The following is a 69987-nucleotide window of genomic DNA, read 5'->3' as shown; positions in this document are numbered from 1 at the left end:
GTTCGCCATCTATTTTTCTAGCTTCCTCCAGTTGCAGCCACCATCCATTTGTCACAGTTTGTTTTCTCTGTCAGAGAAAGATCAAGAATAGTTCTTGATATAAGTCTTTGTTGAAAGACTGATTCGGTTGGGTGCTCATTGTCATCCAAAGGATTCTTGTGAAGGATTCATTGTGTAGGACACACCCTGCTGGTTCTGTTCTATAGTTGTTGTGTCATCTTCAACAGGAGTAGATCTTGGTTCCTTCTTTGGGCGTGAACACCAACTTTTGGAGAAATTTTTTCTCTGGATCAGGTATAATTACTTCCTTCACTTTTGGTTCAGATCTGATTCGATTCTGGTTCAAGTAGGATCCTTGAATCTTGATTCTAAAATTAGGGAATGCAATTCCCAGTTGAAAGGTAGGTAGAAAATTTTTGAAATTAGCCCACCCATTCTGCAACTGTTTTGGCGTCCATACGATGGATTCTACCATCCCTTTCATTAAGTCTGTCAGATAAAACATAAAAGACAAAAATATCATTAAGTATTCATTAACTTTTCAAAATGTATCATTTTCTTTTTTTTTTCTTCTCTCTCCTTTTATTCTTTCTCCTTTCTTTTATTTGATGCTTCAAACACTACTACTAGTATACTATATACAAGTTTTGGCTACTGGTGAGAGTGACTTGCTGGTAAAAGTGAGTTGGCGAAGAGATCCTTTGTCTCTGTGTTTTCACTGCCGCAAGAATTGGCTTTTTTACCAGAGCATTAACAATTAGGGCTAGGGGTTTAGATAATTATAGTTATATATGGATGAGCTTGGAAGATAGAACTCTTCCTATGATCATGATTGATGGACCAATTAAAAGTATAAAATTGATTGGTGGACAAGTAGTAACAAAAACCTTTTATGTACACCTCCTTCCTAGAGATTTTTCCCTAAAAAAAACATTTCATAACTCAGTACCCCCAAATTAATGGATCCTCCAAAACCCTAAAATTTCAAAACAATCATGATATTTTTGGTGTGTTCACTGAGATAAGGATTTTGACATGTATTTTATTGCTATTATTAGTAAAAATAATTATTCTTTGTGACACTTATTTTTGGATAGTATTGTTAATTAATACAAAATATTAGAGATATGTACAAATGTTTTTTACATAACTTGTATATTTTGTGTTTTTATCTTTTTTAATTTTTATTTATTTAATTATGACTTCATGGGTTGACACATTTGACCTAAAAGGTAGCATTTTTCTTTTATTTCCATCACCAATAGAAAAAGATAAAAACAGTTATTGTTTATCATTTTTATTTTTTCATATGAATAATATAAAATATTAAAGATGTGTCCAAAAGTTATCTATAGAGTTTCTATATTCTTTTATCTTTATGTTTTCTAATTTTTAATATTAATTATGAGATTAAGAGTCGAAACATATGACCCAAAAAGGTTGAACTATTGGTCACCAAGAAATTTTTCATTATTGTGTTGGTTTTAAAATTTATATTTCATTTTCAACATCAATAAGAACAATGATTATTCATCACACTTATTTTTCTTTAATATAAATACTGTAATATATTATATAAGTGTCTAAATACTTTTACAAATTTTTTTATCAATAAATGTTTTTACAAAGTTTCTATAATTTTACATAATGTTATTGTGTTTTTTATCTTTTTTTTTCATTTTTTCTATTTAATTATGATATCAAGGGTTGACACATTTAACTCAAAAGGTTGAATTGTTGACCTACCATCACAAAAATAATCTTTACGTTTGGATTGATTTTAAATTTATATTTCATTCCAACATCAATAAGAATATTTTTTATTCATCACAGTTATTTTTCTTTAAAATGATTGATATAAAACATTGGAAAATATGTCCATTTTTTATATTTTTCATTTATTTATGTTTAAAAACGTTTTTATTTAATTATGAAATCATGGAATATCCATTTGACTTGGATGTTTGAATTGCTTACTCGCCAGTCACCACCAGGATAGAAGAACTAGAGAATGTTATCGTTTTTGGGTCAATTTTAAAAAGTATGCATTTTATATCATTAAGAGTTAATATCCTAAATATAAGATTTAATGAGAAGAAATTAAATGAGGAAAAACGTGGTAGTTCAAATTTCATTTCTACATTCACAATTAGATGACCAAATTCAAAAATAGGGCAATTATAGTCAAGAAAATGATTCAATAAATGTTAGTGAGGATTTAATACCATAAATATAAGACTTAATGAGAAGGATTTGAACATGAGCAAAATCATTGCTCAAATTACATTTTTGTCTAGGGATCAAGTTCAAAGAAACAAAATTTCTACACTCTCATTCACATTTTTAACTAGGGGTGAGCAAATGGGTAGGTTCCTAACCGGAATCGAATGGAACCGACCTTGAACCAGCCCTACCCAATTTGTTACAGGGTACGGTCTAGTTCCAAATTCTTGGAACCGACCCCACACAAGCCGGTCCTAGGGTCTAAGAGTTTACCCTACCCGAACCGACCCGATAAGCCAACCTTAGTTGGTCTTGGTGGAACCTACCTTGGAACCGAACTTGCCTTGAAATAAACCACAAAATACTTTTAGGGATGTGAAGATTTGAACCCAAGCACTCTTGGTTACAAAGGCCATTGTCTCACTTGATCATTGAGTTATTTAAGTTATTTGATCATTTGTTTTTGTTTTAATATTTGAATGTATACAATAAGTGATGTAAAAGGTAATACTTACAAAATTTAAATTTAAATTATAAGCCATGAACCATATAATGGACCTACATATTAAGTTACTCAATTTAATATAAATTTTAAACTATATATTATATTTATTGAAAATCAAGTTTTTATAGAACATGCTTCTTTTTTATTTTTGAAGGGGGAATAAAAAAAAGAGGTTCTATGAATAGACCTTGGTACTGACCTTCGAACCACCAATGCCAAAACTGAACTTCATAGAGTAGATTCAAATTCTGAAAACCTAAGACCGCCCCTTACTTGGGCAGTGCCATAAAACTGAACTGAACCGACCCATACTCACCCCTAGTTTTAACATGTTTCATTTCATCTCCACGAACATTTGATAAGTGAGGCAATGCCATAAAACTCTGCAAATACTCAAAATTTCTTCCACCGGACTTATACAAATTATTTGGCATTGAAAATGTCTTTCGACTTCTGAGTAGAATGTGAAGGGAGAAACAAAGAACTATTAATGAAATCATTTAACTGGTTATTATTACTAACTATCGATTGGATTCTCGCCATCGACGTTAGAAATTAATCCAACGCCTAATCAATATCAATTATCCTACAGGGATGCCGGAATCCACGTCCTCGTTGAACGGCCGGGGCATTTGGAAAATAAATTCCCAGCATTACCAAAATAAATGACTACGTCTCTTTCCCTCCCTTTCAGTGCCTATATGATGGCCTGGCCTATCAGAAGCCCATATCTGATTTCGTTCTCTCTGGTTTGATTTACTAGTAGAATCCAGCTGCCATGGCTCTCAACAAGTTGGTAGTCTTTTTAGTGGCTCCATGGCTCATGGTCATCAGAATTTCTACAGGGGAGCGAGACAACTACCTCTTCAGCCTAGGTACAACCTCACTACAAGACTCAAGGGTGGAGAAGTCGGCATGGCAGATTGTTGGACTGTTGGAAAATGGGATTATTGAAACTTTGGAGGAGAAGTTCTGAGTCGCGTCTAAAAACATTGTCTTTAGAACGTTATTTGCCCCCACTCAGTTTTACTGAGTTTGCTGTTGGGTTATAGGCAAATCCATTCCCAAGATATAATAGAGCCTTGGGTGAAAATCTGCAACCAGCAAAGTTGAAAAGTTTCCGAAGAAACCTTCTATGAGGCTGTAGCAGACCGGACTGAGAGAGAGAGAGAGTGAATTTTGAAAATATGTGTTTTAGAAGTCTGATTCATGCTCTTTAAATAGTTTATAAAGAATTATGAAGAAAAGGTAGGTGTTGATTCAGAGAAGGCACCTTAAACAGACACAATTTCAAACATTGTGATTGTTTAAAAGGTAGTTAACAATTAATGACTGTTAATTTTGAATTGTGCCTCTTAATCACACCCGATCGAATTGTGATCGTTGATCTCATCAACGGTGATCAACGGTCAGCATCGCACCAAAATCAAAGCCGCATGTGAGCAAAGTGCACCTCATTGCGCCGTGCACATGCATGCGCATGCGTTGCACGGTATCAAACCTCCACACTCTCCTCTACTATTTCTAAGGAGTGTAAATCAGTTCCTATTAAAATATTGAAAACAAAGCTTATAATTTTCCAATGTGGGATAAGTTCAAAATTGGGTTTTGTAAGAGAAAAGCTAATTTTTCCAAACAAGTGTGTAGGTGCAATTTCTCATGTAATTGACCAATCAAACCCATTGGATTTAATCTCTTATGAGATTAAAATCCAACAATCCCTCACATTGATTGATCAATTACATAGTTCTCTCCCAATCCAAACTACTATGACACAGTTATGCATACAAAAGGTGTTTATCAACTTAAACCTTTTGTCAGTATAGATATCTCAGAGTCTTGTCAAAGTTATTGGTGGTAAGACTTTAAACCAATTACTCTCAAAACAGACCGGAGATACCTATATACACAAAATATCCAGTCTCTGCAAGGGTTTCAAGTTTTGCTTAGCATTGTTATGGCCATGTGCTTCTTTCCTAATTTCATGAACAATCCCGAGAGCAAATCCAAACTCTCATGAGAAGCGGCACCACTTCTATGTTCACATAGGTGAAGTTCCACTATGTGCTCCATTATTTGACACATTCCAGAACTTCATTAAGAGTTTAACTTAACCACTTATCATAACGGTTAGCACTGTTTATGTTGTGATGGGAAATTTCTCAATATCAGTGCTAACAGTCACATTGTTGTAACTTGTTATTACCCATTAAACACAATACTAATGGTTTTGTAGTTCAGGTCAGGTTACCATTATAGGTGACTATGTAAAGGGTTTTAATCCCAACTCTTTCGTTGTCATTCTAACCAATTCTCTGGCCAAGCCCTTGGTAAGAGGATCAACCAAATTTTTACTTGACCTCACATAGGTTACATACTTGACTATGTAAAGGGTTTTTACCACTGTAGGCTCTTGATACAGTTGCCTCACTATCATAGTAAATGGAAATTTGAGGCATAAGAGTAGGCCAAAGTTTTATATCCAATAATAAATTCCTAATCCATTCAGCATTTTTTCCAACAGCTGCAAAGGCTATGAATTCAGATTCTATGGTTGAGTGAGATATACAAGTTTGTCTCTTGAATGCCTAAGAGAACGCACCCCTACCAAGGACGAAAATCCATCCAGAGGTGGACTTGTTATCTCCATTACAGGTAATCCAACTTGCATCAATGTACCCTTTTATTACAGCTGGATAATCACAATAAAACAAGTCAAGTTCCAAGGTTCTCTTGAGATACCCAAGAATTCTCCCAATTTCCTTCCAATGCTTTACACTGGGATTACTTGTAAACCGATTGAGTTTACTTACTGCAAATGCAATATCAGGTCTAGTACAAAGCATAGCATATATCAAACTTCCTACTACACTAGCATACTCAAGTTGTGCAATTGCTCTACCAGTATTTTCTACTAATTTTATACTAGAATCATATTGCATGCTATATTCTTTAAATCCTAAATGCTTAAATTTCTTAAGTACTTTCTCAATATAATGTGATTGGCTTAATGCATAAAACCTACTATGCTTTTTAACTTTTATTCCTAATATGGTATCTATTTCTCCTAAATCTTTCATCTTGAAATCAGAGGATAAATAGTTTTTAGTTTCATTTATGCCAATCATATTTGTACCCACAATAAGCATATCATCAAGATAAAGACATACAATTACCCCATAATTTTCAGTGAATTTTGAGTAAATGCATCTATCAGCACTATTATGTTTAAAACCAAAAGCTAGAATGCAAAAATCAAATTTCTCATGCCACTATTTAGGTGCTTGTTTTAAATGCAAGAATTTTGAGTAAATGCATCTATCACCCACATGCAAGAATCAAATTTCTCAAATTTCTCCTTATCAGATTAGGAGGGCTGATCTTTATCTGCAAATAAGATAAGGGATTATCCTTATCTCCTAAAGAGAGTCCAAATCTAAATACAAGATTTGGATTAGGAAACTCCTAATGGGATTAGGAGAACCTCTCTTTAAGGCTATAAATAGAGGAGGAGGGCGAACCCCAATTCACCCAATCAGATTACTGATACAAGAGAGAAGACAACTACAGTTGGACTGACGCCATCTTCTGCTCTTGTCGTCTCCTGTTGCTGTCGCCATTGCCAGTTCGATCTCCACCTGTAGGAGTGATCAAGAAAGGTTCTTGATATCAGTTTTTGGAGAAAAACTGATCTGAAGTCGTGCTCACTCGCCCTCCGTCGGATTCTTGGTGAAGAATCAGGTTCTTGCTGAAGAACCTATGCTGTGTCATCTTCAATGGGAGCAGTCTTTAGTGATCTCCTTGGGCGTGAACACCTTCATTGGGAGTTACTACTACTCTGTATCAAGTATTTCCCTCTCCTACCTTTTGGTTTCAGATCTGGTCTGGTTTAGGGTTTAAGATTGATCCTTGAAAATGTAGCTTTCTAAAATAAGGAATGTGATTCCAACATGGGAGAGAGAGAAATTTTTGAAATTTCGCCCAACCTACCTGTAGGGTTTGGCTATCCATATGATGGATCTCTCATCCCTTCAGTGGTATCAGAGCCAGGTTCAAATCTTGAACAAAAAATTGATCAGATCTGAAATTGCGCAAATGGGCAGAAGGCGTTCTACCCGATTTGCGTAGATAAGAGTTTTTCTGGGAAATCGGTTCCCAAATTAAGGGCTATTGATCTGAAATTAAATTTTATAAATCTGAATTATATTTAGAATAGTTCTTTATATTTTTCTTGATTTATGGGTTGTTCGTACGGTTGAGATCGCAATCTTGATTAGCACAAGAAATCTGTGCTTTGGAATTCTTTTACATTCTGGTTTGTAATTAATTTTTTTTTATTTTCTAGGCTGAATGTATAGGAATTCGATTTGATGTAATATTAATAGAAAATTAGGGTTTTTCTATTTTATTTCAATCAAGATCGAAGTTGATAGCACAGGAGAAACGATTTTCGTAGATTAGGGTTCGCCCATCTGCGATTTGTAGTTTGAGAAACTGCAAGCTGCGAATTAACCTCTGTTTTGCAGGGTATCAAGTCTGCGAACAGCCCTAGTACTGATTCTTGAATGTCTTTTATCAGTAATTTAAATTCAGATCAATTCTTGAATTAATAATCAAACCCTACACCCATTCGAACCAGATTGGACCAAACTGGTTGGACCGAATCTGTGGTTCGATGGGGGCTGTTCTCAGCCCTAATTTTTCACTCTTGGATCAAGGGATTGATAGTTAATTGCAAGATCTAATTCGGCCCACACCTGTAAAGCCCAGTTTTAATGTGTTAAAACTGCTTAAGCCCATTAACTGCATAAAAGCTATATGGGCCGAACTGCTCTTTGCCATTCAGCCCATATACCTAGATAATATTAATTAGTAATAATATGAATTATCATGGGCTTTAATAATGGGTTTTACAGATATTAATTGATTGGATCAATTTTATCCCTACATGTGATGTATGGATGTGTGATGTGCAACGTTCATGGGCCATAAGTGCTTGGCCCAAGCTTATACGATAGTGGCTCTTGCGCACACCATGGCTGAATGCACATCATTGCCATGGTGTCCTTAAGATCATTGGATGATCTCCCTTCATGGTGGCCCTCACACCTCCCCAAGAGGAATCGTGCGAAATCCTAGCCGTTTAGAGCCCACCAAATCTGGCTTTATGAAAGTTAGTGGGAGCCACTTTGGTTTGACCTAAATTAAACTAGGGCATAACTTTTGTTCCCTCCTGAAATATGAGTGCATGTCATAGGGAGATTCATATGATGAACTCTCTAAAGGCCTTCCATCATTAGCATGAAGATGGGTCCTTCAGTAATGAGGAAACTTACCATAAAATTGGGCTATCCATTTGCTATTGGATCTGTTGGAATGTTTCATAAGATGATAGGGGTGTCATAGACCGATGTGGGAGGGGCCTATCCTAAAATGGAAGACTCTCTCACGGTACCTTGGCGTTCACGAATATGATGGGTGAGCACTCACTGAACAGAAAGGTTTAACCTAAAATGGCAATGAACCTTGTCTGATAGAGGCCAAAGGGAAAGCTCATACAATGAGTGGATATGATCTTTCACAGAAAGGTGGTGGGGTTATACAACTGAAACAGTTGGCTCCATTCACCCTATGTGATTTCCCACATTTCCAGAGACATGAATCATAGTCTCCATCACTGAGATAGGAGGAAAATCTCGGAGATGAATAAATGGAAATAGAACATAGATTAAAAGGCATATCTATGTAGATAACATGAATCAAATTAGGTTGTCGACTAATGTTTGCTTTTTATCAGAAATGACAAATGGACAATTCGCTAAACTGTTGGACGACAACAAACTAAAGGGCCCAAACTATGTTGACTGGTACCGTAACCATATGCTGGTCCTCACTTCAGAGAAGTTGGACAAAGTAGCTAAGAATCCTACCCCGGAACGTCCGGGTGATAGGGCTTCTCAGGCCCGTAGGAGGGACTACCAGGAATGGGAAGAGAAAAATTCCCTAGCCCGCTGCTACATCATAGCCTCCTTCGATAATCCGATACAACGACAGTTCGATCAGATCAAATTGTCCAAGGATATCTTGGATAGTCTGAGGACGATGTATGAAGAGCATAATCGTTCTACTCGACAGAAGGTCTTGAAGCAATTCATGACCGCACAGATGTCCAAGAACCAACAGGTTCATGACCATTGTCTTTGGATGATGGGTTATATTAATGAACTTGAGGCTCTTGGATCTGGGTTTGACCATGTCACGAAGGTGGACGCCATCCTAAACTCTTTGCCTCCTTCCTTTAATCAATTCATCATGAACTACAACATGAATAAGCTAAATGTTAGCATTCAGGAACTCAGCAATATGTTGCAGAGGGCCGCGAAACTAATAAAGAAAGATGAGCCCATTGCTATGCTTGTTGAAGCCGGCAAATCGGGCAAGAAGAAGAGGAAAAGAGAAAGCCTCAAAAGAAAACTACTAAGTCTAAGAAGCAGAAGAAAGACAGAGCATCAAATGCTTGTCACTTCTACAAACAGGTCGACCACTGGAAGGGGAACTGTCCTCAGTACCTAGAATCCAAGAAACAAGGTAATTTCAAATCCTATGTCATAGAAACCAATTTGTTGGTAACTTCTGCTTCCTGGTGTATTGACTCTGGGGCTTCGACTCATGCGTGTAACTCACTGCAGGGGTTCAGGATAAGTAGAAGACTGAGTGAGGGAGAAGTAACTCTTTACTTGGGGACTTCTGCAAGTGTAGCAGCTACAACTATAGGAACAGTAGAGTTAATTTTCAAAGAAGAAACTATTGTACTGAAAGATTGTCTTTATGTACAAAATTTGAGAAGAAATTTGATTTCTGTTTCAAATCTGTATGCGGATGGATATTCTGTTCTTTTTAGTAAAATGATTACTAACAAAAGAAATAATAAATTCCTCGCATACGGAGAACTTGAGAGTGGTCTCTATGTTCTCCATCCTTCTCTAGAAACTAACATAGCCGAAACTACGTCGGATGACATCCCCAAGAAAATAACCTGTGATACAGTTAATCTCATGTGTCTGTGGCATTACCGACTTGGCCATATTAACATAGATCGTATCACAAGGTTGGTAAAGGATGGCTCTTTGGATTTTCTGATTATAGAAGATCTTCCAACCTGTGAACCTTGCATTTAGGGTAAGATGACAAAACGACCATTTAACGGTAAGCCTGAAAGATGTACAAGCACGCTTGACCTTATACATACTGATGTATGTAGTCCCATGAGTGTTAGAATACGTAACCAGCATGTTTATTTTATAACATTCACAGATGATTACTCTCGGTATGGTTACGTGTACCTAATGAGACACAAGTCTGAATCATTTGAAAAGTTCAAAGAGTTCAGACAAGAAGTCGAGAAACAGTTAGGGAGAGAAATTAAGACCCTTCGATCGGATCGAGGTGGCGAGTATCTCTCTAACAAATTCAGGGACTACTTAAAGGTCAATGGGATAGTATCACAGCTAGCTCCTCCTACTACACCACAACTAAACGATGTGTCAGAGAGGAGGAACCGGACTTTATTGGATATGGTCCGATCACTTCTCATCCACTCAGAGTTGCCCACATCCTTTTGGGGTTACACATCGAAGACTGCAATATACGTGCTGAACTGGGTTCCAACCAAATCAGTTCCGAAGACTCCTTATGAGCTTTGGACCAGAAAGAAACCAAGTGTGAGACACTTAAAAATTTGGAGTTGTCCAGCACATGTTAAATGAACAAGTGCGAACAAATTGTAATCCAAGACCAATCGTTGCCTATTCGTAGGCTACCCCAAAGGCTCCGTGGGTTACCTATTCTATGACCCAGGAGAACAGAAGGTGTTCTGTAGTCGAAATGCCCATTTCTTGGAGGATGATTACATCCTGAACAACCATCGTCAAGAAGTTGTTCTTGATGAGGAGAGCTCAAGGGTAGTGGGAGGTGTCCCACAAGTTCCAGGTAATGACCAACCTAGAAGATCTACCCAGTTTTCTAGGCCTCCAATTCGTTTCAGCTATGACCAGGATAGTTACCTGGTGGAAGCTACGACCAGTGAGGAGGATCCCGTGACTTATACGGAAGCTATGTTGGACATAGATTCCTTAAAGTGGGTGGATGCCATGAGAGCTGAGATGGACTCAATGGAGACCAATGGAGTTTGGACTCTAGTAGATCCGCCCCCTAGGGTTAAAGCAATTGGTTGCAAATGGATCTATAAGAGAAAGAAGGGGCCCGATGGTAAGGTTGAAACCTACAAGGCTCATCTTGTGACGAAAGGGTACACTCAGAAGAGCGAATCGATTATGAGGAAACCTTTTCGCCGGTGGCCATGCTTAAATCCATTAGGATCCTGCTAGCTGTAGCAGCATACCATGATTATGAGATTTGGAAAATGGATGTCAAAACTACATTCTTGGATGGAGATCTTAGTGAAGATATCTACATGCAGCAACCACAAGGTTTCATAGCTGCAGGTCAGGAACACATGATATGTAAATTAAATAGATCCATATATGGACTTAAGAAAGCTTCTAGGAGTTGAAACATCCAATTTGATTCTACCGTCAAAAGGTTTGAATTTGAGCAAAATCCGGATGAACCTTGTGTTTATAGGAAATCCAATGGGGATAAGGTTACGTTCTTGGTTCTGTATGTAGATGACATTCTACTCAATGGGAATGATGTAGGAATGTTGACTACGGTGAAAGTATGGCTTTCACAGTAATTCTCCATGAAAGATCTTGGAGAAGCCTCCTATATATTGGGTCTTCGACTCTATAGAGATAGATCGAAGAGGATAATATGATTATCCCAATCTACTTATATTGACAAGATAGTCAAAAGATACAGCATGGAGAACTCCAAGAAAGGAAATGTTCCTTTCAGGCATGGAGTCACTCTCTCCAAGGGGATGTCTTCCAAGACTCCCGAGGAGATTGAGGGCATGAAGAACGTTTCCTATGCCTCAGCCATATGGAACATCATGTAAGTCATGTTGTGCACTCGTCCTAACATCGCTCAGGCAATGAGTGTGGTAAGAAGATTCCAGGCCAACCCAGGGCAGGAGCATTGGACTGCTGTGAAAAACATACTTAAGTACCTTCAAAGGACAAAAAAGTTTTGTCTGGTATATGATGGTATCTCACTACAGATCCAAGGGTATACTGATGCCAACTTTCAGTCAAATCCAGATGATAGAAAGTCTACATCTGGGTATGTTTTCACGATAGGATCATGTGTTGTGTGCCAGAAAAGCAGCAAACAGGGGTCCACGACGGATTCCACAACCGAAGCCGAATACATTGCCACAAGTGAAACTGCCAAAGAAGCCGTATGGATGAAGAAGTTCATTCATGAATTGGGAGTAGTTCCATCTAGCACATCACCCATTCCACTGTTGTGTGACAACACCGGAGCTATCGCTCAGGCTAAGGAGCCACGAGCCCACTCGAAGTCCAAGCACATCGAGAGGAAGTACCATGTACTACGGGAGATAGTTGGAAGAGGGGACGTCCTAATTCAGAAAGTAGCATTAGTGGAGAATGTAGTAGACCCATTTACTAAACCACTGACACAGAAAGTGTTTAAAAAACACGTCGAAAGTATGGGACTCCAGTTTATACCAGGTTGGACCTAAGTGAAAATGGGAGCTGTTAGACAGTGTATGCCCTTAGCTCCAATCAGAATGATGTACATTATGACATTTATTGTAAATGAATAAAGTATATATTTGATTCATGTTATTATGGTGTGTTTCTGTGTAATACCATTAAACTGGACACATATGAGACTCGTGGTAGTTTAGAATCTTCACAGCCGTTGCATAGATTTAGGAAGATTTATCCTGCCAAGGCTGATACTGATGTGCCGCCAAGTTGGTTGGAGTGGCTTGTCTTAGCTACCAGTGAGACCTGAGGTACATGCAATGTGGGTTTTCTTGAAACCCTGAACCAGACCAGAATTCCAGTATTGCCCTAGACCTTGGAGATTGATGGGTAAAACTGGAATGTTACACCTGACCCCTAGACTCGATTATGATACTGCACTAGGTGTCGGATTGGGCTGTCTTTGTTATGCCAATCAGTGAGATCCTTAGAGGGGGTCAAAACCTGGGTATGTTGGGACAGTTTGAGAATTGATCTGAGTGGGTGATCATAGTGACAGGATCAACCCTTTTGTCGGACAAAGTGAATGATTGGGGATGCATTCTCTCTAATGGAAACCAAAATTGCCGGCAATTGATTTCAACTGTTGAAATTTGTTTTGCAAAATATATTTATACAGAGATATACATATATATTATGGTTTCAAAATGTTTGCAAAAGGTTTTAATTCCCAGGATCCATGTGAGTAGAGAGTGCAACAATGTAACTTGTAGTCGAGGGAGAGGTCCTCTCTTGTCGGGCAGTGTTTGATCATTATGGGCTGAGAGGTTAAGTGTAAGACCATTGAGGGTAATACCTGATGGGATAATCTTGCATCTGCCCACAGTCCTTGGGTTTTTATAAGGTGGCTTGACCCAAGGACCATTTAGTGTAAATGTTGGGCCCATTAAGAGCCCATGGTGATGGGCTCAGGGGTTCACTATCTCTTACAGTGAATTCGGCCAGGCCTTGTAATAGAGGCTGGGCTGAACCCATGTGGCTGATGTGTAGATCAATGTTTGGGTCCCATGCCATACAAGGATACCCAACTAGGCAACAGTTTGGAGGATAAGTGAGCACATGGACTTAATGGGCCTAAAGCCCAATTCGAACTGGTTTAATATGATTAATTAAAGAGGGGTGGTTCTGGGATTTAGATCAATAGATAGGATAGGGAGTTATTCTTATCTACTTAGAGAGTACAAATCCAAGTAAAGATTTGGATTAGGAAACTCCTAATCAGATTAGGAGGGCTGATCTTTATATGCAGAAAAGATAAGGGATAATCCTTATCTCTTAAAGAGAGTCCGGATCCAAATACAAGATTTGGATTAGGAAACTCCTAATAGGATTAGGAGAATCTCTCTTTAAGGCTAAAAATAGAGGAGAATGGTGAACCCCAGTTCACTCAATCATATTACTGATACAAGAGAGAAGACAACTGCAGTTGGACTGACTCCATCTTCTGATCTTGCCTTCTCCTATTGCTGCTGCCATTGCCAGTTCAATCGCCACCTGTAAGAGTGATCAAGAAAGGTTCTTGATATCAGTTTTTTGAGAAAAACTGATCTAAAGTCATGCTCACTCGCCCTCCATCGGATTCTTGGTGAAGAATTAGGTTCTTGCTGAATAACCACCCTCCTGATTCTACTCCACCCTATGATGTGTCATCTTCAGTGGGAGCAATCTTTGGTGATCTCCTTGGGCGTGAACACCTTCATTGGGAGTTACTACTACTCTATATCAGGTATTTCCCTCTCCTACTTTTTGATTTCAGATCTAGTCTGGTTTAGGGTTCAAGATTGATCCTTGAAAATGCAGTTTTCTAAAATAAAAATGTGATTCCCACATGAGAGAGAGAGAAATTTTTGAAATTTCACCCAACCAACCTACAGGGTTCGGCTATCCATATGATGGATCTCTCATCCCTTCACTATTGTATGTGTTACAGTTGTGTCATTTTTTCTTTCAGTCTCATTATTATCAATAGGTATTGAGATCTGAGTTTCTCTTTCAGGTTCTCTGTCATTTTCTATAGATTCAAAAACACAGTTTATTATCAAAGAATTCAACATCTCTAGTTTCAATTATTATGTTGTGCTCTAAGTCTAAAAGCCTATAGGCCTTGCTATGTTCTGCATATTCAATAAACATACTTCTTATCTTCTGAATCAAACAAGGACATGTCCTTTCAGCGGAGGGAACGAAATAATACGCCCTAGTTTAATTTAGGTCAAACCAAAGTGGCTCCCACTGGCTTTCATAAAGCCAGATTTAGATGGGCCCTAAACGGCTAGGGATCTGCACGGTTCCTCTTGAGGAGAAAGCTGGTGTGGGGCCCACCACAAAGGGAGATCATCCAATGATCTTAAGGACACCATGGCAATGATGTGCATTCAGCCATGGTGTGCAGGAGAGACACTTCTCTCTCTCCCATGTGGGAATCGCATTCCCTATTTTAGAAAACTGCATTTTCAATGATCAATCTTGAACTCAAGCTGAACCAGATCTGAAACCAAAAGGTAGGAGAGGGATATACCTGATACGGAGTAGTAACCCCCAACGAAGGTGTTCACACCCAAGGAGAATACCAAAGACTGCTCCCACTGAAGATGACACATCGTAGGGTGGAGCAGAATCAGCAGGGTGGTTCTTTAGAAACAACCAAATTCTTCAGCAAGAATTCGATGGAGGGCAGGTGAGCACGACTTCTAATTATCTTTTCTCCAAAAGATAATATCAAGAACTCTTCTTGATCGCTCCTACATGTGAAGATCGAACTAGCATAGGCGGCAATAGCAGGAAAGTTTGGAAATCTGAAGTAGTCGAACTCCGAGATTTCTTTCTTATGATCTACAAACCAGAAGATCTCCCTTATTTTTTGTTTGCCCCTTGCTACTCTATCTATAGCCTTTAAAGAGAGGTTTTCCTAATCCAATTAGGAGTTTCCTAATCCAAATCTTGTATTTGGATCTAGACTCTCTTTAAGAGATAAGGATAAACCCTTATCTTATTTGCAGATAAATATCAACCCTCCTAATCTAATTAGGAGTTTCCTGATCCAAATCTTTATTTGGATCTGGATTCTCTGAGTGGATAGGGATAATCCCCTATCCTATCTACTTATTTGAATCCCAAAATCGCCCTCTTTTAATTAATCACATTAAGCTAGCTCGATTTGGGCTTTAGGCCCATTAAGTCCATATGCTCACTCATCCTCCTATCTGCTGCCTAGTTGGATATCCTTGTATGGCGTAGGACCCAAACATTGATCTACAAATCAGCCACATGGGTTCAGCCTAGCCTCTGTTACAAGGCCTGGCCGAATTCACTATAGGAAGCAGTGAACCTCTGAGTCCATCGCCATGGGCTCTTAATGGGCCCAACATTTACACTAAAATGGTCCCTGGGTCAAACCACCTTATAAAAACCCAAGGACTGTGGGTAGATGCAAGATTAGCCCCTTAGGTATTACCCTCAATGGTCTTACACTTAACCTCTCAGCCCATAATGATCAAACCCTACCCGACAAGAGAGGACCTCTCCCTCAGCTGCAAGGTACAATGCTGCACTCTCTACTTACACGGATCTTGGGAATTAAAACCTTTTGCAAACATTTTGAAACCTTAATATATATATATATATATATATGTGTGTGTGTGTGTGTGTGTGTGTGTGTGTGTGTGTATCTCTATATAAATATATTTTGCAAAACAAATTTCAACGGTTGAAATCGACTGCCGGCAGTTTTGGTTTCCATCAGAGAGAGTGCATCCCCGATCATTCACTTTGTCCAACAAAGGGGCTGATCCTGTCACTATGATCACCTAATCAGATGAATTATCGGACTGTCCCAACATACCCAGGTTTTGACCCCCTCTAAGGATCTCACTGATTGGCATATCAAAGATAGCCCAATCCAACACCTAGTGAAGTATCATAATCGAGTCTAAGGGTTAGGTGTAACATTCCAGTTTTGACCATCTATCTCCAAGGTCCAAGGCAATACTGGAATTCTGGTCTGGTTCAGGGTTTCAAGAAAACCCACGCTGCATGTAACTCAGGTCTCACCCTGGCATTTGAGACAAGCCACCCCAACAAACTTGGCAGTACATCAGTGTCAGCCTTGGTAGGATAAATCTCCCTAGATCTATCCAATGACTGTGAAGATTTTAAACTAACACGAGTCTCATATGTGTCCAGTTTAAGGGTATTATACAAAAATACACCATAATAACATGAATCAAATATGAACTTTATCCATTTACATTAAATGCCATAATGTACATCATTTTAATTGGATCTAAGGGCATACACCGTCTAACAACTTCTTATTCAACCCATGCTAGATCTCGCATCCTGCAACTCAGGAAGCAATTGCACAGTTTAAAGAAAGGGTCTCTATCTATTTCTTCTTACATTCAAAAAGCAAAATCTATAGATGACAGATTGTCTATTGTTGTTGAACCTGTTCGTAAATCTGATTTGGTTCTTTATATTCTAGTTGGGTTAGGGAATGAATGTGAGTCTGTTGTGACTGTTATGACCAATAGACTAGATGTGCATATCCTTGGTGTGCATGATATTATTGGCTCTCTTCTATACCATGAGAGTTGACTCGAAGAGCAAGGACACATCTCGTCTGGTTCGGGTATTTCATCGGCTACTAATGTAGTTGGAGTGAAACCGAAAAACAATTCAGGTTTCCAAAATCAACAAAAACAATCTTAGAATACCTACGGCCGCGGTAAAGGTCGAGGGAGAGGTCAACAACAAAATTTTCAGAATTTTAATCCACAACAAAATTACAATCCGCACCAATTCTCCAATGGTGGACTTGGTAAGGCACCTCTGATTATTTGTCAGATCTGCAACAAACCAGGACATGGTGCACTTACCTGCAGGAAGACGAAATATACTTTTGCAAATAATAATGGCCAAAATTACGAACCCACCACCTACAACAGCCTTATTGCGCCTTCATACAACAGAGGTAATTCGTCGTTTGATCCAACATGGTATTCGGATTCAGGCTTAACACATTACATGACATTCAAAGCCGATAACATCCAAAATCGGTCAAAGTATCTGAGTTTAGATCAGGTCAGAGTGGGTAGTAGCCAAGGTTTGCAAATAAAACATACTGACATCTGTCATGTTCCTACACAATCTGCAATAATTTATTATTTGTTAGTAAGTTTACAAAGAACAACGATATATTCTTTGAGTTTCACTGTGACTGTTGCTTTGTGAAGGATTATATGGGGAAAATCCTGCTTTGAGGAGTCAGTAGAGGAGGATTGTACTGCTTCCCATCAATAACAGCCATTTCACATAACTTGACAAGCAAACCCTCTGCTCTTGTTGGTAAACAGATAAACCTTCAGGGTTGGCATCAGCGTCTTGGTCATGCAACACTTCATACCATCCAACAAGTCATCCCTCAGTATGGTTTACCGTATTCTAGTCAAAATTCTAGTTTATTTGTTTGTGAATCTTGTCAAATGGGTAAGAGTCGTCATTTGTCTTTGCCTTCGTCTTTGTCTAGGTCTTAGAATCTATTGGAACTAATTTTTTCTTATGTGTGGGGTCCTTCCCCTGTTAAGTCTAATAAAGATTATTCTTATTATGTGTTATTTGTTGATGACTATTCCAAATTTTCTTAGATATATCCCTTAGCACGAAAATCTGATGTTTTTGAGGTATTTTTAAAATTTAAGCGACATGTTAAACTATTTTTCAACTCCAAAATTCGTGCTTTTCAATCTAATTGGGGAGGGGAGTATCACAAGCTCTCTTCCTATCGTGATTCACAGGGTATCTCCCATTGGTTGTCCTGCCCGCACACACATGGTTGTCCTTTCAAGGAAAAAAACCCTACGAGATGTTATTTGACAAACCTCCTAGTCATGAGCATTTCCACACATTTGGGTGTTTATGTTATGCCCAAGAATGACCTCCCAACAAAGATAAATTTCCCCACGAGCTTCTTGTTGCATATTCGTGGGTTACCCTTATGGTAAAAAAGGGTACAAGGTGTATAACCTTGAAACTGGTTGGTTCTTTACATGTAATGTTTCATTCTATGAGGATACTTTCCCTTTTGAACAGCAACACACAACACCATTGGACAACAATCCAGACATTGTCATTCCTTTACCACAAAATGATGATCCATTTATTGACCCAGTAACCTACCATCATATTGCTAATGTTGGCCGCATCATAGATCCTGTTAGGGTTTCCCTCACCAACATCAATGATCCAATTGGACATTCATGGGAACAATCCACAGAACCATTAATCGAAAGTTCAGAATACATATCTACCATAAATCCACTTGAAACTAGTCCTATCCATAACACCCGTGTTGAGTCTTCACGACCACAACATGATAGATGGAAACTCGTACACCTAAAGGATTATATTTGCAACATTCCCACTTCCTTGACTACTCTGAATGACACATCTTCTTTGCCCCCGGAACCAACTTATTCCCAAGCTATCAAGGATTCCAATTGGTGTAAAGCAACGGATGATGAAATTGCTACTATAGAATATAACCATACATGGACAATTGTTGATCTACCACCTGGCAAGAGGCCCATTAGGTCCAAATGGGTTTAAAAATTAAAACTTCAGGCAGATGGCACAATTGAGCAATATAAAGCTCATCTCATAGCCAAGGGCTATTTCAAAATTGAAGGTCAAGACTATTATGATACATACGCACCTCTTTTAAATTTGATAACACTTTGTTGTTTGTTGGTTCTTGCTGCTATTAAAGGATGGGCATTGCATCAACTAGATGTCAATAATGCCCTCTCACATGGTGACTTGACAGAAGAAATATATATGTCCATTCCCTTGGGGTTTCATAAACAAGCAAAGAATAAAGTATGCAAACTTCAAAAATCTTTTTATGGCCTTAAATAAGCATTCCGATGCTGGTTTGAGAAGTTTTTTTATGCTCTTCATAAATTTAGATTCACTCAGTCCGTGGCAGATTATTCTCTTTTCACATCTACACAATCTAGTTCCTTCGTGGTTGTTCTTGTCTATGTTGATGACTTGGTCGGAGACGACCCAATTCGAATTGCTGCCCTCAAGGCCCACCTCAATGAATGCTTCCATCTTAAGGATTTAGGCCCACTTCGATATTTTTTGGGCTTGAAATCACTAGGACAGACTTAGGCATATCTATTTGCTAACATAAATATGCCTTAGACATCATTACTAAGACTGGAATGCTTGAGGCTAATACAGTATCTCATCCCATGGAATTGTAAGTGAGGTGGTGAGGCTACGTATGAGGGTCTCCTTGAAAGACAAAGGAAGAACGGATGCAGGAGGTCATCTAGAGGCTAGGGTAAATGTGAATGATAAGATGATTCCCTCATTACGAGATGGACTCATATTTATAGGGAGAGATACCGAGGTCCCAGAAGGAAGAAACCAAAAGCATTGATTCCCACTAGGAAAGAGAATATTGGATCTGCTATCAGTTGTCAGGGAACACTGCTAGGGTCTTGCCACGTGTCTTATGAGATATCTCCGGGATGAACTTTCTTTTCGTTCGAGGATTCTCATAATCTACATGTGCATACTTCCTTTCGTAACCCATTTAATCGACGTGGCACGAGTGACGTCATTATTTCTGGGTGCACCTTTACTAGGCTTATAGAGTGTCTTGTCACGCACATAAATAAAAGACGTACGTGTTTCTAACATTCATTCCTAGTCCACAGTAGCTCTGCATTCGTCGTGGATCTGCAATAGGTTTGAAGTCTATCGCGGATCCGCTTGTGTACAAAGCTCATCGCGAGTCCGCGCGTGTCTAAAATTCATTGCAAATTTGTATGTGTCTAAAGCTCATCACAGGTCTATGTGTGTGTGTCTAAAGCATATTGCAGGATTGCGCATGTCTAAAGCTTATTGCAGGTTTACTCTGACCAAAATTCATCGCAACTTATTTCAGGTATGAGTTTATCGCTATCTTGCGGTGAGTTATGAAATCATCACCAACATCTGATGAGTTATGAACTCATCGCAATCATCTGTGTGGTATTAATTCGATGCCTTCTGTACTCTGATGGTCTGAGCGACCACTATGTACCTATAGGAACAACAACGATAGTTTGTGGATATGGATAGCCCATTACTAGAAGATCATTCATAATATAGAAGATTGGTGGGCCGCCTCGTGTACTTGACCATTACACAGCCTAAACTCAGCTTTCCAGATCATATGCTTTCACAATTCCTACATGCCCCACGAGATGAACACATGTAGGCTGCCAAAATGATAGTTATCAAAGCTGATCCAACACAAGGCATCTTCTTTTCTTCCTCCTCAGTCTTGTCTCTTCATTCTTATTGTGATTCAGATTGGGCCACGTGTCCTTTAATGTGTCGCTTAACAACTGAATATGTTATTATGTTGGGAACATTTGTCCTCTCATGGAAGATCAAGAAACAAGCAACAGTCTCTCGTTCGTCTACTGAAGCCGAATATCGGGCTATGGCAATGGCTACAACCAAGTTGATTTGGCTACTACATGTTCTTTATGACCTTACACTCCCATTGGAACAACTTATCCAACTCTTTTGTGACAGTAAAGAGGCTATACACATAGCCACCAATCCTATGTTTCATGAAAGAATGAAACACATTGACATAGACTGTCATTTTGTCCGGGGACATGTATAGAAGAAGACCATTCAACTATGACATCTATCTACTAAATCATAGCCTGCTGACTTGTTCTCTAGGGGCAGACCAATTCCATTTTCTCCTATCCAAGTTAGGCATATCATATGCTCCAACTTGAGGGGGGTATTAGTATGGACACACGGCAGTTAGGTGGTTAGAACCAAACCTGCTGACTTGGCAAGACAGCTGTACAAGATTCAAGATCGACTTCAAGATCCCAACCAAACAACCTCCCAATCATCTATAAATATGTAAACCTCCATCATATTTAATATAGAAATAAAAGGAGTTTCTGGATACTCTGTTTTCATCCAGACCTAATCTCATCGCATTTTGTATTGACTCATCGCACACCTGTGCTGAGTTTTCTCTTTCGTCATCACATTCATGGCATATAGATGATACCCAATCAATGGCACTAGTGTCAGTAGACAACACCCGATCAATATTAGATTTGTTAACTCATTTCTCTCTCTCTCTCTCTCTCTCTCTCTGTTTGATTCACCCTAACTGATTTAGTTTTCTCTATGCTATCCACCGGACAACACCAACTAGCAACTACAATGTCAACAACGTGGATTCTGTCTACCCCATTCACCTCTCACTCGTACAGATTAAGGAATCTAATATCTCCCTCTCTTTATTTTGTGACACACACAACTAGGATTGTTTTTTGATAGATAATGTGATTTCTAGTGTTGGGTTTTTTCTCTTCTAAACCTGACCTGCAAGTATTTTCCCCTCCTAATGTGAATTTTTCTTTCTAATTCCTAGAGAAAAACCTAGTTGTTTGTTATGTACTTAATTCCGCTCATCTTCCCACCTTTTCTTCTCTTTCAAGAGACATTCAAATTACTACAGAATGACCTTTCTCTTCTTTGTCTTCTTTTGTTTCTCAGTGTCTACAGAAAAGATGAAATGCATTGCTATTCCAGTTGCTGCGAATTATGTCCAATAGGAAGCTCTACTAGTTTTAAAGAAGTTGAAGGTTTGTTTTTGGAAATATATAAGCCTTTTCTTTTTTTTCCCTATGTAGAAGCTTTAGTTTTCTACAAACATTCTTTCAATTCTTTCTTGTGTTATAAGTTGTTTGTAAGACTTAACATCCTTTTCTCCTTTGTTGTTACATTTAACTACCATGCTTACAAAATATCTTGTTTCTGAAGTTTAGATTTGTGAAAAAGTCTTACCGTCACCTTTTACATTGAATGTAAGTGTGTATAAACATGAAATAGTCTGTGATAGTGGCAAATACATGTCTAGGCAAGTATAGACACTCTCACCCCCTGTGGGGGATTGGATTTTTAGGAACATTATAATTTGATTGCTAATTGGTGTATGGTGATGCTAGCAACACCCATTTCAGTATTTATGATTTGAATGTATGCTATAATATAGACATTTAAATAACTCTTAATAGTGTAGTGTAAGAATAATGAACTGAAAGTGGAGAAAGGCAAACAACAACCATAAGATGTGGAAAGAAAGATAATTATAGAGATTCAATGAAAGCCAAAAAGGGGATAGAGAAAAATATAAGCCAAAGTAGGATTTTGGCTTTCTAGGTTTTTTATTCTTGGTAGCATTGTAACCTCCTTTGAATACACATCTGTTTAGGAAGAATATGTTCTTGGTAGCATTGAGCTTTTGGGTAGATAAAACAAAGGTAGGGAAGAGGGGATAGGATGGGGCTAATGTATTATGTATTTTTTTATAGTTTTCCTTCATTTCTCTTTGTAAATTCTATTCGTTATATGAATAAAACTACTTTTTGCTGATTTTTTTGACAGAATTCATCAAGGTTTTAAAAACCGACCCAGAAACGGAACCATTCTAGCTACCGGTTTCTGGGTCAACGGTTCAACCGTCTGGATCAAACGGTTCGGATGGTTTGCATATTAGGGCAAATATTTTATATGAGATTTGAGAAAGGAGAACTGGAGAAGAGATGTGGGCTGAGAAAGAAAAAAAAGAAAGAAGAAAAGAAAGAAAGAAAGAAAGAAAGGAGAAAGGAAAAAAAGAAAAGAAGAGAAAGGAAAGGAAGGAGGAAAGAAGAAGGAAGAGGAGGAGGATGGTTTGATGCTCACTGGCGACGATAATGGCCACGGTGACGGCAAGGCAGCAGCAACAGACACAGATCTGAGTTCTTGGATCTCAGATATGAGATTCTCTACAACATATGTGATCTTCTTCTTCTCTTCTTCTTCTTCTTCTTCTTCTTCAGATCTGAGACACGAAATTTCTCTCCTGCAACTTTATACTGCGAACCGCAGTCTGGATCAAACGAGTCAATGGTTCGACCACCCAGGTCAGCATTTTTCTGACAAAGTCAACGGTTTTTTACCTAAGAATGGGTTAGGGGTGAAACGGAACCAATTGCTTGGATGGTTTTTAGGTCAAACGGTCTGACCGTCTGGGTCAACGACAGTTCAAAAACATTGGCATTCATTATGTTTAGAAGTATTTAATTAATGACTAATGAAGTAAAAGAACTTAGAATAGTCTACACCTTGATTCCCAAAACCTTAAAATGGAGGTCCTATTCCATTATCTAAAACTTTTGACCTAGAATGCCTCAAAATAGTACCTCTCTGTACTTTTGATTTCCACGTGTGTTGTATCCTCTTTTCTTACATCTTGCATTGTTTATCATTCTTTCTCCTTTAATTTGATTTACACAATCTTGGGGTCACCTTTGATCCCAACAAATGTTCATTTGGATAGAAATGTTTAGCATGTAGAGATTGATGTTAGCAGTTGCTTATTGCATTAAAACCTAAGTTTGGGAGAAGCTGCCCCACGGGGTCTTTTAATTAAATGTTGATAGAGCCACGAGTTCTACCTCATGTTGATTGGGACCGGTACTTTGTGGTTGTGATGGCTACTTATTTTATTCTCAAGCAATTGTAACAACTCCTATTGATCCACTATTTATTGAAGTCATAGCATTTTATGACAAATGGGATTTCTGCTCACTTTTCCTATCCACTTTATACCCGCCGTGAATTGCAGCCACACATCTCTATTATGAATTGAGAGATGTGTGGCTGCAATTCAGCCTTCACGGCGGGTAGAGAGTGGGTAGGAAAAGTGAGTAGGAAATCTGGGTTCATTTTATGAAGGAGCCCAATTTTCTACAGAGGGAATCAAGGTTTTTAAAACCAATCCGGAGAATGAACCGGTCAGAGGACCAGTTCCCGGGTCAAACAGTCCGACCATTCAAACCAAATCGGCCCACTTTGACAAAAAAATAACAAAATTAAAAACAGTCAAAACCGTTCGAACGGTTAACTGCCCGGGTCAGAAGTTTGCTGACCAAAATCAATGGTTTTTGGCAAAAATCTGGTTTTGGGGAAAAATGAAACCGGTCACCGATGACATAGAAATGACTACCAAGCTGTTTGAGGAATCAGAACCTCCATGGAGTATCAAAACTCTCATTGCTAATTATAGAATCATTCTACGTCATTTTACTTCTTACTCAGTTCTTTATGTTCCTAGGCAACCAAATACTATTACATATTGTATTTATATGTATGTATGTATGATGTATATCCAAACATTAGTATACTATAAATATTATATATAATGCATATTAAGGGGCATTCAACAACATGAATTGTTTTTCTTGTTTCTAGTTCAAAAAACAAATCAAAACTGATGAAGGTGCTTATGGCTCGGGCCAATGGCATGCATGTGCGTGGAGGAAGGCAACGCGCAGAGTGGATTCAATGAGAGCATCGTGCAAAATAGAGGTTGGCACACAACCGCACGCGGCGACCTCGGATGGCTGCGCCCTCAAGGCCGAACCACATCCTGGCCATCTGTGTCCACCTACCTCCTTGCAGTCTCAAGTATAAATAGGGGGTGACCCCCCTAGGGTGAGTACCTAGACTCTTTATTATGAAAAGCTTCCTTGTCCCCCTGGTGGCTTCGTCTGAGGATCCCAACCTCAAGCCTCGTCCACCCCTCATTACACTCGTACTAACTTGATCGTCAGAGTCTCTGCCTCGGGTTAGCGCCCGAGGCCTCTAACGTCTTCTCTCTCTCTTCATAGGTCTGACATACCGGCCCTTGGCTATAGCAGACCTCAGACTCATCAGTTATTCCTTGTCTCAGAAGTGAATTTACCTTGTTGCCTTTAGCCCATTCCAGGCAGCAACAATTGGCGCCATCTGTGGGAAACGTTGCTAAGACTTCCTTCAATTGAACTTACACTCTAAAACAAGTCTTAAAAGTTAACACCTAAGCTTCAGTCGAGATGGCAAGAAACACAAAGAATGCTCAAAACCTGGTTACGATGGACCAATTCCAAACGGTCCTCGACCAGCTCGACAACCTCGCATAGAGGCTGGCCGAGGTGGGTCGCCCAGTAGGAGGCCTCCCTTAGGGTAGCCGCCCCACTGGAAGCCTAGGGCGTCAAGGCGAATGAGTATCTCTAGGCCCACTAGACGTAGGCCCAGTCGGACCCGACAGGGCCAACCCCTCAGAGTCCAATAGTAGCTGACACGCTAGTCAGCCAACGAAGGGACGAATCAACATAGTCTCGCGATCATAGCCACAACCAAGGTAGGCGATCAGGTCACCACAACCCCCCTTCGAGGGTCGAGGGCCAATGTTGTGCCTCTCCCTCTTGTGTCTTAGACCTCTGAGACCTCCTAAACAATCGACGGGCCAGAAGGAATAGAAATGTACCTGCATCAGAATACTCCGAGAATAGGGCCAAACCATTTTGCGTCCGAGAGGACCAGGACAAGGCCCAGGCCCCCATCGACCAAAAGATTGTCGACTTGTAGGTGCAGCTCGGCGCCGTCAAAGATGAACTTCCCCAGGTTAAAGAGAGTTGAGCCGACGCCTCAGCAAGCTAGAACTCTTCGTTCAGGAAAATGGATGCCTTCACCCCCGACATCACCTCGGAATCCCTCCCCCCGCACTTCAAAGCATCGATGCTCAATATGTATGATGGAACATCCGACCCGGATGACCACCTAGAAAGCTTCAAGGCACTCATTCTCCTCTATGGGTACTTCGGTGCCTTGATGTGTCGGGCCTTCCAGGCAACCTTCAAAGGGGCAGCCTACCGATGGTTCTCTAGGCTCCCCCCCCCCCTAGTCCATAAACTCGTGGGAGCAGTTCGCCAATCTCTTCCTTGCCCACTTCATTAGTAGCCGATGATGCCAAATGAGTGTTGTCTCACTCATGACAGTCCTACATCAACCACTTCAAGAAGGAGGAGCTCAGGGTCTGGGACCTCGACCCCATGGTCTCCATGCATGCGGCCATCAACAACCTCCTGTCAGGCTCGGCCCTCAACTACTTAGTTTCCAAGACTCCACCCAAGTCCAAGGTGGAGTTCTTGAAGAAAGCCTAGAAGTATATTGCCGCTGAGGAGGCCTCGGTTGGTGACCGCCAAGTGGGAGAGGCTGATCACCACCATGGAGGCCTACAGAAGAAGAGGAGAAATGGAGACAGCCGCAATGGCAACAACAACAACAAGGACAACAAGAAGCCACTGGCCTCAACCCTACCTTATAATAAATATACACCACTCAACTCCACCTGGACACAAATCCAAATGCAGATAGGGAAGGAGGACTATGTGAAGTGACCTGAGAAGATAAAGAGGAACCCCAAGAGGGGTAACCTAAAGAAGTACTACAAGTACCACCACGGCACTGGCCACGACACTGAGGACTGTTATGACTTGAAGAATGAGATCAAGTCCCTCATCTGTCGTGGCCACTTGAAGCAGTACGTGGGTGGCAAGGCTAGCACCTCATCCTCGCAACAACAGTAGCAGTAGTAGTTAGCAGGCATCATCAACATCATCATCGGGGGCACGACCTCGGGTGGCGCCTCAGCCTCGGCCCAAAAGGCCTACGCCAGGCAGTTGAACATCCAGGGGCTGGCTTCCAAAAAGCCGAAGCAAAGCGAAGCCTTCACCTTTATGGACGAGGACTTGAAGGGGATCTCAGTCCCCCATGATGATGCACTGGTGATGTCGGCTATCGTCACAAATTTCATGGTGAGGAGGATATTGGTCGACATCGGCTTCTCAGCAACAATCCTCTTCTACAACGCCTTTGAGAGAATGAAGCTGGCACCCGAGCACCTTCATCCTGCCGATGTGCCACTCGTTGGCTTCTCCGGGAATGTCATCAAATCGGAGGGAAGAATCACCCTACCAGTCACAGTAGGGACAGAACCCCAGTAGGTGACAAGGATGAATGAGTTCCTGGTCATGAAGATCGGCTCCGCTTACAATGCCATCATCGGGTGGCCGACCCTCCACGCACTCAAGGCAGCCATCTCCTCTTACCACCTTGCTCTCAAGTTCCCCACCAAACACGGCATCAGAGCCATACGGGGGGATTAGCAAACCGCCCGCCAGTGCGTCGGAGTTGCCTGGCGCTCGTCTCGCAAACGGATATGGCACGGTGACCCATCTCAGGCACGGTCCTGGCCCATCAGTATGGAGACCAGTAGCGCAAATGGCCTGCACCCAATGCTGGAACCCATCCTCCATATGGCTTCGTAGCTTGTTAGCAGCAAGACCACTTGCCACCAAGTGTTACCTTTGGCGACCACCAACTGAGGTTGACGCCTTGTACAAATTCACCATGACATAAGCAAAGTGCAGGACCCAGGGGCAAGTATGCCTCGTATCCATATCCAACACGGGCCCGAACTTGCAGAAGTCGAGGCCAAGGCCTCCACATGGCAGAACCTTTACAACACTCCTTGGAGGGGGAATTAAAGCTCTAGTCGATGCCACCACGATCAAGGACTAAGTGCCTCCTCAACAAGCCGAAGCCGAGGTCGACGTCCTCATCAAGAAAGGCCACTCAGTGCCTCCCAGTGAAGATAACACACTATCTTCAGCCAAAGCCAAGGTCCTCAGCTAAGACCTCCACCACGGCCTCGAGAGTGGGGAGCAAATGATGTAGGCATTTAAGGCTTGGGCCAATGGCACGCATGTGCGTGGCGGAAGGCGGCCTATAGAGCAGATCCAATGAGAGCATCGTGTAGAGCAGAGGTTGGAACGCAATGCGGGGCCAATAGCATGACCACACACGGTGACCTTGAATGGTCGCGCCCTCAAGGCCGGACCACATCCTGGTCATCTGCGTCCACCTACCTCCAAGTGATCTCAAGTATAAATAGGTCACCCGTGTCCACCTACCTCGGATGGTCACGCCCTCGGGCCTAGGGTGAGTACCTAGACTCTTTATTACGAAGATCTTCCATGTCTCTCGATGCCGCTGACGTCTTCTCTCTCTCTTCACAGGTCTGACCTACCAGCCCTCGACCATAGCGGACCTTAGACTCATCAGTCAGCCCTTAACTCAAAAGTGAATTTACCTTGTTGCCCTCAGCCCATTCTAGGCAGCAACAAAAACCATCTTGTTGGAAAACAGATTGTTTCTCAAAATAAAAATACAAAAAACCATGTTATTGAATTTTTGGTTTCAAAAGCATGTTTTGGTCCAGATTTTTTTTGTAAGAAACAAATTCATTCAATATCAAAGCCAACAGAATTCTAGATATAGATAGAGGAGAAAAAGCATCAACCCAAGACTTTAGGCAATCTAAGATTACATCAAGCTATTCACCCTTAGATCTAGATGGGCTGGCTAGGAGATAGGCTACATAGTTGGTTGAATGATCTACAAATTTCCAACGAATAGAATTAAAAGAAGCTAGCTCCAATTGAATATCTTTAGCAAAAAACAATCTTACTATCAACCTTGAATAAGTTTGACCTCAAAATATTTAGCACAGGAAGGCAGTCACAACAAATCTGCATGTTATCAAGCTTTAAGTGCCTTGCCAACTTTAGGATGTGAAGAATAGTTGTAGCTTTAGAGAAGATAACAAAACAAGGGATATCACTCACAGCTTTAGCAGCTAAAAACCTACCATCAAGACTTAGAATAAGCACACCACTACTACCATTATAATAGTTCGAAATAAAACTTCCATCAATCCAAATTAAGGCAAAACATGCGTGGGGAGCTCTGAAACCCAAGCTGTCATAACATCTACTCCTTGTCCCCACAGGTGAGCGAAGCTGAGCTTGGAGGCAAAAGGAATCTTGAATAATCCTGTCAACATGAGAGAGGGTGAGCATAGGATCTTTAAGAAGTTCATCGTAGACTAGTTTATTTCTCCTTAACTAGATGCACCAACAGATAGCAGATAGTTTGTTAAACAAAATTTGTAACTCGGATTTTGCAAGAAAATAATTTCGGATCCACAAAAGGACCCACTACTTAAAAGGGGGATGACATTTATAATTCATTTAGATTAAGGCTTAAAGCAAATGATGGTAGAGTGGCCATAGACCCTCATTTGATCCTCAACATGTTGGAATATCCAATGGCCATGTGGCAAGCCACATGCTGATGGAAGATGATTATTTCATGGTTATCTCTATGCAACACCGTCACACGCAATCATTCACTTATGTATTTATTTATTTTCTGTAAAAGAAAATTTATTTGATTGTTTATTAGAAAATGTTTTATGCATAAAGAAACAATATTATTGGATTATTCTAGATCCTAGTTCCAACTCTACTTCGTTCTTCACTAGTATCAAAGCGGGGTTAACTGAGTCTCTGGTATAGCCACACCGCCCTGAATCACATCCCATCTTTTACGCTTCAAAGAGGAAGAGAAAGAGAAAACAAACTAGCTAGTTTGAAGGTTTCATCTCATCTCCACCGAAGTTAGGTCTGTTCATGGATCGGGTGATGTTTCCGGAAGCACATCGTTAAATACTCTGGAACACCAGTTTAAACATTTATAATTTTATTCCGATTCTCAAACTACTAACGTAGTAAATGGGTGAAAACGGGTCGTATCCACAAGGAAGCGAGGGAAAAATTAATATTTTCTTAGATCCAGACAAGATAAAACAAAGGGGAGTTGCAGAAATATAAAATTAATTAATTAAAAAAAATGGAGTTCATTAAAACCAAATTCGAACAGCACTAAGAATAACAAGTGCATAAAATTGAATAGATAACAAAAACAAATAAATAAAAGAAACAAAATAAAAATGTCTAAGAATCCGATTAGGTAGCAGTTTCCGGATCTCTCCTTCCACCCTTGAACTTCTCGAGCTAGGCCTTCTGTCTTACCTGACCGAATTTCAGATCTGGAGAAGAGAATTAAAACACAAATTAAATCTAATAATAGTAAGTTTGCATGAAGAAAAATAAACTAAAATTAAATAACAGAAAGTAATTCTAAAACTAAAGAAAATATGGTTGGGATTCAAATCTAGAGGTGGCAGTAGTGGTGTTGGCAAACTGCAAGTAGGAACCCCTCCTCTTGACTAGGCATCCTCCTCTTCCTCTACCCTTGAATTTCTCAAGATCAACCTTCCATCTTACCTGGGGGCAGAATCCAACCCTTTCTCAGGAGCCCTTGGGTCCTTTTTATAGAGAAGGGTGGATACAAGTAGGATTAGAGAGAAAGAGGGGGGTGGATGCCCTAAGGTTTAGAATGAAGGGTTAGGATGGTTCTAGGGCCATCCTAAAGCTGAGAAGAAAAGGAGAAGGCACCAAATATTATGTAAGGCTGAGATTTAATGACTCAAGGTTGAATGGTGACGATTAGAAGTTAAGTGGCTCCTAGGGTTATAATGCTAAAAAGAGAGTGCCCTAGAATGGATAGTAGATATTAGAAGGGATGGAATGTGAGGATTTAGCAGTTAGGGGTGGCTAGGGTTTGTTAAGAGTGAAAAGAATGGGTTAAAAGGCACCCTAGGGTTTGCTAAGGCGTGGGGATCATGCTAACACAGTAGGAGGGGCGCCACTCTGGGTTTAGTAGCTAGGAGGCACCCTCCTGCTTTCAGTTTTTCACAAAAACACCCCATCTCTCAGCTGGACTTCACACCAGCTTCCCAAAAACTGTAATTCAGCCATGAAACCTTCCAAGTTTTGCACAAAATTTGCATAGAGACCCTTAGAGGCCACAACATTGAAATTAACTGGGAAAAGGACACAATTTGACTACTCTAAGGCCGAAAATACCCCTGAATTGATGCCCTCAAGGCATCAAAATGCAAAGTTATCACACCCCCCAACTTAACCACTGCTAGTCTCTTAGCAATGCAGCCTTAAAATTACACTGATCATAGAAATCCTTCTCATCTCAATGTCATCCCTAACAGAATTTGCCAAGTATCCTGATACCAGCATTCTCAAACTCTGTATAGATCGATATTGGAATTTAGGGGTAAAACCGTCTTGTTTTGAATATTACAGAAACTTGGCTTAAAAATCTTATATACCATTCGTTTTGCAGATTGTCTTGATAATCTGAGATTAATTTTAAAATCATACAGATACTCTTCTTATCATTTTTGACAATGGATTTCTACCCTTGAACTTGACATGCACACTTATTTTTATTACTATTTTTCACCGTTTGACGCGAATCTCGACACTTGCCTTACGTGAAAAGACACGGTTACTAAGTGTTAGGTGAGTGCCTTTGGCATTCCCTTTCCCGTTTGACGCGAATCTCGACACTTAACTTAGGTGAAGAGACCCAGTTATTAAGTCTAGGGTGCTCATTGACTTTTTTTTCTCTTTTCTCTTTTTTTTTGTGCAGAAACACTGTTTAGGGTAGTCCACTGTTTCTAACAATTTGAAGAATTTTTGTCTAATTTCTCAATCTTTCTCTTCTTATCTTGGCAGGGACAAACTTGGGAGTATTTTCCAATTTCTAAATGGTTTTGATAATATTCAAATGATACCATTTTTTACTCGTATCACTTGCTACCAATTTCTACAAAATTTGATATTCTTTTATCAGTTTCTTCAACTTTTCTATTTGGGAGTTTCTTTTAATGAAATTTTTTTTTTAATTTTTCAATGAAATTTTAATTCTACATTTCTAAAGGCTTAGCTTCTTATTTTTTTTTTCAATTTTTCTCTCTCTTTCCTCACCCCCAACTTAAATGCCATTGTACCTAATGGCATGACTAGAATGATGCAAAAAGGATATGGGCCAAAGGGAGCAATGAATAGGATTTTCCTAAGGGGTTCAAGGTCTGCCACCTAGTCTTGAATCAAGAAAAGAAAAACAAATCCTAAAAGCAAAAACACTAAAAACTACGTTGGGTTGCCTCCCAACCAGCGTTAAGTTTAACGTCTTCAGCCGGACATATTCAATCACTTTTTCCATCTACACTTTTTGACTCACTTTCATCTTCCGACAAACAGGGCTCAAACTGGGCTAACCAAGGGGTACACAGGTCATTTAAAAAGTTATCCACTATATCTACCTTGAACTCATCTTCCCCTAGGTTTGGATACTTAGGGGCACTACAAACGTTTAACTAGACTTTCTACTTCCCTAATGAAGTGTTCATTTCTCCCGGTTTACGGTTGATGTTTGTATTGGTCGTTGCTAGAAACGGACATCTTAAGATTATCGGGATATGGTTCAACTCCTCGATTAGGGTTATGTCTAGGATAAAATCCAATGGGAAGTGACAACCCTCTACCCTGACCATGACATCCTCAATAACACTTCGAGGAGTGTTGACTAACCAATCAGCGAGTTGCAGAATTATCAGGGTTGATTGTAACTCGTCGATCCTGAACCTATCATAAATGGATGGAAGTGGAGTTATATTGGCCCTAAAATCCACTAGAGCCCGATCAAAGGTGATTTCATTGATGACACAACTTATGAGAGTTGTACTAACATCTATCGAGAGCATCAATTTTTGTGGGGCCGATTGTGGCTCCATCATTTGAGTACATAGCTCTTTCAAGAACATGGCATAGGCGGGGACATGTTGGATCGCATTGAGGGGAGGGATGTTAATATGGACTTCTCGGCTCTCCTCATTGTGAGTTTCTTTGTTCTTTAGCACTGGCCCGACTGTGAGTGCAGTTAGAAAGGGAACTACGGGTTGGTTTATTATAGGCTCTTCTTCTAAAGTTTCCTTCTTCTCTCCCCAACCTAGGGTCTTCCTGCTCCTTTTCATTAACACTATTTTTCTCACACGGGTCCTCTAAAATCCTCCCACTCCTTAAGGTTGTAATGGCCTTGGTATATTCACACTGAAGGTTCTTAGGAGGTAGCTGAATTTGTTGTGAAGGAAAACCTAGTGGCTGGTTTCTAGGAGTTGTAACCGGTTGACTCGGTATTTTCCCTACTTCTCTCCTCGCTTTGGCTTCGGCTAGCTGTCCTATTTGGCTCTCTAATCTATCAATGGACTGCTTCTGATTTAGGATCAACTGCTAAAACTACATGAATTGGTCATCTACTATACGTGCTTGAGGAGGTTGTGAGTAAGCCTGATAAGGTTGGGTTGATTGGTTACTATGATGCATCTGCTGGAATTGACTTTGCATTTGTGGCCTCTGAAATTGGTGGGCCATGGAATTAGATAGGTTGTATTGGGACTGTGTATAGGTTTGACATGGTTGAGCCGGTTGAGTCCCATGGTAATCATTGTACTCCAAGTGGGCTTGTGCTTTAGACCACTAAGAGTGCATATCTGGCAGGGGTTTTCTTGGTTTTGGGCCCTATAAGTGAAATTAGGCTGATTTTCCCACCCAAGGTTGTATGGGCTAAAGAATGGTTTAGCATTGGGTTGGAAAGATCTATTGGCCATATGTACTTGGTTTGGAATGACTGGTTGACATGAGCCCGCCGCAGGGCACTGGCTAACATGATGGGCTGAGCTTGAACAGATGGAACATGATGGATAGGATGACAAGGTTGGGTATGGGCCACCTTGTTGACGGTAAGCAAGGACTTGGTCAAGTCTTTGGACCATCCCATTAATCTTGTCCAATTGTCGAGATACATGGTTCAAATCTATTTGTGGCTCAGGTTGGAGTAGTTTCTCATTCCACAAACTCCGGCCATTGAATTAAATTTATTTTAACCCCCTTTTTCTTCTTTTTTTTTTGAAATTTGAAATTTAAATTTTGAATTTTACTTTCAAATTTAAATTCTACAATTTAAACTAATATTTGAATCTTTAAATATTTTTTTCTTTTATTAAATTTTTTTATTTGAAGTTTAAAATTTAAATTTTTGAAATTTAAATTCAAATTTAGATTTTGAAATTTAAATTCCTAAAATTTAAATTCAGATTTGATTTTATTTTTTTTTTGTTTTATTTTTGCTTTTAATTCAAATTTTAAATTTTTGAAATTTAAACTCAAATTTAGATTTTGAAATTTAAATTCAAATTTGAATTTTTAAATTTTATTACTTTGTCACTTTTTTATTTTTTGAAATTTAAATTTTAAATATTTTAAATTTAAATTCAAATTAAGATTTTAAAATTTAAATTCAAATTTGAATTTTTTAACTTTTTAAAAAATGCAAGCAAATCAACCACACGACCTAGGGGCTAACCTAGGGTTTCCTAAACAAGTGGTTCAACCAATGTGAATCCTCTTAGGTTCACTTGGAATTACACCACTTCCTTTGGTTAGACAGGTAAGAGGTGGGGATGTGGGAGGCTTCCCTTGCTCTCGCAAGAACCTAATTAAGTAACCACAAAACCTGCTTTGGCTTAGCCATTTAACCTCTTTCCTTAGACACCACCTGTCGGTTATGGAAAGTAATTACAAGCTTTCCTAAAATTCAACACACCTTTGAACCAAGTGTGAGGCTTCCCTGAAGGATCTTGCTATATACATCTTTTTTTAATTCTTCATTCAAGAAAGATGATTTAACATCAAGTTGCCATAACAACCAACCTTTGTGAGTAGCATGTGCAATGAGAGCTCTAACAATATCCAATCGTGCTACGGGAGCAATGGTTTCAAACTAATCAACATAGGGTTGTGTGCATAACCCATAACAACCAACCTTGGTTTGTTTCTTTGCATAGAACCATAAGAATTGTTCTTTACTTTGTAAACCCATTTAACACCAATCACTTTATTGTTGTTTGTTCTATGAACCAACTCCCAAGTTTTATTCTTTTCTATAATGGCAACTTCCTCTTCCATTGTATTTTTCCAAGCTTCTTCCTTAACAGCTTCTTCAAAGCTTTCCAGTTCCATAATACAGAAATTGTGCCTTGCATAAATATAACTCATGCTCCTCATTTTTCTTAGAGTTGAGCTAGATGAAGATGAACTTGAATTTGGAGATGATTGAGAAGTTCCTTCATCATTTTGAGTTGTATTCTTTTCCAAATTAGACATGGGAACATGTTCTTCTTCAATTTTTTCTTGCTCCTAATTCCAAACAACTTTCTCATCAAACAATACATCTCCACTAATAATCATCTTGTTTGTTTTTAAAGTGTACAACCTATAACCCTTTGACATAGAGCTATAGCCAACAAAATACACTTTTCACTTGTTTCATTAAACTTTGATCTCTTCTCTTTTGGAATTTGGGCATTGATGTAGGGTGATTTGGCCCGACCTTATAATGAGGGGACATGTGGATGTGACTCGACATAAGTGACAGCTCAGCGTAACAAGCTCGCTCCAACTCAGCGTAACGAGCTCGCTATAACCCGACCTGACAGCTCGCTACAAGATAATACTTCGTTGCTCCGAGCTAAGACTCTCCCAAGTAGGGAGCACCCCGGGCTAAGATTCTCCCAAGTAGGGAGCACCCCGAACTTAAGACACTTCGGGTTAAGCTCGTCAGCTCCCTAACTAGAATAAGCTCGCTCCTGTCCAAACCTAAGTAGGCTACCTCGGAGACCTACCTTGGGTAGAAGAACCTCGGCACATCACCAGCAGCTCGGTGTAAGGTAGCTCACTGCAGAGTAGCTCAACGTATCGCAGGGGGTTTTCTGCTTGACAATCGTACTTGCCAAACCTGGAGACTGCACCCACGTCTCTCGCCTGGCGGCGTCGTGCCTACCAACCCTGGAGGTTGTTTCTCGTCTGGCATGTGTTGCGATGGAAGGGTAACCAGAGGCAGTTTTGGGTGAAATTTCATAGGGTAGGGTTTTTAGACAGTTTAAGGTGATTAGTAAGGTTAGATTGGGCCAACTGAGCCCAGATCGGACAGATTTGGAATTTAATTAATCTAGAGCCTAAAAATGGAATCTTGGTACAACTAAGGGTAAATGGAAGTGTTTTGAGATGAAATTTCACATGTAAGGTTTTTTGGGAACTCTGAGGTGATTAGCGAGGTTTGATTGGTTTAGATGTGTTCGGATCAAGTGGATATGGGTTGTGGATGCAAGAGCGATCGAAATGGAATATTTGTTTGATGAGAGGGTAAATGGGGGAATTTTGTGTTGAATCTTTATGGGCATGTCTTTTGGTGTGTCAAGAGTCTAATGATGATGTCTAATCGGTTCAGGGGGTCAAAATCGTAGGAATTTGGATCAATTGAATGTTTCAAAACGGGATCTTGGTTTGATGGAAGGGCAAATAGGGGAATCTGAAGTTGAGACCTTATGGGCAGGTGTTTTGATGTACCCAAAATTTAATGGTATGGTTTGATCAGTTCGGATATGTTAAGATCAAGGGAATCTGAGTTTTGAGTGTTTAAGCTAACGAGAGAGGTCGAAATAGAATCTTCATTTGATGAGATGGAGGAATCTTGAGAGGTCTGAAGGGTCTGATTGAGAATCTAGGGTAAATTGGGGTTCAGGTGGCAGATCGAGCAAAAATTGGGTGTTAACAATGGCTCTAGTAGGTGCCTTGTACATGGATGGAAAGTAGTCACCGATATATTATCTAAGAAAACTTTTCTTAATTTTCAATAATAAAAAATACCAATTATGGCCCTATATGTTTAGTAAATTTTCCTGGTTTTCAGAAACCGATAAAGGTTCTTAGCCTAAACCATAAGATGGGGGTGCCAAGTGACAATTTCTCTCTTTGAATTTGGGTTAATAATCCATATGATGCATACTTTGACACTGATAGTCAATGTGACAATTATTTTTCCCAATTTGGCCACATATGGGTTCAATAACTTTTCTTGGTTTTTAGAAACCGAGAAAGGTTCTAAACCTTAAATCCCAAGATTTAGGGGCCAGATGACAATTTCTTTCTTTGTACTTGGGTTACTAACCTGGGTGATATACACATAGACACTAGTGGCCAAATTGATGAAAGATTAGTCTAATTTGGCCACATATGGGTTTGGTAACTTTTATAGACTAATTTGGCCATTCTCTATTTATACTTTGATTAATAACCTGAAATATGTATATTTGGATAGCAGTGGCCAGATTAAATTGCAGTTTATAGACTAATTTGGCCATAAATAGGTTTGGTAACTTTTCTTGGTTTTCAGAAAATGAGAAAGGTTCTCTAACCTAAATCACAGGACGTAGGGGCTGTAAGCATCGGAAAACAGCTCACATAGGTTAGGAATGGAGTCGCCACCCATCAGATTATGAAGTGGAGGTGATAGGACCTCTGGGAATCGCATCAAAACACATTTTAGTTCAGTAGTGACTCTAAAGCCTGAGGCACTGGCTAAACTAGTACGGGTAAGACTCAGATGGGAGAGGGAAGGGGTTAGGCACCCCTCTCCCACATCCAATAGGTGGAGCCCACATTTGGGAAACCCAAAGTTAAAACATGTGCAAACTAACTACTTCATGATTTGAAAATATACAAGAATTGTAAAAAAAAAAAATGAATGAGGGTCATATAATCGCATAAAAGAGAATAACATGATGGCATTTTAAATAACCAATGATGCAGAGTAATCAAAGTGAAGTAAACACAACAGCCTAGATGATGTAGAGTAAGGAGAATATAATGGTATAAAATAAAAGAATAATTATTCAATGACCCCGGGGGACTTTATTACTAACTAATACGGAGGAGTCATCCACCTGGTTATGACAAAATGAGAATTCTTCATGTCATCCAAAAGAAATGAACTAAAACCTCATAGTAGGTAACCACAATCATATAATAACTTATGTTAAAACATGACATGACATTTGTTAGTTCAATCCAAGTGATGTAAACTACTTAAGCACCGTTAGATAGATCATAATGGTAAAAACAGACTAATCCATAATAGCATACACTAATACACAATTAATCATCTAATCATCATGAAAATATCACTTGATCGGACAAGTTTACACTAAGACTATCAACTGACTAAATGTTCTAAAGAAGTGAGGATTATTCAGTTATGCTTAAAAGTAGATTATCTATTGATATAAGAAGTAAAAGAAAACAGAAGGAGAATATGGAGCAGTGCATGAGACAATATTATTAGGTAGTCAATAGAGAATGACTTGATAATCAGTTTTTGATTTTTGCAATTTTGATCAATGATTAGAAAGCTGAAAATAAGGCAAGTGTCAATTGCTTTTGGGGTGTCATCAAACCAAAGTAGATGGAAGACTAGATATGTAATTTTGTTAATGATAGTGATTAACCAAAAAAAAAAATTACAAACCAAAAGTCAATTTATTTCAACCACTTTTGTTCACATCGCATGGGTGTCAAGGGGAGGCTACCAACTATTTGCATTAAACAATCCTAAACACTGCAATGGATACCGATTAGTGGTAAATGCAATAGTATGGGACTCCAACCTTGCTAGTTTGAGCTAACCAACTTCGATGAGTGTAAAAAATGAATTGAAACTGAATTATTTAATTCAAATAAGAATTAATAATCGAACCACTATGTAGGTCTAATAAAATAAAATCTACAAATGAAAGTGAAAAAGAACAGAAAATCGTAAATTGATGTACTATGATGTATGGCAGAAGGTGAAAGTTGGGGAATGTGCCTTTAGACTTACAATTCAGCATGACAACTGCGGTTGGGAATCCAGTAACCTCGCTTGACTAGGGGCGTATTTAACAATCTTCGGTGATTCGAGAACCTCTTTGTATGCAATTTGTTTGTTGCCTCCGAAATCAACTCAGCAGTGTGACTGACTAGGCATGACTAAGTAGAGTTCTTGATTAGAGGATGAACTTGAACAGAGCAATGAATGGATATAGCTGGCCAAGTTACTACTCAATTGGGTGGTGAGATTTAGTAGGGGTTCCCAGATCGGCTACGACAAGTTACGAAAACCAAACACCAAAGAGCAGTTGGTTAATGAGTTAGGTAACAGTGGGCTAATCTTCCAGTCTTGAGTTACATAACTTCAGTGGTAGATGAAAGGTCCCGAGTCCAATGATGGTTCCGCAACTCTCCCCCAGTTGGAGTGTAGAAGACAAACCTAGGTTAATTGCCTTACTTATCAAGTAATAGAGGTGGAGGAAAAACGATGAAGAAGAAGCAGGAAAGAGAGAGGGAGGGAGAAAGGGAGACTGATGAACGAAATTGGAGGGAAGGTTGTCGCCACTTTGTTCATGTCCAAGGGAGAAGACAATGAGCAGTGCTTGAATAGCTTTTGGGCGATTGGTGGAAGGGTTGATAAAGACAACGAAAGAATGAGAGGTAGGAGGAAACAAAACTGATGGAATTTGTCACTGTAAACAGCGGCAGTGATGGAACAAGGGAGGGAAAACGGGAAGAAGAAAAAGAAGAGAGAAAGCAGAAAGGGAAAAGCAAGAAAGAAAGAGAAAGGGAGAGAGAGAAATCCAGTTGGAGGTGGAGTAAGAAAGATCTGCTCGGAGGTTGAGAGTCGGCGCTGCGTCGAGAGTTGGAAGACAGTGAACAGTGTCTTAACAATAGCTCCCTTTCTCGAGTAGGGTGAAATGAAATCTTTGGTCAAATTTATATTGAGCCCAGGGGTATTTTGTAAATCCGATGAACTTTGGGGCAATTTTGTAATCCTGTAAAATTGGGTCAAACCGGTCCAGGGGGTCAAGCCAGGGGGTTCTAGCTCAAGGGTGGGGATTTTTGGGTCAAAAAGTGAATAGTCCAAATGGGTCTTGGTGTAGAGAGAGTTTTGTGTGAAGGTCAATGAGATTGACCGAAACGAAATCTTTCTAGATGAATGAGATAAACTGGGTTATTTTTAACTAAAATTTCACAATGAGAGTTTTCTAGACATTCTGAGTTGATTGGTAGGGTTGGATTGGCCCAACTGGGTTTAGATTGGGCAGATCTAGAAAAGGGTTTGATTCAGTTAATCTAGAGTCTCAAAACGGAATCTGTGTGATCGAGGAGCAAATAAGGGTGACTTGAGCTAAAATTTTACAAGCGAGTATTTGGAGGTGTCCGATTAGTCTTGGAGGGTCTAGATCGTAGGAATTTGGGTCAATAGAATGTTCTAGAATGGAATCTTGGTTTGATGGAAGGGCAAATATGGAAATCTGGGTTGAACTTTATGGGCAGCTATTTTAATGTATCCAGAGTTTAATGGTGTGCTTTGATTGGTTTGGATGTGTCAAGATTAAGGGAATCTGGGTTTTTGAGTGTTTAGGCTAACAAGAGAGGTCAAAATGAAATCTTCATTTGATGAGAGGATAAATAAAGGAATTTTGAGCTGAAATTTTATGGATAAGTTTTTTGGGAGGTCCTATGTCTGATGGTGGTATCAGATCTAGTGGTCGAGGTCTTGATAGGGATTAAACAGGGCCACCGAATCAGTATCGGGAGATTTAACAGTGGATTTGGGGGCTTTTGGCTGAAAGTTGGGATTTTTTGGTTTTTGGGTGTTTTAGGAGGATTGAAAGAGTCTAATCAGGGAATTTGGGGTGAATTGGGGGGGGGGGGGGGGGGGTTCAGGCAATGGACCGAGCAAAAATCGAGTGCTGACAGGGGCTAAGTGACAATTTCTCTCTTTGTGATTGGGTTACTAACCCAGATGATGTATATCTGGACATCGGTTACCAGATTGATTATAGTTTATAGTCTAATTTGGGAACAATGTAACATATGGGTGTGGTAACTTTCCTTGGTTTTCAAAAACCAAGACAGATTCTCAAATCTAAATCATAAGATGTAGGGGCTAAGTTGACCATTCTCTTTTTATACTTTTTTTACAATGCGAAAGATTATATTAGCACACCGATGGCATAATGATGAAATTTTAGACTAATTTTGCCACATATGGGTTTGGCAGCTTTTCTTGATTTTCAAAAACCATGACAAGTTCTAAACCCTAAATCTCAAGATGTAGGGCCAAGTGACAATTTCTCTCTTTGGACGGGTTACTAACCTAGGTGATGTACACTTAGACATCGGTGGCTAGATTGATGAGAGATTAGTCTAATTTGGCCATATATGGGTTTGGTAACTTTTACTAGTTTTCAAAAACCAAGAAAGGTTCTTTACCCTAAATCACAAGATGTAGGGACAAGTGACCATTCTCTATTTATACTTTTGTTACTAACCCGAAAGATGCATATTTGGACACTGGTGGCTAAATTAATTGCATTTTATAGACTAATTTGACCACATAAGGGCTCGGTAGTTTTTCTTGGTTTTTCAGAAACTAAGAAAGGTTCTTTAGCCTAAATCACAGGATGTAGGGGCAAGTGACAATTTCTCTCTTTGTTCTTTGGGTTACTAACCCGGGTGATGTGTTAATGACTAGATTGATTACAGTTTATAGTCTAATTTGGCAACAATGCAACATATGGGTTTAGTAACTTTCCTTGGTTTTCAAAAGTCAAGAAATGTTCTCAAATCTAAACCATAAGATGTAGGGGTCAAGTGACCATTCTCTATTTATACTTTTGTTACAATGTGAAAGATGTATATTAGGACATCGATGGCCATATTGATTAAATTTTAGACTAATATGGCCACATATGGGTTCGGTAACTTTTATTGATTTTTAAAAACCAACAAATGTTCTAATTTATACTTTGGTTACTAACCCAGGTGATGTACACTTGGACACCAGTGGCTAGATTGATAAAAGACTAGTCTAATTTGACTAGAAACCAAGAAAAGGTTCCCAATTGAGCTTCTAAGAACTCCTACTCCTGAAAGTCAAGGGTTGGCCAGGTTACAACCATGAATGTTCAGTTTGTCTTGCATATCTTGTGGTGGGAACCAATATATAGGATGTATTACTAGTAAATGAAGAGGATTCTACATGTTGCCAGTTCCTTTCGAAACCATCAACTTGAAGTGTTTGAATTCTTAAAATGGTTTGGTCCAGTGCATAACCTTTATCTTGATATGACTTGTTTAATTTCAGCTGCAAGACAACCCAAAAATAATAAAATACTTTAGTAGCCCACTAACAACATAAAGATTCTTAGAGGAAAAAACAAAATCTGGATATGGATTTATTGAGCTTATAGCCCTAAGAGTGATTGATCGCAAACTAGAGAAGAATTTAGATGTTCAAGTCATAAAATTGCCCAAATTAGCTGATTTCTATTGGCACCTTGCTTAGTTAGCCATTTACTGATCTCAGGACCCATCTTATCTTTAGATTTCAATCTTTGCAAATGATTCCTATGATAAATTGAACTTGTGAAATGCTGGATGTTCCCTATAAGGGCCTCATGTATTAGCTCCACTATTACTCTATATTTTCTCTATCTTTCTACTATAGAGAACTCTGGAACTATAGAAATTGGGTCCTAAGCTTATCCGGGGGACATAGCATATTCCATGGTGTAATTTTTTTCCTTTAGTTTTTAATTTCTGAATTATTAGCTTTCCTGAGTCGTTTGGTATCACCTAACCAAATTAAATTAATAGAAGAAGCGTTTGGCATCAACAAGCATTTCATCGAATTGTATATGGCATTGAAAGAAAATTCAAGTTGAACATTGTTGAACCAAAGTAAAATGCAAAATAGCCATCTAATGAAAATGTATAAAAGAAGCGAAATAAAATGCAAAATAGCCATCTAATGATTAGCCCTAGTGAGAAAAATAGAGATATCTTACCAAGGATTATAAGCTCTGAAGAATGCCAATAAAACACTGTAAATTAAAAATGCCACAAATCAAGCAAAAGACAGAGGTGAGTGGAATGAGAGAGACTAAGGTGAAGAGAGACTCCTTCACTCAAACGAGCAAACAAAGAACCGAAAGATGTAGACATAAAGATAGACTCCTTCACTCGAACAAGTAGAGAACGAGAGATGTAGGGAGACTTGAGCAATTAGAGAAAAAGAGAGGAGAGTCGAGAGAGAAGAAAATGATCGTAGGCAAGAGAGAAGGGAGCCGAAATGGGCAGATTTTGTTGCATATAATAGAGGGGCAATTTTGTCCTTAAAAAAGAGATACGAATTCTATCTTATATGATGCTCCTCTTTCTTATAAAGCTCCCCTTCTTTGATATATTTTCATAAAGGATGCCCAACCTTGGTTATTATATAAAGTATGTTATTTTTTTTTTATTAAGGCCGAAGAGCTACCCTTATCGTCTAGAAACCCTTAATTTAAAAGATTTAAATTTAAAAACGTAACCATATTATTAAAAATTAATTTTATAATATAAAATATTTTAAACTAAAAAATATGAGAACTTTATCACTTTCCCATTTTAAAAAATTTAAATTTAAAATATAAAATATTAATATATATTAATGATTAGATTGAGTTGATTTTGATCAATTTACACAATTAAACCAAAACTGATCTGACTTCTCATATTATTATAATGGCTATACCAAAACGGTTGAAAATATTAAAAAACCGACCAACTTGGGTCGAGTTGGATCGGGTTAATCAATTTTATTGGTTTGATGAACAACACTAATTGTGTAAATGGCTGATGGTATAATCGCACGTGAAGTCTTGAATGGGCGGAAGGTAGTGTTTTTGTTTTTTAAGGGAAAATTTCCTAAGCTACCCTTATGGTTTAGCTAATTGACTAAGTATACCCCTACTATTTAACTATTGTCTAACGCTACCCCTACTATTTCAAAAAATTACCATTGTTGTTAAATATTGACAAAAGGGCTGAAATCTCAAATTTACCCTTCCGTTAAATCTCTCCTATGTCTCTCTCTCTCTCTCTCTCTCTCTCTCTCTCTCTCTTTGCCAACACACTTTGTTCTCTAACCCGTTCAAATCCTGCCCAAGAGGATTGAAGGTTGTAGAAACAGAAATGGAGAGGTCTAAGGAAGGGAGGCTCTTGAAGAATAGCCAACACTACCCGAATATGCTTGGAGGGAGATGGTGGTGGAAAAGGCTTCTTAAAGAACCACCTTGGCATAGAATTAGAGCTCAGTACCAGAGATTTCTTAGAGAGCAAATAATGAGCAAGACCTAAGCCATAAAAAGGGAAAATAGGAGATTTTTTTCCTACTTTTGCCTCTGCTTTTTGCTACTGTCTTTGTTGTTGGTGGCGATGCTTACTGCTTTCTACTTTCTGCAATTTAGAGCTCTACTTGCTACTTCTCCCTCTACTTTATCATTTCCCCCATTAACAGAATTCTCAAAAGGCTTAGGGTTTTCCTACAATCGCTCTTCTCTGTTGGCGTAAAGATCAAGTCTTGGGGAGGGTTTCAAAGTGTAGAGCCCCATTTCCCCTACTTAAACCCTAATCTAACACATCTCTCCCCAAATCAAACTAGTTCAATCAAGGACCTCTCTCTCTACTACTTTTGACTTTTTTCTCTTAAAGAGAGAGAGGGAGAGAAGGGAAGAGGGAGATCGTGAGAAAAGAGTAAAATGAATGATGAGGAAGAGATCCAGGGTTAAGATCATGGAGAAGAGAAGTGATCTCATCTAGGGTTTATAGAGATGAAGAAAAGGAAAGAGGGTTGAGACAATATCTCAACCGGAGAGGATTTTTCCAGCTCGGACATGGTCTTCATGATTTCTTCTTTGTTGTCGTCGATCTCTCCGATGGATCCATCTGCTATGGTTGCTATAAGAGCTGTTGTTGTTCTTCTATCCTACACAAATAGACAAAGAGAAGAGAGGTCGAAGGAGGGTGTCTTGTTTTAGAAAGAGAAGAAGGAGAAAAGGAAGAAACTAGAGAGAAAGAGAGAGAGAGAGGTTGGAGGAGGAAGGGGGTGCCAAACATGCTGGTCGAGAGGAATGGGATGAGGGTAATATTGGGTTGTAAAAAAATTTAAATGTTACATAGTGTCACGTGTATATGGGTTTTGATGGAATATTGACGAATATTAACAGTAAGGGTAGAGCTAATCAATTGTTAGAAACAATAGTCAAATAATAAGAATAAATTTAATCAATTAGCTAAACCATAAGATTAGTTTAAGAAATTTGCCCCATTTTTTAAATGGATGCGGAAGATAGTGTTTGGGAAGTAAGTAATTTTGATTCCGTTTCTACAGTCTACGGTTTTTCCATTTGAATGTTTGAAACCGTGAAACGTCCAGGTATTATTAATGTAACCATGCCCTTACGATACGTTGGTCTTGCTTTATATTTACCATTTTACCATAAGAGTCTTCCTTCTCTCTCTCTCTCTCTCTCATGGCTGGTCCATACAACTCTCTGAGAGCTTCTGCTTCTTCGTCTAACCAGAACTTTACTTCGAGGATTCTCTTTCTCCTTACAGTTCTACCGCTAACACTTGCAGCCTTCGCTTTCATTCTTCAATGGAGAGGTGGTCTCAACGATCCAACAACGCGTTGGTCCCCAGATAACCACCAATTCCCTGGTATGGGGAGTTCTCCTCCTACAAATCTTGCCCACTCTTTGTCTTCGACGTCGTCGTCCGATTGCGCCGAACTTCTGGGTCGCAGCGCCTCCCCATCATTTCCTTATTATCGTGATTGGAAGTTTAATTTCGGAGCTGATCTGAAACCGAAGGTGAGATTATGACTGGGTTTTGATTTGATTTCGTTGATACATTTTTTTGGATGTTGTTATGTTTCTTTGAGGTTTTGTTTTTTTTTTCTTTTTTTTTTTTGTAGAATTGATATTTGTTGGGGTAAGACTGGAATTGAGGATCTGGGTCCTTTTGGGAATTGAGTTTATCGATCATGGCAATTTTGAACAATGGCGGTGGAAACTCGAAATTAAGTAATTCGTTGTTTTCTTGAGGTATTTTTACTGGGTCAATCTGTTTTGGGGTGGAGGCGGATTCCTGTAGGTGGATTTGGAGATCTGAGCTTTGCATGGACGTTCTTGGTGATGTGCAGTAACGGTGGAAAGTAACCTGGAGAAATTTGTTTAAACTCGGAATCTTTTTATGTTGTAGGCCATTTTGTCTTCATTGGAGCGTATTAAAGATTCTCTGTTCTGTTCTGTTTATCATGTGATCACTTGATCATAGGAATTCATGTTTCTAATGGTAAAATTATGGTTGGATCAATGTCAGGTTTCGAGGCATATAATGTTGTCTTGGGTTTGGTTCCTTACTGTTATTTTCCCTTTTAAATCACATGTTGGTCATGCAGTGCATAGTCCATTCAGATTCATTGGTCAGATGTGCTGATTTCAGAATAATACATATACATCGTTTTGGTGGTTTATTTTAGTTTTCTATTCAAACATTGATCACAGAATGGATATCCGCTTTTAATGCTTGGAAATGCTGATTCATAGTATACGTCCTCATGGTTATGTATATAATACATAATATTAAAATTAATGGTGTTCTTCCTTTTTTTTCCATATCTTTTTTGTTCATCTGTTTGTGTTAAGTAAAATTCTTTTCCAGTTTTGTCCCCCCCCCCCCCTTTCTCATTTTTTAAGCAACATGAATTGGATCTGTAATGTACTTTACTATTTTTGATATGTGCGTGTGTTTAAATATTTGGGTCTTCTTATGATGAACTTCTTTGTGTTATTGCTGCAAGTATGCAGATATGTATTACAACGAGCACTTCAGCTGGCCTAGGGCAGATTCTACCATGGATCTTTTATCATAAGGTTATTGGGGTTACAACATTCTTCTTGTTCGTGGAAGGAAAGGCTGCATCTCCTAATGTATCTTCAGTGCTGGAATCCATTCCTGTGAGTAGTATGCCTCTAGCCCCTCCTCCCCCTCTCTTAAAAAAAAAGCAGAGAGAAGGGGGTCGAGGAATTGTTTTCTGGTCAAGATTTAACATTTTTGCTTATATGTTCTATGTTTCTCACATAGGGAGTAAAAGTAGTATTCAGAACAAGAGAGCTAGAAGAACAACAGGCTAAAAGGTTGGTTTATTCTGCACTTGATGCTTGGATCTTACCTTTGTATATATGGAAGTTAAACACTAATGGTCTGTTTGGTTTGCAGGAATAGGGGTCTGGAATCGGAATCAAAATGGCCTATTCCAATTCCAACTTTTTGGTTGGGTGGAATCGGAATCCGATTCCATTCCTGGTGGAATGGCATAGCCCCATATTCCAAGGGTTTTGATTCCGATTCCAATTCTGGCTGCGAACCAAATGGACCCTAAGTATTTTTTTAGTTCTTTACATGGAATTAATTTTTTTTCCCCTTAAGCAGCAGGATGACTTCAATTGGAAGAGAAAATAATAACTTTTTTGTTTGGTAATAGATTATAGGAGAAATCACTAGATTGTGGGTCATGAAGGTGGACATAGATATGCATATATCATTCCTCTTCATAGAGACATTCTGTAGAAAGATTATTGATCCAAATGGTATCGGCAAGTGGCTTAACGATATGCCCCTGCAGGGGTCGTATCGGGGTCTGACCTGGTTCAGGGGGTAGACCAGCCTTAAACCGACCCCCTGAACCAGTTTCAAAGAAAAAAACAGGAGAGTGAGCTTTGATACAGGCTGACATGCCCCTACCGGCATATCAGCCTGTATCAATATTTTAAACCTTGGGTATTGGTAAAAGTAGAACAAGTAATGCTGATAAAAAAAAGAAGTGGAACAAGTAATAGAATAAGAAAAAAATACTGATATAGAATTTAGATAAAGCTACTAGTAAAGAAAGCAACTGCTGGATCTACTTGTTGGAGGCTAAGGAGGGATGAGACATACTTATGCATTAAATGTGGAATTATTTCCATCCCTGACCATTCTTAGACCAATTTGTGAGATTTTTATCCAATAATCCACACAGCATTTCATTTTTGTATCTCCTATAAGACGTGGAAAAGGTACCATTTTGGTTGTGTTTGTTCAATAATAGAGTTGGTTTAATCATTAATAGTGTTTCATGCAAAAATATACATAGAACGGTTTCCATTTCTGGCCATTCTTAGCCCCACTGATGAGATTTTTATGTATCCATTCCCCCTATTTTGAATCTTTTCATCTCTCAAACACATAGAGGTTGCTTAGCCTGGTTTGATCAGTAATAATTTGTGGTGGTGGTGGTTTTACAAAGTACCAATAACAGAGCTGGTTTGATCAGTAACAAAGAAGTGGGAAAATGACAGAATTATGCATTTGATGCAGAATGATTAAGATTTCCATTCCTATCTACTCTTAGCTTGATTTATGATATTTTATCTTTTCTCCCTTTGCATTTGTTTATCACCCAGAAAACATAGAGGTTACTGCTGTGGTGATGGGTTAACCAATACTGGAGTTGGTGATCAATGATAGTATCCTATCTTCATTTTTTTTTTTTCAGAAAGGTAATATATTAAAATAATATAGAATAACAGTACAACCCACCTGGCAATAGAATTAATACAATTGCGCAATGTACCCATAAAGCAACTGTACCCGACATCAGCCTGTTCCAAGCAACAAAGGGACTCAAATACAAGTATACAACTCAGAACAGAATATCAACCAATAGGAGAGGATGAAAGGATATATCTTTAAATTCTTTAATTATGGATGAAAGGACATATCTTGTATTTTGTATGTATTTGTACTATACATATTTGTATTGTTACCCTTTCCAAACTCAGCCTTAATCACGGTAGAGAACACAGATATCACATGTAACAAAATAAACAAGTGGGGGGACAGTTTTTTTTTTTTTTTTTGATTGGTGTGGGAGATCATGATATGCATTAGATTTGGAGTAATTTTCATTCCTGTCTATTCTTAGATCTATTATGAGCTTCAATCTATCCATCCTTCCTATTTTGGGTTTATGCATTTCCCAAGAAGAACATGGAGAGGCTACTGCTGTGGTGGTTTAACCAATAATTGAGGTTCAAACGAGGATTTTCATTGCTCAAATCCACTTTTTCTTATAATTTCTTTTCCTTCTGCAGTTCTTTTCTTGGTTGTATTACATTATATTTGTTGTGATAGACACATTTCAATTTCAACAAATAGCTGTACCATCTATTTGATAAAAGAAATCTGTCCACACATGTTCTTTAATCATTGTAGAGAATGCAGATTTCACATGTAAGGAAATAAACAAGTGAGGGGACAGTTTTTTTTTTAATTTGTGTGGGAGGACATAATTATGCATTAGATTTGGAGTGGTTTTCATTTCTGGCTTTTCTTATATCTATTGATGGGCTTCAATCTATCCATCCTCCCTATTTTGGGTTTATGCATCTCCCAAGAAGAGCATAGAGAGACTACTGCTGTGGTGGTGGTTTAACCAATAGTTAGAGTTCATATGAGGATTTTCATTGCTCAAATCCTCTTTTGCTTATAGTTTCTTTTCCTTCTGCAGTTGTTTTCTTGGTTGTATTACATTATATTTGTTGTGATAGACACATTCTTCAACACGTAGCTGTACCATCTATTTGATAAAAACAGTTTTCTGCACTTTTTAGCTATTTGATACCACAAACTCTTCCCTATGTACTGAGGGCACTTGAGTTTTGCCTCTTACATTTTCTTTTTTGGTTCTTTAGTCGGATCTGGAACGAGACTTGGCTGTCAAGCTTCTTTTACAAACCCTGCAATTATGAACTCTTTGTGAAGCAGTCGCTCAATATGGAGATGGCTATTGTCATGGCAAGGGTATGACTTAGCTTAATTCATCTCTCTGGTTTATTACTTTTAATGAGCACTTACCTTGTTATGATGATGATAAATGGATTAAGTCTTCTTATTTACTCAATCTTAGGAATATGGAATGGATTGGATTATCCATCTTGACACCGACGAGTTAATACATCCGGCAGGTGCTCGTGAGTACTCATTGAGACAATTGCTCTTGGATGTGCCTGGGAATGTAGATATGGTTATCTTTCCAAACTATGTAAGTCAAACCATTCTTATTTGCACACTATCATTTTATCTGCTAAATGATAAAATTAATTCAGTATTATTAACTGGTAAAGGAAGGTTGATTGTTTCAGTTGTCTCTTCACTGCCTTAATCATTTATGTCTTTAATTTAAATCCATAAATATGGTTCTAATTTTAAATATGATATACATTATTACTGTTGCAGGAGAGTAGTGTTGAACGTGACGATATAAAGGATCCTTTCAGTGAGGTAGAAGTTCCTGATTGCTGTCCCTTTTCCATGCTCTTTTAGTTGAATCATTTCACATAATATATATTGTTTATTTATTTCTGCCGTATACATGGACAACCAACATATAGTTAAATACATGCACTATGGTGACTAATATATGAACAACTAGAACCTTTAGGCAGCATTTGCAACCAACTTGTTATCATAGATATGAGGCTGTTTTGGTTTTATAATCACTTGAATGGGGCAGACAAGTTTCTTTGCTACAGATGGTGTTGCTCAAATATGAAATAGAAAATGTGGATTCTGCTGTATTTGGATATTTCATTTAGGGTTTGTCCAAAGTTTCATCATTATGTTTGTTTCCATGCATCATTTAAGCATTTTGGAGTGTGTACTTTTCTACTTTAAAGATATCAATTTTCCTTGAGATTGTCATGATTGTGGAGTCCTCATCATTATGTATATGTTGCTTTTGTATGGAGTGGATTATGACAGGATGGAAGTACACTTTGATTATGTCTATTGAGCTATTTAGTAATTTTAATATTCTGCACATTTAGGCAACAAGGTGGAGAGTTAAAGGTGAGTTTGGTAGAGCCATAACGCCATACATGAGAAATAGGTATTTATCTATTTATTTGTTGTAATCTACAATGTGGATACAAGTGGTATCATTACTTAATTCCTCTGCCATATTTAATGATATTTTTAATTTTCTTATTATGGTAAGCTGAAAAATTAAAACATACAAAGACTGGATGACCAATTAAGAAAAAAGTATACTATTTATGTGATACCTATATTACTATATTAAGGGAAGGGACCTTCCTACTTTTTAGGTGGGTGAGGACATACATTTGCCAGTTTTTTTTTCCTCATTACCCTTCTTCAGAAAAGTCCAAAACATCAAAATGAGGGCATATTATTGGGAAACAAGCACCCACTTCTCTCTTTTCAATTTAGCTCCTTACACCATATCTCTCACTCTCACCCCCACTCTCTGTCTCACATGCAGTGCAGTATTGCATGCGCCTCCCTGTCTTAGAAATGTCCATTCAATAAAATAAATTGTAGAAGTGTACATGCCACATATGGTGTAGATACCAGTATCATATTGTTTCAGCACACATATGCATAGGTATTTGGGCATCAGCTAAGAAACTTGATTTCTTTTGGTTGGTAAAATTTACTTTATGGATTAATAAGAAAGAATATGGGTATTGTACAATGGTAGTTGCCAAGTAGCACTACCTTACTCATTTGATCCCTTTACTTTGTATGATACTAGAGAGTTCTATTTTAATTACCCCCAATACAATCATTCCCTATTTACCCCTTGTTTGGCCAATACATCAGCCAAACTATTGGCTGATCTTTGTCTTTTTTTTTTTTTTTTAAATTGTGCTCTAGCTCACTTGTCAGCTGCCTCACTTCCCTTAAGATATATCTACATTTCCAAGGGCTTTGCCAGTTATTTCTTTCCAACCCACAACAACATGGGAGTCACTTTCCACCATAATATCCTTATGCTTAATGGTTTTCCTTCGTTTCAAACCCTTGCATATCATCTTCACTTAACCCCAAATGCTATGTATGGTACCTTATCATGTGCTCAAGAAAATTTCAAAAGAAGCATCTCCCTCAAATGACTTTCAGGTTGTAGGAGGGGGTGTTGATAAAGTCTTTTTGATATACTGTTGATAAAAAAATTTTCGATCAGTAAAAATCTTTCATTAATAACAGAGAGATTAAGGTACAATAGTTAAAGATTGCATAGGAAATTGCAATCTCCAGCAATTAGTTACAATGCTGCCCAATACAATGAAGATCTATTTGCCCCTTGTTTTGCTAGGGTATCCGCCATCCCATTTGCATCCCTTTTAACCAAATCAAACTGAGAGTTGAACTTCCTTGCAAGTGTGCCAATTTCTCTGAAAATAAACCTGAGGTTCCAAGGTGCTGATGTGATGTTTTTGGCCCAAGAGATGACCAATAGAGAGTCTCCTTCAATTTCTAAGTTTGTTGTTCCTATCTGCTCAGCCATCTTTAGATCTTGAAGTAGGGCTAGAGATTCAGCCTGTATTGAGTCACCATAACCTATTGGTCCAGAGTAGAGTGCCACCACCACACCTAGATAATTTCTAAACACACCCCTATGCCTGCCCTTCCAGGGTTTCCAAGAGAACTCCCATCAAAATTCAGTTTTAGTTTGTTCCGTGCTGGTGGCTTCCACTCCATGCTTACAAGAACTTTGGGTACATCTGTTTGTGCTATTTCAGCCCAATTCCTTAGTATCTCATTCGTGGAGTAGTTTCTGAATATCTCCATGGTCTTCACCCAATGTGCAGTTCTGATTTTTATGGCTTCAATAACTTCCTCCATTGTTTTGCTTTTTCCTAAAAAGATTCTTAGGTTTCTTTCCTCCCAAATAGTCCATACTGTAGCTGCTCTCACTGCCTTCCATATACATTTTCCCCTTTTCTTCCGTTGACATAGGAAAGAGGGGCTGAATAGACTTACCACATCCTGTGGGGGAGCCCATCTGCATCCAAAGAGAGAACAAACAACATTCCAAATACCAGAAGCAAAAGAGCAGGATAATAGTAAGTGGGTTAGAGTTTCACCACATCCCAAACAAAGGACACACACATGAGGAGAGAGGCAATTGTTTGGCCTCCTTTTCTGTAGCACATCACAAATGTTTACCTTCCCTAGGAACACTTCCCAACAGAAAGCTTGTACTTTTGGAGGGATTGGTTTAGTCCAAATTTCTCTCACTAGGAAGTTCACCCCCATAGGGTTAATATGAGTGAGCAAACCAAAGAAAGATGCACAGGAAAATAAATCATCAGAAGTTGGGGACCACACTCTACAATCAGCTATAGACTAGTCCAAGTAGACCCTCTCAAGTGTTGAAATCAACAGCACTAGAGACTCACACTCATTTTCCTTCAACCCTCTTCTAAAGCCAAAATCCCAAGAGATCCCTGATTCTGAAAGCACACCAAACCTAGCAACAGGCTTGTTTTTATAGTTTGATAAAGAGTAGAGGTCTAGGAAATTGAACATAAGAAGCACATCCCCAACACAAAGGTCTTCCCAAAATAAAACTTTGTTGCCATAACCAACATCAAACCTGATAAATTGAAGAAAAGTTGGATATACCTCAAAGATTGCCTTCCAGGGAGAGGATGGAGCTACATTGGGGGCTAATTTTGCATCCCAGCCGTTATCTGCATCACCATGTAAGCTTTTAATGACCCTGTGCCACAACCTTTCTTCCTCACAAGGGAATCTCCATAGCCATTTCCCTAGGAGGGCCTTGTTTCTCTTTATTAGGTTCCCTATACCTAATCCACCCTGCTCCTTAGGGTAACAAACTTGCTCCCATTTCACTAAATGATCTTTCTTTTCTTCACCTGGCTCCCACAAAAGTCCCTCATAATCTTCTCCAATTTCCTAGCTATTTTCACCGGGATCTTAAAGGTGGAAAGGAAACAAGTAGGAAGGTTTGCAAGGATTGATTTTATCAAGGTGATTCTTCTCCCCAAGGAAATATAATTTCTCTTCCACATTGCCAACTTCTTCATGAACCTCTCTACCACAGGTTTCCAGAAGCTTTCAGCTTTCGGATTCCCACCCAAGGGCATTCCTAAGCATTCCAGAGGCCAATTTTTCACTTCACAACCTAGCAGATTTGCCATGGCTTGGATATCCCCCCCCCCCCCTTCAATACTGTTGATAAAAAAATTGATCAGGTTTTATAGAGAAGTTTTTGACTTGCAACAGTTTTTGTTTTCATTGTTTCCAACAGGTCTCCATGTTCAAGAAGAACTATGACCATCTTCTAAAGGATACGTACTTTGGCATGTACAAAGAAGCAACTCGTGGAAATCCAAACTATTTTTTGACTTATGGAAATGGGAAATCAGCTGCTCGGATTCAAGATCACTTACGACCTAATGGAGCCCACAGATGGCACAACTATATGAAGACTCCAAAGTATGTTAATTCTATCTTATATTTGCATGAACATGTATCTATCTCCTTTATATTTATGATGTTATCCTTGGGATTATTCAGTATCATATGTTATATCATCTTAGTTATGTAGTTTTACATTTGTTTTGTTATTTATATATTATATAATTCCCCTTAGCTATGTAGCTTTACATTCATTTTTCTATTTCCTCAAGATATACATTTCTATTCTCTCCTTTTCATGAGTAATGAAGTTTATGTTAGAGGGATGAAGATTTTATAATTATGAAGGAACAAGTGATTGCTAAGAGGGATAATCAAATCACCGAAAGAAAACAAGCAACAACAGTTAAAAGGCAAAGAGTCCCTATTAAATATTATTCCTCTCATTCCAATGTCCAAACATTAACAAGACATTCCCTAGAAAATGAGATATTTTTTAACAAGTCCCTAGATAATGAGTTATTCAATGCAGCACTTGATCTTTCAAATATTAATTTATTTCCACATTCCTTTCCTTCAAGGCTTTTTCCTGGGTTGAATTTGTTAGTTATCCCTTCCTCATCTTTCTTTGAGTAAAAAGATCTCTCTCTTTCTCTAATCAATAGCAAAAATTCTTCCTCGGTTGAATTTGTTGCATATGCAAGAGATATGGCAATTGGATTCGTTGATCAGAAAATGCCTTGGCTTAAGCTAGCTACAAGGGGTAAATGGGTATCAGCTTTTTTGGGGAATTCTGGAACTTGAACTACAATCTGGAAAGAATGAGCTAGGTGGCAGTTCCAGCCTAAAATGGAGTGCTTTGTAAGCTTGTACATTAATCATTCGTTATTCTTTCCAATGAATTAGTTGACCATCAAAAATATTGGTTGCATATGCAAAAGGCTTCCGTTATAACATATATATGCCAATATGACTGCAAACTTGTCTGTCTGGAAACATTTAACTCCCCACTACTCTTCTAGCGATAGTCATGAAGTTAGTGGATCTTGGACCCAAACAAATGAAGGGCTTAATCTGGCACTTAAAGGGCATCCCTCCATGAGATGATAGCTTATTCTCTATGAGCCCCTAAAAATATCTATCATCAATCTTATTACAATCTTTAGTGTTCCCCCGAGTAATGAGTCTTTGAAATTTCCATGATGGAGACTGTTAGCTTTAGGCTTTAAATTAAGGATAAGACCCAGCCCTCTCAGAAACTCTTGATCACACTAGTCCAGTATATTTAAGAATGAACAATCTTTTCTCTCAGTTGCCTGGATCTTGCATTTGTGAAATAGTGCAAATGACTGAATCTGTTGATACTCCTTTGGAAGTCTCTTAGTGTCTCAATAATCTCTTGGTGCCTTAATATATAAATACAAAATTAGCGAGTGATGGTGTAGTACTTTTATTTTATGTTGGTGACATGTGTAATATAATTAATTTTTTATTTGGTAGTGAGATAAAATTGGATGAAGCTGCTGTCCTGCATTACACATACACCAAATTTTCTGACTTGACCTCTAGACGTGATCGGTGTGGATGTAAACCTACAAAGGAGGATGTCAAGAGATGCTTTATGTTGGAATTTGACAGAGCTGTAAGTTTTAATTCCTGCATCCAATTCTTTTTTTAGTCCTCATTTAGTATATGATTTTTTCATTGGTTGAACAAATAATAAGGTAATATGTTATTTATTCCTAAGCTTCATCATTGTTATATGGGTTGCTGAGATAATAATACCTTTCAACAAAAGATTTTGATAGTGAATGAAAATTTTTATTAAAATGAAATCAAGAATATAGGTGAAGGTATAAGAGATCACTGAGGAGAGTACAAGACACTACAACAATTATCATCCTGTACTAAAGGAACTGCATAAGAACCATTCACCAATAAACATTCCAAACCCCCAATATAAGAACAATCCAGTGTTCCAACAGGAAAAGTAGATGCCCCCACCCTTTTGAACCAGCAAAAGAAGCAAAAGGCATACATCATCCCTTAAACTACACCTTAGCATTCCCTGCTTCCAAAAAAACACCTTATAACACATTAGTTTAGTACATTTCTTAGAAAGGATGAGGTGAATATGTACAAGAGTGTGCCAAACACCCTGTATAGGTTATAGTGCTACCCACCCCAAAACATAAGTTATAAGTTTCTTAAATTTCAAGTTTCAAACTTTGCCCTAGGAAAGTTACCCCCCAACACACAAAATAAATAAATAAATAAAATACAATTGTTTCATGTTCATTTCCTGTCTTGCCAAAACATTAGGCATACTGTTGCCTGATTTTAGTTTCCTTTTAAAGGTTACTCCCAGTTCCCTTCCCAGACCTTTTACCTCCCTTATTGCAGTCCATGAATCAAAGGCTCTATTCTATTCTGCATGAACCAGCCCATCACAACTTTACAATCTCTCTCTACCTCTATGTTCTTGTGACTTAAAGATTCCTAATCTTAGTTCATGTAGCATAGCCAACATTGTCTGCCCTTATGGAGTCTCTATATTCAATAGGACCCAAAAACAAGGCTAGTAAGTTCCCATTGTAATCTCTAAATGTACCTTGAATTCCTGAAATTGCTTGATTGCTCCAACTACTTCCATCAAAGTTTAATTTGATTATATTAGCTGGAGGAAGCCAAACTCTATTGTTGATTGTTCTTGCAGATGAAGATTGTGCTACCACATAATAATTCTGTATAATGTCACCAGTAGAGAATGGGTAGAATGGGCTACTCTCACAGTTATGCTCTCAATAAGTGCTTCTTTTGCTTTACTTTATTTGCTAAATATTCTGGTGTTCCTTTTTTCCCATATCATCCATAAAATAACTGCCTTCGTGCATCTCCACAATATCTTTTCCCTCTTCTTCTGTGGTGAAAAAGAGTAATAAAATTCTGCACCACCTTAACTCAGTACCTCCCAAAAACAATACTTCCATAAGTTTCTTAATTTAAGCCACATTTGTAGAATTAGAATTTTTAATTCTCTCTCTCTCTCTCTCTCTCTCTCTCTCTCCCTCTCGCTTCTAATTCCATATTTTTTTCTGTATATTCTTCACCTTCTAATTCCATACCCAGTCATTTTTCCCACTTGAACTTCTCTTTCAATCATTTTCTCAATATCTATCTTTTTATCTACTTGAACCACTTTGTCTAATGGAATACCATCATTGAATTCTTCCTGATCCGGTTCTTTCTCATCTTCCAACTTTGAGCTATTATCAATGTTCTTCAATGAATCGATTAATTCGATTTCAACTGACATTTAACTTCTTGGATATAGAGTTCATAATTTCCATGGTCTGTGGATATAAAAGTCAGTAATCATATCTGAGACTTGATTTGAGCCAACATCCCATTAATAGAAGTCTAGACTCAGAAAGCATACCTTCTGTGGCTTTTCTCATATTGTACACAATTTATTTACTGAAGCAATTATTATTTAAGAGTATATAGATATAAGAAATTGGTTTGTATCAATATAAAAAATTGGTTCTTACAATGATTTGAACTAGAGTAGCAGTGATTTGGACTTTTAAGGGAAGAAAGAAATGCTAGAATCTTCCAACAGGAGAGAAGCAAGCAACAAATTATGGACTGTGTAGTGACCAGGGTTATACATTGGCTATTAACCTTGGATTTGTTTCAACAGTTTTCCTTTGATGATAACTGGAGGAACTGGTATTCAATGGCTTCTAGTTCATTACAGAAGGATAAGATACACGTTAATTGGGCACCTACCATTGGAGGCTTTTTGAAACTAAGTTTTGATGGGAGCAGTCAAGGCAATCCGGGCCCTTCTGGAATTGGAAATGGAGAGGCCATTAGAGATGAGGAAGGTTATGTAGTAGCACTTTACTCAGGACCTGGGTAGTGGAGACTCTTTAAGGGCTGAACTGTATGCAGTCCTACAATGTATTCAGATTGCAAAATAATTGAGCTTGGAGGATCTAGTGGTTGAAGGGGACTCCAAGGTGGTGGTGAGCTGGCTAAAAGATTCAATGATATGGTGCTACAAATGGTTGACACAACACATGAATCTGGTTATACAATGGCTGAGGAGGGAGGCCAATGCATTGGCTGATTCTTTAGCTAAACAAGGGGTAATTAGGGAACAGTTGTACTGGGCTCAATTGTAATTTTTTATTTGAAAAAAAATTCTAATTTTTGTGCTGTTCTTTCTTTTAGAGTGAGGGGGATGCTTATAACCAATGTTTTAAGACTCAGACCAGACACAAAACTGGAATGTGTGCTGGGTCACAGGTCAAACGGTTTGACCGTGAGTCAAAAAAATACAAAAACTAAACTTTGTAATTTATAATTCAATTATAAGTGGCAGCTGAATGTTAAAGCACTGCTTTCAACATAAATGACCAGGGTTCAAGTCTTGGTACTTTGTTTTATTGAAAATATATATGTATTTATACAATAAAGTGAATGATAGCTTAATGGTTGGTCCCTTATAGGTGTAAGTTTGAGGTCTTAGGTTCAAGTTTTCCTATTTGCATTTTTGAGGTTTATAGGTGTAAGTTTGAGGTTTATATGTATTTATACACTTATTTGCACTTATAGGTGTAAGTTTGAGTCGTGGAAACTGGTTGGATCGTTGAAACTCAGCCAGTTTCAACGGTTCCACTGGGTTTTGACTGGCTCTTCCATTTTTTCAAAATATGAAAACCGGAATGCCTTCTGGTTACCGGGTTGAATGGTCCAGTCTGAGTCTTAAAACATTGCTTGTAATAATAGTTGCTTATTTTTATTGATGTCAATGAAATTTAATGAATTTGTCAAAAAAAAGTAGTTCTTACAATCCCATTGGTTGTTCAAGAAACATTTCTATCTGCACAATTTTGTTTATTTTGAATTATATGTTGTCTACCAATTATTGGCCTTATTAAAGAAATACCTGGCATTGCAGGCATTCATAATTGCCTCAACTGCAACAGAGGAGGAAATGCTCCACTGGTAATATCCAACTTGTATATGCTTTTTCCCTTGTTTGCCATTCTGTTTCCAATTTTAAGCCATTCTATGGTCTTTTTGAACAAGAACCATTCTTTTTCAATTCCTAATTCATTTTAAGCAGATAGGAACCCCAACAAATGAACTTTGTAATTGGGACGGCAGTATGTCTTCAGAAAACTAAGTTATACACAAGGATGAAAACCTACTGTTGGGAAAATGCACTGAAATTAGTCTCTGCTTCTCTTATTTTGGATTTGTTTTTTTTGTTTTGATTTTCTGAATATTCTTTCTATTAGGTACCGTGAGCACATTGTATGGACCGATAAAACACTTAACACGAAACTTATGAGGAAAGGCATATTGACCCGCATATATGCTCCTATGGTAAGCTTGGTTATTGAAACATTTCAAGTGGAAAGTTAATACCAATTGATATCACTGCTTGCTCTTAACTTGGACATAATTAAGCTCCCTCACTTCCATTTTATTTGATTTATGCTACTTTTTCTCTTCTTAATTTTGCATATCCATGGATCCATGCATGTTTCTGTGGTAGTTTGTCCAGGATTCCTGATTCTTCGTTGTTGCACTTGCTTATATATAGGCTATTGTTCAAGGTTTGAGGGAATCTGGTATCTTCAGCTCTGTTATTGCCTCTGCTCAAACAACTCTCTCAAAGGATAAGTTTTTATCTTCCATCGAGAGCAGTAACTCTTCCAGAGTCATGGAGTCTGTTGCAATTTCATCAAGAAAGATTAGTGGTGGAAGAGAATCTCAGGCAACTGGTCGGAAGGTCTTGGAGACAATAGATACTGCACATACAGCAGCAGTTCCACCATTGTCTCCCCCAGAAATGGATGATTTTCACAAGGAAACGTGATGGATCTGCTGAGTATTGTTTCTTGTCTTTCTATATGACAGGCCTGAAAATTATATATTTCATGTATATCTCATTCCCTGTGAAGGCAAGAATCAGGAGAGTTAGCAGTCGAGATCTTCCCGATCATTACCCAAGCGCTGATGTACATTTCAGGTGTAGTCCAGAGAGAGACAGAGTGAGACATACAGGCTTATTTTCATGTTATTTTTTGGGCATTTTTGTTGCCCACTGGAGGTTGCAATCACAGGACTAGACCTGTCTATTGTTATGTATAAAAGTTGAAAATGGTTTTGTTGTACTTTCAATTACTCGGAGACTGGCGGTTTTCCAGTAATATACTGTCGTTTATTGTTTTGAACTAGAAGAAATAGACCTGGCAGAATCTCCTCATTGTTGACTTCAAGCTAATTGTAGTGCCCCAAGTTGTTAAATTAGGGAAAATTTTTCGCTTTAGATATACAATTTTTTTCTCTCAAACAAGAAATACTGTTGTTTTTGTGTTGATATTACCCAGGTTCAAAGATATTCTGGAATTGCTTTCTAGTCTCTGTTTAGGAAAGAGTGCAAATACAAATATGTACGGTGTAAAGACAAAAGCTGAATTTTCATGAACCTTGCATATTTATATTTGCACTCTTCTCAAATGGAGCCCTGGTCTTTTTACTTTTTTAGCATTTCTTGTTTGAGAGTTCATACATGGGATGGTTCACCAAAACGGTTTTGTTTCTGGATAAAGGACATCCCGACACAATTTCAAAGAGGTATTTAAACAATGAAGAGGCAAAGGTTGATAATCAAAAAAAAAAAAAAAACTGCCTTTCAGGGTTGTTTGGAAAGCCATCCTTCTTGGTCAATGAAAGATAGACTTGTCAAAGCTCGCAACTCCGATCTGCTGAGCTTCTTTTCCCATGCCACCCTGTTAGAAGTAATTGACCCTGGCCCTCTGCAATTAGCCTCTGCGTATGTAAACCTGTCTCTGAAATTATAGCACAAGAGGATGTTATTTGAAGTAGCTAACCAGTGTTCTGATAAAAATAGCAGAATCTTAAGCAGTGAGATCTGAGATGAGAGCTTACTCTTGGCCCTTGTAGTTCCAGGCATCCCATCCTTCTGGAACCACAATTCCAGACATTGCCGTATTGTGAAATATGACTCTGGAATAAGGTCCATAGGCTCTTCCAAGATAGACTAGACCAGTCCCACTCAAAGCACACATGTTGAACACAAAACCAGTTGGTTCATCTGCTGAGAATCTACCTTGTGCTGTTACAAAACCTGGTAAGTCATTGCTGTACCTCAGGTTGCCGGCACTGACGTTGAGATAACATTTCTATGTAAAGAAAATAAACATAGAAAGAACCATCAATTGACAGTCGGTGTTGATAAACTTGAAGCAGAACATATCTAGATCTAGAATATGATAGTATGGCCATGGGATCTTCTGTAAGTTCTTTGAAGCTGCTCTAAAAAGAAATAAAGAAAAAAAAACTTGGTCCACAAATGGTTTGAAAAAAACATGTTATTTTTCAAGACAAGCACATAAAAATGTTAAAAAGTGAAAAAGAAATGCTTCCTAGAATTTCTAGTTTTTCAAAGACATTATTTCTAGTGGTTTTGATTGTGTTTCATTTCATAAAGCATATAATAGTGACTCTAATTTCAATGAATATTAATTCACTAGTTTTATTTTTTATTTTTTGTTTAATATATATTTGTACATTGGACCCATATGAGAGCTTGAAAGCACTGGTAAGAGGGTCTATAGGAGGGTTGCAAATTGGTCTAGGTTGGTCCAAACTGAACCTGAAAAAGTCGAAAGGTCGGGTTGAAGTTCAGGTTATGATTAGACTTGTTCATGGGTTGGGCTCGGGTTTGACTTTTACTAAAATTTGAATGAACCTGATTCAAAGTCCAAACCTGATACAGTGTTAAATTAGGCCCAAAGCCCAGCCCGTAATAGGTCTAATTGGAATTAGAGTCAGGTTGAAAAGTACAATCCCAACTTAACTTTAGATTGGGTTAAGGTTGAGGCCTTGGCCAACCCGAATCTTATTTTATCTTTTTTTTTTTTAATTTATTACTAAACAAGAAAAACAAACTCATTAGTGTTAGAAACATCCCTAGATGATTTGCTTCAATTCATAGTATCACATTCTTTTCTACCTCATAAATTGTCTGGCCATTGCCGAAGATGAAATCAACTGCGCCTTCAATATAGCATTCTTTGAAGTAGTGTCGGCCTTGGACATCCCACAATGTATCTTGCAGTCCAATGAAACCACACCGATAAAAAGCCGATTTATCCCCAATTATTTCAGCTGCAACTGCCTGCCTTCGATTGCGGTCGTCCGAATTGGCCGATATTACGGGACGGTTATATCCATTCTATAAAAAAAATGCCAAAGACAAATTCATCCCAGTGAGTGGTGAGTCAATCAATCGTGTTCAGATCTCAGATCTCTTACCCACAAGAACCCTACCCACAAAACATTATATCTGTACATCGAAAAAAACATGTCCCTGTAGACGGACAAGGAGATGTGACTGGATCTGTCAATTGATCTGAAACTGAACCGACCAAATTGATTCTAGTCCGGATCATCTGCCAACAAAATACGTCCCAATACCCTCCCAACATGATCTGCTACCCCACATCTGATACATGGTGGGTCTCAAGTCACATAGTGAGATATGCAGTGTGAGATCATATTGGGAGGGTATTGGAACGTGTCTTGTTGGCAGGTGATCCCAACTCGAACATAAATGGGCCAACCATCCATAGAGGTTCTGGGGCATAGGGGCGATCATGGTTCTATGATTTGTGTCCCGATTACTAACGGACAGTAAGTATATAAGATAATTTTGGTTTACTATTTTTACATTTTTCTTAATGTTATACTATCATAAATGAAGCTCTAAGCATAACCCACATAAGGTATGATTAATAGCTATCTATCTTAAAGAACCAATTAATAATCAATTCGGAACTGATCAAACTGATTCACCTTGTCCCAACCAGACCCAACCGTTTGACACTCCTAGATATGGCTTAATAAAAATTTAAAATCCTTACAAGAAGAAGCTAAGAAAGAAAGAAGATAAAATTATTTCACCTGGAAGGTAATATCTTTTGCAACAAGATTTTCAGCCCATGAAGTGAAAGTAGCACTAGTATTTGTCATGTGATGAGCTTGCCAAAAGATCCTAGTGCTTCGACTGCTAGCTCCTTGAAGGAGTATGCAGGGCTTATCCTCAGGGACAAGTATTTTCTCTCTATCACACACAAAGAAGCTTGATTGTAAGCTAGAAATAAAACCAATGTTGAGTGTAATCTGCATTGGCTACTAGTAGCCATAAAAAAGAGAGAAGATCATAATAATTAAGAGAAAAAAAAACAATTACACATAGGTCCCTGAGTTGACAAAGATACGAATCCATTGATCATTGCCAGAAGGTATGGAATCAATGGCATCTTGAATCTTGACGAAATTCCCACTGCCTGAGGTATCCACAGTGATTGTATAAGCAACTTTGGATGGGTCTGCAGCATTTATCTTACAGTCTGAAGCTCTACTTGAACCAGAAAGTATGAGAATTGTTGCAGAGATGAATAGGAACAAGAACAACTGATGGGTAGACGCCATTTCTGGAGAAGCAGTGGATCGATCCTTAGGAGGCTCTGTAGGATGAAGCTGCACAAGTGTTTCTGTTAACGGAGCTCAGACACTCTTTAAAGAATAAGGTTGGTACGAGATAAAATAGGAAACACTTCAATGTTATAATAAATGTCTTACTTGGTTATGGAAGGTTGAGATACTGTGAGCTAGACAAGAATTAAGGAGGAACCACTCAATTGCATTACAGGCTGTGGAAGTCTATCAATGGCAAGTGAAGTATTTCCAATAGGAAATATTGTATTGACACAATCAATGTGGTTTGGCTGGCTGGATTTCTTGAATTACAATGAGCTGTGTCACAGTTCTCTTGTAAGTTGTAACTGATCGATCAATAATCTATGCTACTTTAATCCCAGTGTGTTGTGTGTGTTGTCTGTGTGTGTATATGTAATATGAAATGGTACAAGAAAGTTCATCAACTACTCTACAGAATGGGACTGCTGTAAATAATTACAAACTGATGGTCGCCATAGGGTCTATCACCACTTTACATGTCCATGCTCTTGATGATAAGAAATCAAACAATGTCACTACATAATTGCGTAAATTACTGGAATGCCCCCTAAAGTTAAATAATTGCAATTATCTCCCCTGAACTTTCTACACAGTTACAAGTAGACCTTCGCCTTTAGAATCCTCTAACAAGAGGCATAAAATGTTCAAAATACCCATGTAATTATTATTGAGGCTGTTTTATACAAAAAAAAAATACAAACTTTATAAACAGCAACAAAAAAAATGGAGAATTTAAAATTGCAGTTTCACCTCTGAGCGATTGATATCAAGGGGAAATTAAATTTGGAAAATAAATCAAATTCAGAAAAGAGTTTAGAAGGATTTGGGCTATTGATTTATATGAAGAGAAAATTTGGAAAATAAACTGGTTAAAAGCAATTGCATTGGTCTTTTAGATATTTTTATGCCTCTTTTTAGAGGATTCTAACAAAGGTGCATGTCTAATTGCAACTATGTCAGAAAATTCAAGGTAGATGATTACAATTGTCAAACTTTAGAGGAAGTTTCAACAATAAACCAGAAACTTCAGGTGAGGTTTCAACAATTTACCCTACATAATTTACCATGGTCCAAGGTCTACTTCAGCATCGCCATAGGGTTCTATCATCACCACTGTACACCTTAGGTCCAAGTTCTTGATGATCATGAATCAAACAATGTCAATACATAATTAACCATGGTCCAAGCTCTTGAGATTATAGATGAACTGACGGAATCATAGAGTACTCCAGGGCTACAACTAGAAAAAGGGTTGGATTGAATTTAAGTATCAAACTACTCAAGGAGTCTGGAAAGGGTTTTGTTTCCAATCACAGGAGCAGGTGAAGGTGATGTGTCATAAAGAACTACCCTTGTTTGAGATGAAGTCAAACTGGGTTTGCATCACATGCAGGTGATGCAAGGAGTGTTTAAGATGAAGGTGTCATTCTGAGCTCAGATTTCCTACCCACAAGCTCTTCCCATATCATTACCCACAAGACACTATAGGTGCACACTGAAGGTGTCATTGTGGAATTCGGATCTCTTATCCACAAACTCTTCCCACATCTCTATCCACAAACTTTTCCTATACAATTAGGACCTATATGTTTTTGGGATTTTGAGAGGAGGGAGAAATTGATTAATGGGATTTTGGTTTTCATTGATCAAGATATCCATGTTCTTTTTTCAGATTTAGGTGAGGTTTATGAAAAATTTATTTTTCTTAGGCACATCACTTTATCCTCCTAGGTGGATAAATAACTTTCCCACCTGGGAGGAAAGTTGTCAATACTTGGATGGGACAAAATTATCCCTTTTAATAATAGTTTTTTATTACTAAAATAGTTATTATCTTATTTACTTGGGAAATAAAAAAAAAACATGGTTAAATGCGTTTACCCAAATAAATAATTTCCAGAAAAAACAAACAGGACCTTAAAGGTATCATTGTGGAGCTCGGATCTCCTACTGCTGTAATTGGGAACAGTAGTGGTGGGCAGGGATGTCTTGTGGGTAGGAGATTCGGAGTGTAATAACACCTTGGGCCCATTAAAGTATTTTACAACTGTATGGCCTATAAGAAAAAGATTTGTATGCTTAATTAACATTTTTAAGTACCAAATCTATAGTTTTACCAAAAAAAGTACCAAATTTATAGAGAAAAGAGCTGGGAAAAAAAAGAAAAAAATTTATTTTAGGACTACAACTTTTGAACTTCACAGGATATAAAAAAGGTCGCAATTGTTGCATAGCATTCAAATTTGAACTTCACAAAAGTTGTTAAGGCTCGTTTGTTTTTAGTTCAAATCTGAATTGGATGCAAAATTGACACTCAATTTAATTTTTCATCCATTTATTTACAACTATAATTTGCACTTTTATTTTATACAAAATGTGGACTTTATGCTTCATTTGCACTGATTGACAGCATAAATTTTTTGCATCTAAAATACTGATTCAAAATTTGCACCACCTTCCTCCCACCATGACTCTCTCTCATATAAAATAGGGCCACATGGTCACATCATTTATTTTTTTCTTATCTTACTCCTCACAAAAAGATAACCTTCCTTTCATTTTGTCTTCATTCTCTTTCACAAAATAGGATTACATTGGTATGTTTCCTTGCAGTGAAAATTTCATCAAATGTATTTAATAGATATATAATACAATTAATATTATATATTAATTGTATATAATATTGCATTTCTATATATTTTCTATCGCCTATGTTATATGCTCCATATATAATACAATAATACATATATTTAATATAATTAATACATATTGTGTGTATTGGTCTCGAGAAGGTCTATTATCGTATCAGACAATCTTAGACTTATCCTCTATTCTCTTAACCATCCTTACCTCTTCATCTCTTCCCCTACTTTGTTGAGTTCAGATCTACTACCAACAAAATGCTGCTAATATATCCCAACTGGCAATTATAATCATACATTGGAAATATCATCCCATAAATGACAAGAGATGTTCTAAATGTACAGCTTCAGGATCTACTATCCACTATTTGTTCCCACATCTATACCCACAGAATACCGTAGCCACTATTTATTTCCATATCTATCTATACCCATAGAACATTGTTGCCGTGTTTGGGAACATCTCCCTGTAAATTAAAAGGGAGATATTCCCAATGTGCAGCTGTTATGTCCCATCGGTAGGGATGTGAGAACAAATAATGGGTAGCAGATCCGAGCCCAATGTGCAGCTGCAATTCAATGTGGGTGGAGAGTTGTGGGCAGCAAATCTATAATGCTTTTATGTTATGTTAGTATTTTGCATCAGGTGTGTTATATTTGTATCCTATGCATCTTCAAATCACTATAATTTATTGGCTCTGGAAATCAAGAATGCTTGGTCAATCATTGTCAAGGCTAAATCCCAAATCTAATTCAAACAATTTAGGAAGATCATATTTTCTTATTGTGATATTTTTTATAGAAAGAAGGGAATAAATTCATTTTTCAATGCAAATTAAAGAACTATTGAATTTTTTATGAACGATTTAAGGGGTATTTGGCATGGTGGCATTGCGTATAGGGGTGTAAACGGATCGAATCCAATTAGAAAATCCGATATTCAAATTTGATTCGATTCGAATTCGACCAATTTATTATTTTAGGTAATTAATAAATATATAAAATTAATATTTTATTTATATAAAGTATATAAATATATAAATTATATAAAACATTTAAGTATTTTATATATTATATAATAATAATTAAATAATCGGTTGAATTCGGATATTTATCGAATCGAATTAGGTCATATCCGAATTCAACTGATTAGATATTTGAATTATTCAAATTCAATTTGATTATGTTGAATCTCGAACTCGAAATTGGATTTTTGAATACCGTTGATACCTCTAATTGCGTAGTGTCCTATTGATAGTAATCCAAATTGAACCTTTCTTTCCATTAGTGGTCCAACTAGTAGGGACCCGTGCGATGCACGAGCTTTGTTAAAATAGTTTCAAGCAATAGAGCTAGGGGTGCAAGTTAGGTGTACCCAATTCAAGCCTCACCCAATTCAATCAAAGCTTTTGCATAGGTTGGGTTTGAGCTTTTGAACTTTAAGATGGCCTTGAGCCAAAAAAACTCAAGCCTAAACTAAAATCAGATTGGGCTTAGGTTGAGGCCTCGGGTATATATATATTATACCAACCTATTCTATTTAGAAATTGAGCTACAAATTTCAATATGCCCAAGCCCAAGCCTAGCCCAAGAACGGATTGGCAACAAAGTGGGTTCGGGGAGGGTTTTGTAAATTCTAGACTTTGCCTGCCTAGTGGGTTGGATTTTGAGAATCCAAACCCTCCCTACACATAAAAATGAAAAATCCTCCTTTGTTCAATGGTAGGGGTGGGTTGGGTTTAAGACCCACATATACTTTCCTATTATTTCTTATTATATAAAAGCAATAAATAAGTAAAATAACATAAATAAACAACAAAATTTTCAATTATTTGATTAAGATGTAAAATAACACATAAACCATCAATTATCCTTTACAGCTAATTCAAAATATTATTAAATTCAATACCTAGTACATAAAGTTTATATGCTTTCCAACAATATGTAGGTTGAGGGAGTCGGGTTTAGCCTAATACTGTGCCCTACCCATTAACGTATGGGTTGTAGAATCCCAAAACCTGACTTGCCCCAAAATTCATCCTTCAAACAAAAAACCCGACCTACTCTACCCTACCCATCGGATAAGGTAGAAATTTCCATCCCTAAGTCTGAGATCCTTAGTTAAGGTTGAGTTGATTCTAGGTTGGTAAGCTCAAGCTTAACCTTGAATTGGACCAAGCTTGAGCTTGAGGTTTGAGACTAAGGATTGGATTGACCTTCAACCCGACCCAACACACTCAAGTTGCACCTACCAAGGACCCGCGCGTTGCACAGGCTTTGTTAAGCGAAAGCTAAACAATAAAAGCACATAAGAGTAAACAATTGTTTTATATTTTAACCTTTTAAATAATTAATAATTAGTTATATTTCATATACTACTTTTAATATTTTTTACAATACAAAAATAACAATAATTAATTTAAGCTAGGTTGTTCATCAAATCGGTGAAACTGACCAACACGACCCAACTTGACTCGAGTTAGTCGATTTTCTAGTATTTATGATGGGTTTTAGTTCAACAATTTCCTAACCTAACCAGGTCGGGTCAATTTCGGTTTGGCCATTTGTAAATCAACAATAACCAAACTGACCCAACCTTTATATATATATATATATATATATATATATATATATATATATATAAATATAATTTTTAATATTGAAAAGCTGGGAAATTCCCATATTCCTTAGTCTAAAATATTTTATATTATGGATTTAAAATTTTTAATTTATTTTTTAATAATACCACTATAATTTTTAAATTTACTTTTTCAAGTTTAAATCTTTTGAACCAACCAAACTGAAAATTGACCCAATCCAATATAACCCAAGTTGGTTGGTTTTTACTAATAGTTAGTTGGTTTCGGGTGGCCAACTCCCTAATCGAGCCAGGTCAATTTGGTTGGCCAAACAACCTACAACTGAATTGAATCAACCTATGAACACTCCTAATTTTAGTTAAACTATTAGTTTAATCTCTAATAAATAACAATAGTTTAATCGCCAATAATTATTAAAAATGTTATATTAAATAACAAAACAAAAATAGATTTATACATAATTATTGAAAATATATTTGACGATGGGTGATTTAGCCCTCTAGTGACATCGTGACACATGGCACCCTAGAACCGCTACATGACACCTCATCGCCATGTAGGTAGTGACTTCGAAAGCTCTTCGGACACATCACACCTGCCTTAACCACTTGGACCCCACCTTGGCAGGCTGACTTATGGACACCCCGAAAAGGGTCAAGCTGGTGTAAGAGGCGACTTGCTTTTTCCAACTTGACTAAGGCTCAACTGGCAACATGCACGACATGACAGGCGACCTCCTTCATGAGTGGGTTATCATCTCCAACTCCTTTAGGATCATGCCGCCTCGTCGACGGAACTGACTTCCACCTCAGTTGTTTCGGAGGCAACCAGATAAGCTCTATCGCTTTACATGGAGTCCGACTCTGGGCGTGAAACCACCTACGAATGAGACAAACCGGTGATTCCAGACGCGTTATGTGAAGCTCATAGAACCTTCATCTATATGAAGGCATCATTTTGAGTAGAGAAGGTATGCGTGATTTAGAATTCACAACTCTCTAGCTCTCT

The 69987-nt window shown here is 38.2% G+C and overlaps 2 protein-coding genes across 2 annotated transcripts; one reads left to right on the top strand and one right to left on the bottom strand.

Annotated features, from left to right (window-relative positions):
- The first annotated feature begins 45321 nt into the window (after nt 1-45321).
- On the top strand, nt 45322-60471 carry LOC104602205 (glycosyltransferase-like At2g41451). The gene is made up of 11 exons (XM_010265815.3): nt 45322-45724; nt 46724-46873; nt 47001-47053; nt 49652-49760; nt 49867-50001; nt 50196-50240; nt 54040-54227; nt 55650-55791; nt 59119-59165; nt 59462-59549; nt 59770-60471. Exons 1-11 carry the CDS (start codon nt 45386-45388, stop codon nt 60043-60045), a joined length of 1572 nt encoding a protein of 523 aa, XP_010264117.1. The 5' UTR covers nt 45322-45385; the 3' UTR covers nt 60046-60471.
- A 393-nt stretch (nt 60472-60864) lies between these two features.
- On the bottom strand, nt 60865-63689 carry LOC104602237 (putative pectinesterase 55). Its single transcript, XM_010265851.1, has 5 exons — nt 63448-63689; nt 63159-63318; nt 62209-62430; nt 61122-61375; nt 60865-61021 (listed from the first exon to the last, which is right to left on the bottom strand). Exons 1-5 carry the CDS (start codon nt 63687-63689, stop codon nt 60865-60867), a joined length of 1035 nt encoding a protein of 344 aa, XP_010264153.1.
- Nucleotides 63690-69987: the final 6298 nt, after the last annotated feature.

This window comes from Nelumbo nucifera, chromosome 3 (assembly GCF_055504915.1).
Source record: "Nelumbo nucifera cultivar China Antique chromosome 3, China Antique-T2T, whole genome shotgun sequence".
Classification (NCBI taxonomy): domain Eukaryota; kingdom Viridiplantae; phylum Streptophyta; class Magnoliopsida; order Proteales; family Nelumbonaceae; genus Nelumbo; species Nelumbo nucifera.
Note: the sequence above shows the minus strand (reverse complement) of the source record. Positions and strands in the feature narration are given on the sequence as shown.

Coding starts and splice junctions, on each gene's coding strand:
- LOC104602237 (XM_010265851.1), bottom strand. CDS start 63,689: ATGGCGTCTACCCATCAGTTGTTCTTGTTCCTATTCATCTCTGCAACA. Junction 63,319..63,447: donor GTCAACTCAGGGACCTATGT/GTAATTGTTTTT, acceptor TGTGTGTGATAG/AGAGAAAATACTTGTCCCTG. Junction 62,431..63,158: donor CAAAAGATATTACCTTCCAG/GTGAAATAATTT, acceptor TTTTTTTTATAG/AATGGATATAACCGTCCCGT.
- LOC104602205 (XM_010265815.3), top strand. CDS start 45,386: ATGGCTGGTCCATACAACTCTCTGAGAGCTTCTGCTTCTTCGTCTAAC. Junction 54,228..55,649: donor AACTATATGAAGACTCCAAA/GTATGTTAATTC, acceptor TTTATTTGGTAG/TGAGATAAAATTGGATGAAG. Junction 59,550..59,769: donor CCCGCATATATGCTCCTATG/GTAAGCTTGGTT, acceptor GCTTATATATAG/GCTATTGTTCAAGGTTTGAG.